The sequence below is a fragment of the Lactuca serriola genome, chromosome 3 (assembly GCF_051521515.1).
Source record: "Lactuca serriola cultivar US96UC23 chromosome 3, Lser_US96UC23_V15, whole genome shotgun sequence".
Classification (NCBI taxonomy): Eukaryota; Viridiplantae; Streptophyta; class Magnoliopsida; order Asterales; family Asteraceae; genus Lactuca; species Lactuca serriola.
In genome coordinates this window covers 143,108,955-143,181,043 of record NC_136410.1, presented here as the reverse complement: position 1 = coordinate 143,181,043, position 72,089 = coordinate 143,108,955, and the positions used below count along the sequence as shown (strand labels likewise).

Below are 72,089 nucleotides of genomic sequence, written 5' to 3'. Positions count from 1 at the left end.
CTTGACTCATTATTAAACCTTCACACCAAATTTGTTCAGTAATTTTCTTTTTCATAACTTTAAGAAGCTTAATATTACAACTATTTGAAATTTATACTACTAAATTTAAAGTAAGGACAAACACTAGAAGCTTTCAATGTAATGTCCCCTTCACGTTATAATTATCAGAATTGTCATGGTGAAAGTGTTCATTTATCATATGCCATAGAGTGTGCTGGTCGAATGGGTATTTTTGCTAAGTCTAGACATGAACATGTGATTCAGTTTTTAATATATAAGTGTATTTACTCAAGTAATCTTGTTAAATTAAAGTTCTTGATTGCATTCTTTTTACCTGTTCTTTAGATTGCAAATCTGGTCAAACTTCAGTGAGAGGAACAAACATTTGTGAGAAAAGTCATGTTCACCAATAGTCGGTTTCAGCATATTTTATTAATGAACAGGTATTCTTTTTATGTCACTTTTTGTTAAATATTGAGCTAAATGTTAGAAATAAAAATGTATTTCGAAAATTTTGATTATTTTAGCATCCTAATTTCATTTATTATTATTACAACATTGCACTCTGATAAATATACCAAGTAATAACAATATAATTCAAATATAAAGCAATTTTCATTTGTATGGTAGGGTAAACTTTTATAAGTATAACAGGGGTAAAATGGTCATTATTTCAAGACATAACATATAAAATTCATTTTTTTTCTTTTTAAATATAAAAAAAATGATATCAAACCACATGTTTTTTCGATATTAAGATATGAAGTTTTGGGTAATTAACAAATCATATGAACATTAATAAAATGTGGGCAATATCGGCCAAAGTGGAACCAAATGAACTCTCAAGCACAAATGAACCCCTCTACCATAAGTTGTTATGGGGAAAAATCAACCAAAGTTGAAACAGCTACAACAACTAAAGATACCACTAAGTGTAAGTAGAAGATCAAATACTGTTTAGGAAAACAATCAAAGACTGTAGTTGATTTTATTTAACATTAAGACATCATAAATATTCAAAATTAAAAAAAAATAAGAAATAATTCAAGCTATCTTTACAAGCAAATAAACTTCAAAATATATTAAATTTGCGTTAAACCCAAAATCAACTAACTTTTCCAATTTTTAACAATAAAAATATCCAAAATTATTAAAAACCAATAATATTTGACATCCTAAATATTCCAAAATAAGAATCATACCAAGCAATGAAAATATCTTTAAAACCAAAAAAAATGATCAAAATGTATTAAATGTGTGTTATAACCAATACTAACTCACTTCTCCATTTTTGGAATTATGAGTGCAGTTTCCTCTCCTGTTGACTTTCTTTTAGCCTTAGTTGAACTCAAATCATCTCCAGAATCAACATCATAAATTTATTGGAGGTTAGGCTTTAAAACATTTGATATATTGCTAGGAGTTGTTGCAGTTGACTTATCAACTGTTGAGGGTGTAAAACTTTCATTTGTTTGTGAGATCACATCCTAATTTAAAAAAAATAATAAGTGTTTAATTCGAAAAATTAAATATAAATAAAAGTTAATAAAATGAATTGAAAAACCTTTTGAACAGGCTGTACAACATCATCTGATTCCAAAGCAACTTGATTTAAGGAGACAGATTGAATACTCTAGAAAATAAAATGGAAATATGTTATTCCATATGTATTTAAACAGTTAAGAATTTTAAATGTTCAACAATAAAAGTTAATGTACCATAAGTTCTATTTTACTTTCCAATTCAGAAACAATGGACATATCTTCTGTAACTCTGAGAACTGTGTAGATGTTATTATAGTTGTTGACATTGTATTCTGTAATATCTACAGCAAAACCAAACTTGCGGTTTTTCAAAACATTAAGTTGCATTGGAAATAGTCCATCACTGTCTCCGGCCTGTAACATATATTTTAATAAATTAAAAAAAAAGTAAATGTTTTCTGATTTTAAGATATGAATAATATACCGCTTCATGTATCTTTTTCAACTCGTATGCACTTATATAGAATTGTAAGTGAAAATAGCAAACTTCAAGAAGGTACAAAACATCCTAACTAACAACTAAAACTGAAAAATTATAAATGCGCACATGATAAAAACCATTAATTCATATGAAATCATTTTCTAAATTCCAAAAATATTTTTATACTAAAATTTAATACAAACAAAAACCAATAATTCATATGAGATATTTTTTTAGATTGAATAAAAATTTTGATAATAAAATGGAACAAAAATATAAATTGCCCTGGTTCTGTTTTAATTTTTAATTATTTGATTGCATTCTTTTATGTTAATTTTTTACGTATTTATTTTGTCTGATTTAACTGATGGCATTTTCGGATTTACAGTTTAACACTGATTATGTATGTGAATTTACATACTAAATTTAGTGTTTCATTTTTTTATAGACTAATGTATAATTTCTAAACATAAACCTACCATCACACACACATCAAACACAACACACATGCATATAATATACACATTAATATTTTGTGTATCATCTTATATTATCTTAAAGTACAATGCTAAGAGAATGTTATGTGGCAAAGTGATACATATACACACACAGATATACATACATACACAAACAAAAACATATAAACACAAACATAAATGACCATTATGCCCCTGCAAGTGGTTTTGTAAAAATAAAAAATTAAAAAAGCTAATATTTTATATCATTTCATTGTAAAAAAAATATTGATATATGGTCTGTGATAAATAAAACATCCTTATATGGTCCTGATATAAATAAATAAGATTTTTATTGAAGTACAATGCCATAGATCAATATAAGATCAATAAAACTATGTAAAGAAGAGGAACATTTATGGAATTACACATATACCATTTAGTTATAATAGACTACATTAAACAAATACAGTAAATAACAATGTATTTTGTTTCATGAAAAGTGAAGAACTATGTAATTTGATTCCTGCATATTGTAATAGTTAAAGCTTCAGATCTGAAGCAGATTTGAATTTTTTTTAAAACAAAATCAAGATCTCAGGTTCATTACTATTTTCGTCTTTTTAACTGAATAGGTAGAAGAAGAAGATGATTAAGAAGAATTAGGAAAAAAAAGAAGAAGAATATCACTCATATAATGACAAAATGATAGATATTTTAATAAACTAACCTGATATTTGATTTTGGAAGCGTTGCAGAATGAAGAAGAATGAAGAAGAATACGCTTGAAAAGATTTCTATGGAGCAGAATTTCTATGGAGCGGGATGGTAAAAAGAAAAAAAAAACGTATGAATGGTATTTACGTTTGCAAAGAATATAGAAGATTGCGTTTGCAAAGAATAACAATGCAGATTTTTAGGGATTTAATTTTCAATCAAAGTAAACAAACTTTCAAATTTAATCGGAATTTTCGAATCTGAATATTGATTAACCTAATTTTTCAATTCATTTCCATAACTTTTATTCATTTAAAATGATTGGTTGAATATTTTGAAAGCATTTCATTGCTGATTTTCCGGGATTTATTGCATTTGGAATTAATGGCATTTACGTAAATATATAGATAAATAAAAGAGCGGGAAAAATCGATTTTGGGGGTTTAATAGATTGACACGTGGCAGAGTTCTACCTATTTATTAGGATTAGGATTAAGGTAGAAAATATTGTCATCCAACAATTTAAAACACTCCCCCTCGGATGACATCATTTTAAATCAGAGCTCAACTTTGAAATATTGTCTCATTAAAAACCTTGTTAAAGAAAACAAAGTGAATAAAAACTTTAGCGGAGGGAAAAAGAGTGCAGTATATAGTTGAATCCCCCTCATTCCGATGTTATAGACATGTTTTCTGAAGATTGTAGCATGAAGTGCCATCATAAACGGTTTGTTGCATTGTTGCTACATTGAACATATTTTATCTTAACTTGATGGACTTTTATAAGCTCTTGAGTATACTCAAAGAATTTTGGAGGTATATGTTTTGTATTATAGCTCTTGATATATCATTCTTTCATCTGAGTGACACATGTTGAGTTATCTTCATATATTAAAGTTTGACCTATATCCTTCTCAAGTCTACATGAAGTTAAAACGAGTTGTGTCGTCGATCTTAACCATGCACATTCTTTACTAGCTTCATTTAGTGAATTACTTCAACATGATTTGATGATGTGGTAACAAGTGTTTGCTTCTGAGAACGCCAGAAAATTACAGTACCTACATTAATAAATATGTATCCAGTTTGAGATCTAGCTTTATGAGGGCCAGACATATAACTTGCATCTGCATAACCAATCAAGCATTGTTTTGAATTGTTATGATAAATTAACCCTAAATCAGTAGTTCTTAGAACGTATAAAAAATATGCTTGATCCATTTCTAATGTCTTTTTTGTCGGGGATGAACTGAACCTTGCTAGAGAGTTTATAGTGGACGAAATGCCAAGTCTAGTACAATTGGTAAGATACATAAAGGCCCCGATTGCATTAAGATATGATACTTCTAGACCAAGGACTTGTTCATTTTCTTCATAGGGACAAATGGATCTTTGTCAATATTTAATGATCTAACAGCCATTGGAGTGCTTAAAAGATTGGTATAGTCCATATTGAAATGTTTGAAGACTCTTTGTGTATAATTTGATGGATGCACAAGTATTACGTTAGACATATGCTCAATCTACAAACCAAGACAATATTTGGTTATACCCTTTACTTGTCAAATAATCGCTTAAATGATTGTACCACATGCATCCAGATTGCTTTGACCTATACAAACATATGTTGAAACATGAATAGTGAACCTCTAGCAATCACTCAAGTTCTGATGTCAGTTGAGTCTGAGATAAGTCAGAGATGTGTAGATGTTCTGAGATAAAGATCATTTTGAGATGAAGGTCAATTTCGAGATTAGAAGCCTGTCTAAGCATTTAATGTTGTTTATCTTATTAGTGATGTAACATTTGATAGGACATTTCTGTATGTATCTTTTGGATATCAGATTGTCAAACACTGAGTATTATCCAATCCTACGAATGTTTGTTAGTTTCTACCATGTTCCTCCTTCACTATATAAGGAGTGAACGTTTTCACCATTAATACAAGTGAACAATTCAAGTTTTATACTAAGAATAGCAAATATTTTCTTCACGTCATATTCACTTTTCCTTCAAGTCAAACTTCTTTCACAACAATCTTATTGTTCCTCAAATATCTTTGCTTTGATTATACTCTAAGTTTTCTTCATTTACTATCTTGAATACTTTGTTGAATATCATCTTCAAGTCTTAACTGGTATTACCAGATTCAAATGGAACCTTTATTAAGAGTAGATGTTGATCTTAAAGATTAGCTCAAGGTTTGAGTTTTCAAACCTTGTCCATGCATATTGATTATTTGTTCTCAAAATTAGTATCAGAGCTTGAGTGGTTGTCCTTTGAATCCATAAGAACATAGTATAGTTGATTTGAAATTACCTTGGTACTTCAGTCATTTATGTGTTCAGGATAAAAGTTCTTCTCTATACCACTTCTGCTCTAATATCTTAACTTCAATGGTTGCTCCTAAATTTCAACAAATGTATTCAATGCAAATAAAAAACAACGTGGGTTGCCCTTCTTGTGCCCCACTGCTAGTTTTTGAAGAATATGATCACTGGAAAGTCATAATGGAAAGGTTCTTACTTGGTAAGGAAAAAGGTGAAGAAATATGGAGATCCGTGAAAGAAGGTCCACATGTTCCGGTCAGACAAACTGTAAGAGATGCTGCTACAACTCTCTTGAGCCAAGATGAACATCGTCAGGAACCTCTCACTTCTACCGACATAGAGAAACTGCATGCAAACCAAGTTTCATTTTCTGAGATGGTGTTTGGTGTTCCTCTTTCTCTCTTTGAGCACATTAAGTTGTGCAAATCTACTAAAGAGATTTGGGTCACTCTCCAAGACATGTTCGAGGGATCAGAAAACATGAAGGATAAGCGGTTGACTTCGGTCGTGAACGAGTTCGATACTTTCACCATAACTCCAGGTAAATCAGTTGCCTCGTCTTCCAACAGATACTGAATCCTCATCAACAACATGACAGCTCATGGGATTGTCCGAACTCCGTCGGAATACAATCTCAAGTTCATAAATAGTCTTGGTAAAGGATGGGGAAATGTGAAATCGTGTCTTCAGAGTAATGGATCACTGAAGAAGCTGGATCTTTACTAATTGTTGATGTGTTTCAATGACATGAATCAAATGTTTCTCAAACATTGAGAGAATTCTCAGGAGGTCCTCTATCTCTTATTAGTTCTTTTGATCCTCAAGTCTTGAACCCTTCTGTTTCAGAACCTTTCAAAACTGTTATTCCACCTATTCCATATGTTCAACCCTAGCCACCAACTCTACCTGCTCTTGCTAATTCTAACTATCAGTTTGATGGAGACCTTGATCCTGAAGCGATGGACTTCGAACTTCGCTTTCAACAAGAGTTTGTCATACTATCCATGAAATACAAGTGACCATGGAACCCCACTCACAAACCATACCAATTCCATTTCCAAGCTCCTTATCAAATTAATCCCCAACCATTTCCCAAACCCTTAGAAAATCCACCTATCTACAAGCCAAACATGTCGACACCAAGTCACTCCTCAGAATCCCGTGAGATTCCAAAGTCAGACAAGTCGAAGGTCATTTGTCACATTTGTGGTCATGGAAATCACTTTTTCCAAGGATTGTATGGATGAAGTCATACAGAAACTAAAGATCAAGGACTTTTTTTACTATGCCCGTTGAGCCCAAGAAATGGCTGCAAGTGAAAAATATTTCGTCATCATTGTGTCAAGAGATGTGGAAGGATATTGGTCAACTGGAGATGAAGATGATGTGAGTTCTAGAAGAAACATGTGTCTTATGGCTAGACAAACAATCGAATGCGATGAAGGCTTCTGGTCATCTGGATCAAAAGGAGATGATGAAGATGTTGAGTCCAATTTTAGCTACATGACAACAAATTATCCACCAAGTCGAAGCATCATTCAATAGGTAAAATCTATGATTACTGATAATAATTTTGATTTATCTCTTTGTGGACCATATCTAACCCATATCCAATTAGATATGAACATCATCTATAAAGCCTATGAGTCTACCATAGAAGCAAGTGAGAAGATGGAAAGTGAATTGATTCGTCTTAAGTTACGTTTTGAGGATATGAAGCTTAAAATAGAGTCGTTAGAGTGTGAACTTGTAATGGTACAAGATGAATGTATCATTCTTAAAGAAAAATGTGAAATCACTTATTCTGAAAGGCATGTATTAATTTCTGATAACAAACGTGTGAATGCCACAATTGATGCCTTGAATTATGCCATAGACATTCTTGAAGCCACTAAATGGATGACTCATAATTTTCGTCATCCTTGGTCCAAAGCACTTGGTCTCGGAAGCGATTTTCCAAAACTAATTGCTCGTCCCTTGAAGGAGTTACAAGATCTAATTTGTATGGGAGACGTTCCAAACCACACATATTCGGATACCCCTATCTCACCATTGTCACTCCTTCCTGAGACCTCGTACCGATATTCATCTCTGATTCCTGAGTTTCAACCCATAGTTATCAAGTGTCCTGATTCCATGCCTCTTCCACCTCTGATACCCCTGGACCTGAATCCGACTTCGGAATCCCTCCCTAGCATTGTAGTTCAAGTTCCAAACCACAATCCTCCTAACAATTGTGTTGTTGAGGAAATAATTTCTGAGACAACTGGACCTGACTCAGATAAATTAGATTTTGTCTAGGCATCTTTTGATAGTGACGTCAAAGAAGAAATCTTAATAGATTATTCATTTGACTCTTGTGTTTCTAATTCTCAAATGATTTTAAAACAACCTTAGTGTTAATCAAGACTAAGTTTAACAATCCATCAGCAGGCCAAACTTCCAAGTCATCATCTGACTCCAGGAAGAAACCATCGTTAAATAGGAAAGATGTCGTCGATCCTAAGTGAGAAGCCAAAAATGCCCTTAAAAAGGAAATTAGGTCAAGGCATGACTCCAGATTCATTGAGAATTCTAAGAAGAAAGTATATCAGACTGTGAGCCCGTCCACTAGGAACCACAACACCTTTACACTTGTTAATATTCTTAAGAGGCCTTTTAATCCTCCTAGTTCCGTAGCTCAAAACAAGGTCGTTAGTCCCCTTCCGAAAATATTTGTTGATACTCATCCCACCAATGCTAACTCTTCTCGGAATAACTCTTCTTCCGACTTTGAGCAGTCTGCAACTGTTGTTTGGTCTGCTGAATCTTCTCGGTAGTCTGCAGAACTACATCAGTCCGTCCCATCACCCTGTGACCAACCTCACCCCAACCGACTGGGGTGTGACATCTCCGTCCATACAACAACTTAAATGGTGGAGCACCAATACTGTAATGAAAGTTGTTGTTATAGGAAAACTCTGCAAGGGGTAGGTAGGAGTCCCAGCTCCCACCGAAGTCAATAATGCAGGCTCTCAGCATATCCTCGAGAGTTTGTATGGTTTGTTCACTCTGGTCGTCTATCTGCGGATAATAAGTTGTACTAAAATGCAGCCATGTGCCCAGTTCCTCATGGAGCTTCTGCCAGAAACGGGAGGTGAATCGAATATCACGGTCTAAGACAATAGAGACCGGTACCCCACGGTGAGCAACGATCTCGTGGATATATATATATATATATATATATATATATATATATATATATATATATATATATATATATATATCAGCCAACTTCTCGGCCGACGAACTCTCCCGTATCGCTAGAAAATGGGCGCTCTTGGTCAATCAATCCACGATGACCCAAATAGCATCGAAGCCTCTTGTCATCCTTGGTAGCTTGGTGATAAAATCCATCGTGATCTACTCCCATTTCTACATGGGAATCTCCAGAGACTGCAGCTTGCAATGCGGCCTCTGATGCTCAACCTTGACCATCTGGCAGGTCAAGCACCTCTCTCTCTCTCTCTCTCTTCATGCACGACCACTAGTAACTCAGTCACAAATCCCTATACATCTTTGTACCCCCGGGTGAATAGAGTGTTGGGTTAGTGTCTAAGTCCATAACTATTTTGGTATGTACTTGACCCGATGGTGCATGGTCCTTTTGGGTTGCCTTCACCAAAGCAACTTGATAGGATGAATTATAGAGAGAGAAGATTAATTATGATTTATTAATATATTATGAGAATAATACATATTAAAGGAGAAATCACATTGTTTAATTAATATTAGTCAAGAATTAATTGATAATTAATTTTGTGACTAAAAGAGATTAATTAAACTTAAGGGACTAGAACTGTAATTATAAGATAATTACATTTGGGCTATGGATTACCTTGGAATAATAGGTTGGACGAATTCTATGGGGAAACCCATTAGAAATCGTCCAAGGGATATTCTAAAAGGGTCAATGGGCTGCTTAGGGCTTAAGCAGTCATATTAGGGTTTCCTAGTTGAAAACCCTAATAGCCTACATGTATATATAGTACCCTTAAGCCCCAAAAACGTGTCTAAGTGTTCCACTAGAGTTTCTAGACATTTTGGGTAGCCTCTTCTCTCCTTATTCTTCATCCTCTTGCTCTTGGTGTTTGTGAACCATTAGAGGAGTGACACTTGTGACTCTAAGCTTTCTAAAGTCATTACAAGTTGGATTTGAGATTGTTATTGCTACATAACAATCAAGGTAAGATCTAAAAACCCTTTCACATGTTAATCTGATTAATTGTATGCTAGAGCTAGGGTTTAAAGTCTTGGATGAATTGCATGTACAATAGAGAAACCTAGATCCAAGCATTAGGGTTGCATGAGCACATAGGATGTTCTTATGGCTAAAACCCATCATAGAGAAGCAAGACTTATGAGCCTTCTGCAGTACCATCTGTTTGACCCCACCAGACATCAGAACCCATACCTGATCACAACGGGTCAACAATCCACAACTATATTGTACAAATCGGGTGATCTCGCCCCTAATCATCTCAAGCTTCCAGTTCTCCTATCGCACACCCTCGACCTGAGCTTCCTTGATCAAGCTCACAAGTTGAGAATCCAATGATATCCTCATAAATGCTACTGGAACAGAAGATCTAGTCGACTTATGGCTCAGGACGTCCGCAACCACATTCGCTTTACCCGGATGGTAAAGGATCTTGCAGTCATAATCCTTAACTACGTCCAGCCACCTGCGCTGCCTCATATTCAGGTTCGGATGACCCATGATGTGTCTTAGACTCTTGTGGTCCGTGTATATGGTAAAACGGACCCCATAGAGATAATGTCTCCAAATCTTGAGAGCGAATACCACCGCTCCCAACTCCAGATCGTGTGTGGGATATCTCGTCTCATGCGGTTTCAGCTGTCACGAAGCATAGGCTATCACCCGTCCCCTATGAAAAAGAACTGCCCTAACTCGGTGATCGATGCATAACAAAACACCACAAAATCCTTAACTCCCGTCGGGAGTGTCAACACTAATGCCTCGCAGTGTCACTGCCTCAGAGTCTCAAATGCAGTCTGATGCTCAGGGCCCCACCGGAAATCTACCCACTTCTTCGTCAAATGAGTGAGGGGTACTGGAATCTTGGATAAATCCTATATGAATCTCTGGTAGTACCCTGCCAATCCCAAAAAGCTCCTGATATCCAAGGGAGATTTCGGAACTTCCCATTGTATAACTGCCTCAATCTTGGTCGGGTCGACCAAAATCCCCTCCTGGTTAACGAGGTGTCCAAGGAACTGAACCTCTCGCAACCAAAACTCTCACTTCGAGAACTTGGCATACAACCGTTCTCGCTGCAAAACTCCCAATAGCTCACGGAGATGCACTTTGTGCTGCTCTCTGGTCTTGGAGTATACCAAGATGTCATCTATAAACACAATGACTGAGCGATTGAGCATCTGTTTGCATACTCAATTCATCAGGTCGATAAATATCATCGACGCGTTTGTGAGCCCAAACGGCATCACCACGAACTCGTAATGTCCATAACGAGTCTGGAATGCGGTCTTCTCCACGTCCTCCTCCCTAACCCTAACCTGATGGTATCCGAACCTCAAGTATATCTTGGAGAACCAAGATGCTCCCTGCAACTGATTGAAAAGATCATCTATCCTCAGGAGTGGATAACAGTTCTTCACTGTTAACTTGTTCAACTCCCGGTAATCAATGCACATCCAGTATGAACTATCCTTTTTCCTGACGGAGAGAATCAACGCTCCCCATGGAGAATTGCTCGGACGGATGAACTGCTTGCCCAACAGTTCCTGTAGCTGAGATGACAGCTCCTGCATCTCAGGTAGTGCCAATCGGTACGACGCCTTGGCGATAGGGGCCGCACCTGGCACTAGGTTGATCCCGAACTCGACCTGCCTCTTCGGAGGCACTCCGTGTAAATCCTCCGGAAACACATCAATGAACTCTCTGATAACCGGAATGTTTGAAACCGAAACCTGATCCCTAACCCGCGTATCCACCACATATGCCAAATAACCCGCACACTCGTGTTGAATATACTACCAAGCCTTAGCAGCTGAGCAAAACCCTAAACACAATCTGGTGTCCTCACCGTAGATAACCAGTTCTCCCCCACTTGGGTTTCGAACTACCAACCGCTGACCCTCGCAGTCGATAATGGCACCAAAATTACTAAGCCAGTCCATACCCACAATCAAGCATACATCCCCCATGGGAATCAGAGTCAAGTCTATCGGGAAGGATACCCCGAAGATCTCCAGAACGCAACCCCGATAGACCGAAGAAGCCGAAATCTCATGTTCGTTGGCGATAGAGACTCGCAACGGACACTCTAGTTCTCCTACAGGAAAACCGAACTCCCTACTAAATAATCGAGAAACAAACGACCAACTCGCCCACGAGTCAAATAATACCAAAGCAGGGAAGGAGTTCACTAAAAATGTACCTAATCATAGGTACAAACATATAAGCATAAAACAAATATAATCAACAAGATAAGGGATAGAAACATTCCAGCAGCCACATCTGGCGTTGCCCTGGCCTCTTCGGCTGTAAGCTAAAAGGCGTGTCCCCGAGCCTTCAGAGGCTCTGCTCTACCCTGACTCCCATCAGTAATCCTCAGTGTAGCCGGCGCTAGAGCCTGTGCCGACCTGGCAGCGAGCAATGGACATTTGGTCTTCACGTGACCAACCTGATCGTAGTGATAGCAGATCCTCATATCTTGAACCGGGACTGGCTGGCGGCAATCCCTCACAAAGTGCACCTCCTTGCCGCATTTGCAGCACGCACTACCAGATCTACAAACTCCTGAATGACGCTTCCTGCATTTCCCACAAGTGCGTCCGTGCTGGCCCCCAGACCTAGAATCATCAGTCTTGGGCCGCTTTGACGCACGCTGTGACTGCACCGGGGCCTGCCTCTACTCCTGCAACTGTAACTCAATCTCAAGCTCATGCCGCCTAGTAGCCTCCTATAACTCCAACAATGTATCACAATGCTGGGTAGCAACAAACTGTCGAATGTTGGTCCTGAGCATGCTCAGATAACGTGTCTTCTGAGCCTGCTGAGAAGCAAACTCTGGGCACAACATCACCCTCTCAGTGAACATATGGGTGATCTCCATCACCGACTCCACACCTTGTCTCAACTCCAAAAACTCTTGTGCCATCCGCTCGTGCTCAACCCATGGAATGTAGCGAGTGCGGAACATCTCCCTGAGTTGATCCCACGTAACCATAACTCTCTGGTCATCAATATACGGCCTTGTCATCAACCTCCACCAGTCCTTTGATCCATACCTTAGCAGGTTCAGAGCACACCTAACCTTCTGGTCAGCAGGACATAAGCATGTGAAGAAACATCCCTCCATGTCAGATAGCCACCTCATGACTATGATCGGGTCCTAAATCTTATCAAAAGTCGGGGGCTTCGTATTATCGAAGTCCCGGTACTGAAAAGCCCGATTGGTCCCACTACCATCGACTGCTACAGTTGTGGAGGCTGCAACGGCAGCCATCTCAACAACGGCTGCATAGCGCTCATCAAAATACTCCACCATAGTGGTCTTGATAGACCCAAACATCTTTGGCAACTATGCCCTTTCCTAAGGAGGTAGCTAATTTCTTTTCGTAGGGCTATGCCGTCCTCCCTCATGTGGCCAAAGTCTTCGTGGTAAGCACACCACTTGGACTTGTCTTTCCAAGCAGTGGATTTGCTGTCTCTATTTGGCCATCTTGCTTTATCTCCAAGATCCTGCATAGCATGAATTACACTTGAAACATCCACAAAAAAACAATAGTCAATGATTTTAGGAAGCTCTTTTCTCCTACATCTTCAAGGGCATTAACCTTGTGATTATCCGGTTTGGAATAGGTCTTCGATTTGTAGGATCTCTGAGTTGAGGATTCAGCCTTCCTGTCGAGGTTCTCATATTGATCTGAAGGGTTGATTCTCTTCTGGATCTTTCTATCCTCTTCGAGCCTTATGAATCTCAATGCCCGACACCTGACTTTGTCCAATTTTTTGCATGGGGTCATCACAAGGTCTTCATAGAAGGGTGAATCCTTTCTTAATCCCATCGTAAAGGCTTCTACAATGGTGTCCATGTCGGTGTTAGTGATGCTCAGAGCTTCCCTGCCAAATCTGTTAACAAAGTTCCTAAGTTTCTCCTTAGGATCCTGAACCACCCGGTAGAGATCACTAGTGAACTTCTCGAAGGTTCTGCTGCAAGAAACTGGTTATTAAAGATATTGACTAAGTGTGAAATGAAGTAATAGAATATGGGGAAACGTTCAACATCCATTTGAGGGCTGATCCTGTAAGCGTCGAGCAAAGCCTTTGCATATGCAAGCTTCCTTCAAGTGCCCTAGGATGGGAATGATCTCCATCCTTTCTCTGTATTGGGTTATATGCTCTTTAGGATCTGTAGTTCCATTGTACAACTTCATGCTGGGAGTTTGGAAGCGCTTAGGAACTTCAGTATCGGCTATCACAGGAGATAATCTCAAGATCCAGTGGCTTGTAGGAGATGCTTCTGGTATTGATTGCTGAAGTTCCCTGACCATGTTCGGGTTTATTCATGCATCAACATTAGTATAGTTAGTATTAATAGTATTATTGTTTAATAAATTACTAGAATCAAGGTTTCTAGGAGTGTTGAAAAGCTCATTGACATCATTGATCATGGACGCTCAGTTGTCCATAGTTGCCCCCCAGGGTGACGCCACAGTGGTAGGAATCGTATCCTTCTGGAAATTTTCTAAGGATCTGTAACACCCCGAGTTCAAAAGTGAAAGTTTAGGGTTCTTAGTGTAAATAAGGAAGTTTGACTCGGCGAGTCGAGTCGCGGTTCTGGTCACGTGTTAAATGACCGACTTGGCGAGTCGGCAGTTGGACTCGACGAGTTGGTGCTGGGATGAGAAAAACCCTAATCCGGGGATTGTGCCCTATATAAAGAGCATAACATCCTTTCTTCAGCCTCCTTACCACCCTTGAGAGCCTACAAACCCTAGAAATTGAGTGGATCACCATTGATAGAGAGATTGAAGCTTTGGAAGGGCGATCTTGAAAGAGAACTTGAAGATCAAGGAGATTACAGCAAGGAAGGGACTTAGATCCGAGTTCTAATCCAGTGGAAGCTTGTATTGGAGGTAATAATATGTTCTTGAAGCTTTTGTGCACCTAGATCTATCATTTGTGGGGTTTTGGGGCATAAATAAGGTCCATCTCGAGTTTGGAGTTAGATCTGAGGATGCTACCTCAGATCTAGGCTGGTAATGATCCAAGAAGCCATAAAGTCTATGCCCATGAGTTTTTGGTGAAGTTCCTTTGTCCCAAACCCTATCCCTAGAGTGTTTTAGGCTTAGATCTCTTGGGATTCACGTAAAGGTTGCCACTTTACGTGATGGAGGGTCTAAAGAGGAGTAGATCTATGGATTGGAACCCCTGCATGGCTTGGAAAGCCACTGCATGGGTTAAGAACTGGAGATACTCGGCGAGTCGCATGGGTGGACTAGGCGAGTTGGATGAAGATAGGCAGAAACTCGACGAGTTGGAAGAACAACTCGGCGAGTCTTTTGAAGATTGCCTTGGACTCGGCGAGTCTGGTCGTGGAGTCCTAACCTTTTCCGGTTGAGCTGTGAATCGGTGAGTCGAAGGATGACTCGGTGAGTTGAGCATGAAGGGACTCAGAGTTTGTTGGACTCGGCGAGTCTTGGGGCGACTCGGCGAGTTGAGTCGTGGATTGGGAGTTTCTGAGTATAGGGACTCGGCGAGTCAACGGGGTGACTCGGCGAGTAAAGTCACACAGGAAGGTTGAATTTGACTGTGGACTTTGACCTTGACCAAGGGTTGACCAGTTGACTTCCAGGGGTATTTTGGTAATTGTTGGCATTTAATGAGTTCAATGATTTGGTGTTGACTAGTGGGGGAGTTCGTGTCCGTGATTGGAGCAGCATGATCTTATTTCTTCAGCCGATAGTTGCAGGTGAGTTATCCTCACTATATCAACAGGGTCTAAGGCACCAAGGTCGGCCCTTTATCGGATTGAAATCCGGGTATCTGTTTGATATGTTATTACTTGCTATGTCTGTATCCTAGTTATTAGGATGGTGTATGCTAGGGACCTGGTTAAGGTCGGTATCCTGGTTATTAGGATGGTGTATGCTAGGCACATGGTTGTTGGACTAGGGTTAGGTTGAGGCGGGTCCTGCTTTGTGTTGTAGGCCAACATACCCAGGGCGGACTGGTTAGACAGAAGGCCCGGCGAGCGGTCCGAATAGGCTGAAGGCCCCAAGAGGGTGGACCAGATGTACTGAGGCTCGGAGAGTGGACCAGATAGACTGAAGGCCCGATGTGGCGGACCAGTCATACTGTAGACTCGGAGAGTGGACCAAGTGGACTGAAGGCCCGGTGCGGGCGTACCAGTCACACTGTAGACTCGGAGAGAGAGTGGACCAGGTGGACTGAAGGCATGGTGCAGGCGGACCAGTCACACTGTAGACTCGATATGCTTGGCTGTTCTGTTTGTGATATGATATGTGGTTGGTATTTTGGGGGTAACTCACTAAGCTTTCGGGCTTACAGTTTCAGTGTATTGTTTCAGGTACTTTAGGAGACCGTGGCAAGGCGAAGGGGTGATCGTACCGCTCCTCAGTTTTATGTTGATGTTATGGGATACTCTGATAATAAATTGAAAACCTTTTTGTAATAACTTAATAAATATGGGTTGTTTTTGAAAAGTTTAAATTGGTTGTAAATTTTCACGTTGTTACAAGTTGGTATCAGAGCCTTGGTTTGAGTGAATTGGAAGAACATTTGTGTGAATCCAGTCTCAAATCAAGGAGAGTTTTCAAAGAGAAATTGAAATGGTTTTCAAAAAATAAGTAGAGGAGGATGCGGAGGTACGATCAACTAGAGCCAGTATGTAGACCCCAAAATACCATAAAAGTTATTTGATTATGTGATATGTTAGAACAACATGCAAGTACTAGGCTAGGGATCTTCAGGAATAGCATGATAGAATTGCCTGATTATATGATGCCTGCTAGCCTAGGGTTCCCTGTTTTGTGGGGTAGTTAGCAGTTCCTCTAGAGGTGAGGATTGAGTGTTGCCATCTTTATGTTTATCACTAGGGTGTTGTGGTGATACTTGATATAAATATGGGTAGATGTGGAAGGTAGTATGGGCCCGTATGTTGGATTAATGTCTAAGTCGATAATTATAATTGGTAAGACTTGACCCGACCCGGCATGGTCCATTCGGGTTGCATGACATCATGCACTTGGATAGACTATAATGAGAGAAATAACACTTAAGGTTGATTAATATATTATAAGTTCTAATATATTAATAAGATTATTTAATTAGTATTGATCAAGAATTAATCTAGAATTAATTAAGTGATCAAAAGAAGACTAATTAAATATATGGGTTGATTATGTAAATCATCCATACTTGTATAGTGGGCTAATGCTCCATGGATAATCAAGTTGGGCTAAAACCCATAGGATGGTCCATGGATGCTCCACGGTGTATTTGAACCCATGGATCCAAGGAAATGGAAGGCCATAACAATTAGGGTTTACCCTAATTGTAACAACTATATAAGATCATATTCTTTGGGAAAAATCGGCGACTATGAATAATAAGAAAGGGCTAGCCGATTTTAGGAGTGTTCAAGTTTCTCTCAAGTTATTCCAAGTGTATTTGGTGTTGTGTGAACCATTTGAGGTGTCACACTTGAGGCACTAGGCACTCAAGCTTCATGAAGACATTCTACATCAAAGAGGTATGTATTCTATCTTGTTATATTCATTATTTTGTATGCTAGATTAGGATAATACCTTGGATTTTCATAATTTCATGTATAATAGAGAAAACATAGATCCAAGGTATTTAGGGTTGCGTGTACACTTAGGAGTGTTAGAATGCTCAAAACCCAACAGTGTTATCAGATCCTAGGCTTGTTTTCTTGTTATTCTTGCAAAAGTAGCTGAAAAATCGAGTTTTGATGCTGTCTGCACAGCAGACTCGCCAAGTCCAAGGCAAAATGCATCCAACTCGGCGAGTTGGTTCGTGCACTCGACGAGTTGGACCCCCTGACAGCATATATTCGATTGTTTTGGCTGGAATTGACTAGGAACATTACCCTAAGATGTTTTTGGACTTATAAACTTGTTTTTGATGTGGTAATGTTGATGCTAATCCAATTAATAAGATAATTGTCATGATTTCAAGATTTGTATTAGTTTGTATGTTCATGCTAATTTCTTGAAGATTGATGATTAGAATTATCTTGTTCTTATGATGTTCTTAGATTAATAGAAAAGTTGTGTGAAATAGTTGTTTTCAATCCATTTTAATCTAAGAGTTGATTCCAAAGTGTGTTTTTGTAACTTGTCCTCAAGTTATATGAAAAGTCACATTTAAGAATCATAAAACTCATAAAAGTTGGCAAAGGTTACAAAATGAAGAGTCTAGTTCTAATTAAATGGTTTTATGACTCCATAATTTGTCCTCAAGTTATGGAGGTTCAAGAGTCTCTTCATTACATAATAAATAAATAAAAAAATGTAACCTTAATTAGTTCCATAAGTTTCAATAAAAAAAGGTTATTTTTTTTATTTAGTTTAAAGTCTTCCATAACTTGTCCTCAAGTTATGGAACTTGAAGAGTTTTTTTAATTAAAACTACTTTAAACTCATAAGTTGTGGAATTAATTAGTTTTGAATAGTTTCAAAAAGCTTGCCCTCAAGTTTTGGAATTTGAAAAGTTTTCTCTTATGAATACTTTAATTCCAAGTTAGCCCTTAGAATTTTAAAAGTTAAAATTCAACCCTTATACATTATAATATTATAAGTTAATAATATTTATATATATATATATATATATATATATATATATATATATATATGTATAAGAGTAAAGTCAGTCTTACCATTAGTAGGCCTCATTCATGAAGCCGGTCTATAAGGGGGGTATAAGGTTACTGCCTATAAAATGGCAGTTTAATGTGTGTCCACTCTCACCCACCGCTTCCTTGACCAGTGGAGGGTCGTTAGCCGAACGGGTAGGACAAGGACTAGAATTCTCCCTTCATTAAAAGTATTAATGATAAATACTAAGTAACTAAACCATCTATAAATACCCAATCTTAGTTACTTAGGAAAATGTGAATTAGGTGCTAATCCATGAAATTACACTTTGCACTTTGTTTAAGTCGGTTAGTGGAGCGTGTGTGGTTAACCGGCACACTAACTCATATTTAACAAGTGAGGCAAAGGGTAACTTAATGTTTATCATAGTATCGATGGAGCGTGTGTGGTTAACCGGCACATCGATTGAGGGGTAAACACTTAAGGGTACCAAGTATATTTGCATGGTTACTTCATACCTTGTTTTGTGATCCTCGGCATCCCAGTCACAAAACCTGAAGGGCACACTCGAGATTGAAACATGCCATTGAACAGTTCAATGAATCTCAAAAGAATCTAGGAGTTTCAAAACCAATTAAAACCTAATAATACATTTCGTTTATCTTGCTGGAAATTGGTGAATCGTCATTCACCTACCTTCAATTATTTTATTTCTTGGATTACGGCATCCCTCTTCTGAGTTATAAAATAGTTTGTAGGGTCCTAGCCTTAATATCTCATATTGGGTGTTATATTAAGGACTTTTAATCAACTATCTTGAATATCTCTCAAAATATGTCTAATTCAGACATCTATGATCCTCCCAAATCTCTTGGGACTTCACTTCCTCCACCTCCTCCAATTATTCTCCCTAACCCACAAGTTCAAGGTCACTCAAGCCCTATTGGCAAGGCAAGGTCTAGGTGTGATCACATCTTGGAGATGAAGTCACATATTGACAAGCCGGGAGAGTTGGGTGTCAAAGTCTTGAGAAAGTTGGATGTTCAATCACTTTCTAAGTCACATAGTGAGTTCCTTTGGGACCCCTATGAAACAGACTATGACAAGACCCTTAATGATCTTATCTATTTGCTAAGATCAACTTCCTAAAACTTTATGGACATTGACAATGATGACACTGGAAATCCAGAAAAAACATTCTCTTCCCAATGGAAAGGGATCGGCCATAGTCAACTCGGTTGACCAAATGGTAAAGAGAAAAACTAAGTCTGTGACAGTACCAGTACAATTACCAAAGGCTCCATATGTTTATATTGCCAAAGGAAGGGGCATTAGTTGCAAAGCTGCCAAATTTTACCTAAGGATGCTAAAGTCAATAAGTTCGACTCTACTTCAGGTAAAGCCCACTATCTAACTCTGCTAAGTTTCTATTATGAGATTCTTAATACATGATGTGACTGGGTCACATGTTGATGTTTTAAGAATCAAAGAAAAGTGAAGAAACTTAAAGAAAGAATATGCTGAATCTGATCGCGTAGATGGATTTCTATCACATAGTTTAAAGATCGGATTTTTGAGCTACTTCTTAGGAGTTATGATATATTGCTTAGGAATATATAAGAACATAGTTTTCTTGCTCTTTTGCATTGTAAGGGTAGTTTTTCCGCAAAGTTTTAAAATAAAAGAAAATTTTTTAATTTTATTTATTTTAAAATATCCTTACAATGGCATTTGTGGAAAAGAAGTGTTGCTTATATGATTCCATTGATAGAAATATTGGAAATATGAATTTGATTCTTTCATTTGTGGTAGTGTCTAAATTTACCAAATAAGGAAAGATCCTCATCACCCAAGTTTCAATTGGACCGAAACTTGGAATCATGCAAGTTGTACAACATGATGAATGAGAATTTTTCATCTTTGGAAAATTAAGACTAGTTCCTTATTCACATGTATATGTGAAGTCAAGTGAAGGACTAAGGGATTGAGTACACATTCTTGTGCACTGGTCAAGTTCACCACAAAAGATCGATAAGATTATTCGTCATAATTTACTAAAGCTCAGTAAATATGGTTACACTTACAAGCTTAAGTGTAATTCTGAGACATTGGAAAAGGTTCCAATGTATGGCAAAGCGAATAAGAAGAATAAAATTAGGCAGAAGGATAAAAGTTTCTCAAATCTGAAAAGATGGGAGAGTACTTTAGTATCATGTCATATGATCATCTTAACGATTAAGAGATCTTATCACAATTCATTCCCTAAGTGCATTCTGCTAGCTAAGAAGAGGAGCTATGAATTGTTGAAGTGGTCAAATCAAGAAGATGAGTCATACTTCGTTCCAAATCTAGTCTTAGGATCATACTCCAAGACTGTAAGTTGAGTGAAATATCTTAAAGAAAGGTTTAAAACACTAGTCAAATGTAAGAGTAAAAGTTTTCTACTCTTGTACATTTGAAATTTGTAAGTTGTGATGTTTTAGACACACCTGTGAGCTATATAAGGCAAGGTGTATGATTTTGATAAAGTTTTATCAAAGCAATCTAGTATCAGAAATCTGAACTTTGGTAAGAAAGTCAATAAAGTATTGATTTCTAGAAGTCCAACTGATTTCTGAGTACATGTCAAAGCTAGTGGGAGTATAAGTGTTATTCTAATAATCATCATGTTAGTTGGAGCATGATAATTATGATAAAGGTTGCAAGTTAGCAATGTTAATTATAGAAAAACAAAAGTTTAAATTCGTGAGGTTGTAGTGGTTGAAAAAGTTGTTTTGTTATAATTAAAGGAGAGGAAATTATACTTCATTTAAATTCTAAAAGCTTAGATTGAGATTTTAATCAAATTTAGTCAAGAATATATATGAATTTCATGTTGGAATGGATCAACATAAGGAAATTCTATATATGGGTTCATTATTTGCGTTCTAAAATTCAATTATGATTATGGAATCTCTTTTCATAATCTGAATTATGAGAACTTGGCAAATAGAAATGGAAATATTATAGAAAAAGACTGGTTTAGTCTTTATGTAAGACATCATGAATCGTGTCCCATATGCTTCGGATATAGGATCGATTACATGTGCTATATTCATCCTGTCTAAAATTTTCTAGAAGCATGGGGCATTCAGAAGGGAATAGGTCTAGAACTGGATATGACTAAAACAATTAAGCAATTGTCGAGGACAATCTAAGGTTTACCAAAGATTGGTTGCTCAGGGACAGTTGGAAGTATAGTGTTAATTGTTGGAAGGACCATATTGACATATTCTGAAAAGAGGCAACTCTTGTTCAGAAGTGATAGTCAAAAAGGGAATGTGGAAATGATCCCATTGGTGGAAGTTGTTCAATAAGTCTGTATAATATTAGGAAACTTAATGTAAGAAGGATGTTTCCAAGGAGTTGATCTTCTTTGGAATGCTCTGTAATGTTTGTTGTCAAATCTTTATGACTTTGTGCATAATCATTACAAGAGAATCATTGCATATAAGTTGAGAATCTAACAGTTTTAGCTAAAATGGCATAAATTTGGAATTCCTGCATTTGCCATAAGAATTCGGGAGTGTGAAATTAGAATCATTGAAAGTTTGGTCAATTGGTTTATTTCACAAAGTAAGGGTCATACACAAACATAGTATGCATACTTGGTGTATGGCATGACTAGTGTTTAGAAAACATAGTGTACATGCTTGGAGCATGGGACAACTATTGTTTTAAATTCAAGAATAAAGTTGATAGCTGAAACAGTATACAATGAATAATGTGCAATCATATGGTGATAAATAAAAGGTGTTTTATTTATATTCATAAATTCTGAGACCATATTAGATTCATTTATTCTTGTGTTTCACTTTGCATGTTTTGACTTCCATAATAACTAGGTTATTCTTCCGGAATGACTAAGTTATTCAAACCATCCACAGTTGGTCATATGTTGGAAGTAGATATGAATCAAGATTGTCATGGGTTGTCTTGTAGAGGTCCAAGTTGGTGGACAAAGTTGTGCTACAACACTCATGAGTGCTCATAAGTTCTGAGTATTGGATTCAACCCGCGCTCATTTGAATCACTTCATGGATTTTATCACGAGTGATCATGAGACGATAATATCTTATATTCTTCAAACCTAGAGATATGAGTTGTTACTATGAGTTGATAGTACATTGATTGCACGAAAACACATTGGTAACTCGATGTTATAAAACGTGCCTTTGTGTATGATTCAGCAAGTAGTAGAACAAGCCATATGAGTCGAAGTTTATCCATTCCTTTTACCTTCGGGATAAAAGAGATATATGTGGGCCCCTCGATGATTTAATTATGATACATGTGAGTGCTTAGCCAAGCCAGGACTGATTTGATTTGTTCAATTAGTCAGTCGTCATAAATCGGAAATCGGGAAACAAAAAATGGACAGAGAGAATGATTGATAATCCATGTCCCAGTCCATACGATATCCATAATGGAGGAATATATGATCACTTATCTAATGGACAAGTCATTGACAAAGGTCAGAGTTCATCGGCAAGGTCAGAGTTCGACGGAAGCTTTTGAGAGCTACAATTGCCAGTCGGTTCTTGAAGTCATACTTGCAATAATAGTTTTAGACTTATCCAGGTGGGAGACTGTTGGATTAATGTCTAAGTTGATAATTATAATTAATAAAACTTGACCCGACCCGGCATGGTCCATTTGGGTTGCATGGCATCATGCACTTGGATAAACTATAATGAGAGAAATAACACTTAAGGTTGATTAATATATGATAAGTTCTAATATATTAATAAGATTATTTAATTAGTATTGATCAAGAATTAATCTAGAATTAATTAAGTGATCAAAAGAAGACTAATTAAATATATGGGTTGATTATGTAAATCATCCATACTTGTATAGTGGGCTAATGCTCCATGGATAATCAAGTTGGGCTAAAACCCATAGGATGGTCCATGGATGCTCCACGGTGTATTTGAACCCATGGATCCAAGGAAATGGAAGGCCATAACAATTAGGGTTTACCCTAATTGTAACAACTATATAAGATCATATTCTTTGGGAAAAATCGACGACTATGAATAATAAGAAAGGGCTAGCCGATTTTAGGAGTGTTCAAGTTTCTCTCAAGTTATTCCAAGTGTATTTGGTGTTGTGTGAACCATTTGAGGTGTCACACTTGAGGCACTAGGCACTCAAGCTTCATGAAGACATTCTACATCAAAGAGGTATGTATTCTATCTTGTTATATTCATTATTTTGTATGCTAGATTGGGATAATACCTTGGATGTTCATAATTGCATGTATAATAGAGAAAACATAGATCCAAGGTATTTAGGGTTGCGTGTACACTTAGGAGTGTTAGAATGCTCAAAACCCAACAGTGGCATCTGATTTTCTGGCTGTGTATTTCTAGTATGGTGGTTACCAGGCATGCCGGGGGTGGATCTGGGTCAGGATCAGGAGCAGGAGAGGGCGGTCAGGGTGGATCAGCGCCACCCGAGGTCATTGGTCAGATGAGTACGGATGAGTTGGATGTCAGGATTCATGAGATCCTGCATGATGAGATTGCTGCTATGTTCAGGGCGGAGATGCCGGAGATGTTTGGGTCGATCAAGACCGCCATGGTTGAGTATTTTGATGAGCGCTATGCGGCTCTTGCAGAGATGGTTGCCGTGGCAGCTGCAGCGGCTGTAGCAGCGACAGGTGGAGGAGCCGGTCAGGGTTTTCTGTATCGGGACTTCGATAATACGAAGCCCCCTACTTTTGATGTAGTATAGGATCTGATCATTGCTATGAGGTGGTTGTCGAACGTGGAGGGTTGCTTCTTCACGTGTTCATGCCCTGTGGATCAGAGGGTGAGGTGTGCTCTAAACCTTTTAAGACTCGGGGCAAAGGATTGGTGGAGGTTGACTACGGGATCGTATTCTGATGCGCAGCGGGCTGCGGTTACATGGGATCAGTTCCGGGAGATGTTCAGTACTCGTTATGTTCCGCAAGTTGAGAGAGAGAGAGAGAGGTTGGCTCAGGAGTTCCTGGAGCTGAAGCAGGATTCATAGTCGGTGACAGAGATCACCAGGATGTTCACGGAAAGGGCAATGTTTTGCCCTGAGTTTGCTTCAGAGCAGGCTTAGATGTCTCGATATCTGAGTATGCTCAAGAGGGATATCATACAGTCCGTGTCTATGCAGAGGTGCGAGACCTTACTGGAGTTGCAGGAGGCCGATCGGCAGCGTGAGTTGGAGATTGAGTTACAGTTGAGAGAACAGAGGCAGGCCCCGGTGCAGTCGCAGTCGGCGCCGAAACGGTCCAAGACCGTTGATTCCAAGTTGGGCAGTCAGAGCGGATGCACTTGTGAGAAGTACGGGAAGGGTCATACTGGAGTTTGTACGACTGGTGGTGCATGCCGCAAGTACGGGAGAGAGGGGCATTATGCGAGGGATTACAGTCAGTCAGCCCCGGTTCAGGATATGAGGACTTGTTATCAGTGCCATCAGGTTGGTCACATGAGGGCCAACTGTCCACAGCTTGTTTCCAGGCCAGTGCAGGTTCCAGCACCGGCCACTTTGAGGACTACTGGCGGGGGCCGGGGTGGAGTAGAGCCTCCGAGGGCTCAGGGGCGTGCTTTTCAGCTCACAGCAGAGGAGGTCATAGCAGATTCGGATGTGGTTGCGGGTATGTTTTCATTTTGTTGTTGTCTAGTTATCTTGTTATTTGGTGGTGTTGTATTTTTATTCGCCATTTTGCGTGTTTCTTGGGTTGGTTGAAAGCGATAGTAGTAAGGAGTTGTTAATGGTTAGCATCCAAGGGATCGATGGTCAGAATTTGGTTGTATGGTCTTGTTGCCGGATATAGCAATTGCGATTTGAGAAGTGTTCAGAGGAGAGTCGAATTCCCTTAGAGTTCGAGATGTTCGATGCCGGAGGAGTGATTTTGTGGAGTTTGCTCATTTTAGAGGGAATCGGTGCATGGATAAGGGGAATGTGTTGAGTAGGGTTGTTTAAGTGATGTCGGTTGGGTCACTGGTGGTTGGGAGTCAGTGCTCTAAGTGGGGGAGAATTGGAAAATTCTCAGGAGTGTCGATAAGATTTAGAGTTTGGTTAACTGTTTGGGATCCAACGGTGTTTCAGTCAGTTAAGAGTGTGCGCTGGTATGAGTAAGTGACAGACCGATGGGGCGGAGTATAGACCAAGGATTTCGGAAAAGGCGACTGGTTGTTGTGAGGCCTAGGTTCAGGCCGGGATCTGAGTATATGGAATATAGTTAGAGTTTGGAACCCCTAGAGGGCTAGAACAGTATGTATGGGAGAGATTCCTAGCTGGAATAGTTCGTAATGATGTATGATAGTTTGAGCGGTCCGGGGAGACTGAAGGCCGGTGGGCATACTAGTCAGGCCGAAGGCTCGGAAAACGGTCCAGACAGGCTCAAGGCCCTGGAGGGCGGTCCAGACATGCTGAAGTTTCTGAGAGCGGTCCAGATTAGCTGAAGGCCTGGTAAGGTGGTCCAGTCATGTTGAAGACTCTGTAAGTGTTGATAGATCTGTATGCAGAAAGTGACTTAAGTATGTTGTTGTGCTATAGCAAGCAGTGGGTCTAGCCCCGGGCACTTGTGTTGTAGCAAGAGATCTTGCGAGCGGATTCAGAGCATGTACGATGCATAGAGTAATGGTTACTCTACAAGGGATAGTGTAGAGTGGGGTGTGAGCACCGTGGCACTTGTCTGAAGTGTCAAGGTTGGCAAGTAGATTTCCTTGGATAAGGAAAGGGAAAAGTACGTAACTCCGGGAGGGAGTGTTGGTTCACGGAAGTGAAAGCAGTAGTGAGAATGGATGATTGAGAGTATTTCAATTATGGTTGTTGAGCACTGTGATTGTACCAGTGGTATGGAAGCACATCCGGATTGGGTGTCTGTTGAGGTTGCGAATGAATTTCCGGTGGTATAGAACCAGAGGAGTTTGGAAGGGATGCAAGGATGGAGCCTTGGATTTCTAGTATGGCTATGATCAGGAGGTTATGTAAGTAGCGGTAATTCATCCTGGGATGTTTGGAAATATCGTCAGTGTGTCGGGTTTTTCCAGCCCGAGGATGTTAGAGCAAGTTCGGCATGTGTATGTGATTGCATAGGAGAGCTCATGGGAGTTGCTCAGGAACTGAAGAATGTGTCATCCTATCAGCATGGAAAGAAAAGGGTTGGATTCGGAAAAGAAGCGGGATAAGTCCCAGCAGTAAATTCAATAAAGTTGTGGCAAGCGAGGAAAGGGATAGCAGTTGGTACCGGGTCAGGACCCGGTGGTTCAGGGTGATATCTAGTTTGTAAGAGACAAGTGATTATGTGATTTAGAAACGATGGAAGTATCATCGGGTGATCATTGGTTGATAAGTGTTGTTGTCAGAGAAAGAATTCGGTGTCCGGCTTGAAGCAGTTGTCGTGACTCTGTGAGAAAGAGTTGGACTCTATAGGGGTTTGATAGTAGTGTTTGGATGAACCTGGGTCGGTTGAGACCAGGAGCTGTATTGTGGGAGAATCATCTGGGATGTTTTACTGCAGGCTTGGAGGACGAATACTAATTTAATTGGGGGAGAATTGTAACACCCCGAGTTCAGAAGTGCAACTTCAGGGTTCTTAGTGTAAATAAGGAAGGTCGACTCGGCGAGTCGAGTCGCGGTTTTGGTCACGTGTTAAGTGACCGACTCGGTGAGTTGGTGCTGGGATGAGAAAAACCCTAATTCGGGGATTATGCCCTATATAAAGAACATAACATCCTTTCTTCAGCCTCCTTACCACCCTTGAGAGCTTACAAACCCTAGAAATCGAGTGGATCACCATTGATAGAGAGATTGAAGCTTTGGAAGGGGGATCTTGAAAGAGAACTTGAAGAGCAAGGGGATTACTGCAAGGGAGGGACTTAGATCCGAGATCTAATTCGGTGGAAGCTTGTATTGGAGGTAATAATATGTTCTTGAAGCTTTTGTGCACCTAGATCTATCATTTGTGGGGTTTTGGGGCATAAATAAGGTCCATCTCGAGTTTGGAGTTAGATCTGAGGATGCTACCTCAGATCTAGGCTGGTAATGATCCAAGAAGCCATAAAGTTTATGCCCATGAGTTTTTGGTGAAGTTCCTTTGTCCCAAACCCTATCCCTAGAGTGTTTTAGGCTTAGATCTCTTGGGATTCACGTAAAGGTTGCCACTTTACGTGATGGAGGGTCTAAAGAGGAGTAGATCTGTGGATTGGAACCCCTGCATGGCTTGGAAAGCCACTGCATGGGTTAAGAACTGGAGATACTCGGCGAGTCGCATGGGTGGACTAGGCGAGTTGGATGAAGATAAGCAGAAACTCGACGAGTTGGAAGAACAACTCGGCGAGTCTTTTGAAGATTGCCTTGGACTCGGCGAATCTGGTCGTGGAGTCCTAACCTTTTCTGGTTGAGCTGTGAATCGGTGAGTCGAAGGATGACTCGGTGAGTTGAGCATGAAGGGACTCAGAGTTTGTTGGACTCGGCGAGTCTTGGGGCGACTCGGCGAGTTGAGTCGTGGATTAGGAGTTTCTGAGTATAGGGACTCGGCGAGTCAACGGGGTGACTCGGCGAGTAGAGTCACACAGGAAGGTTGACTTTGACTGAGGACTTTGACCTTGACCAAGGGTTGACCAGTTGACTTCTAGGGGGATTTTGGTAATTGTTGGCATTTAATGAGTTCAATGATTTGGTGTTGACCAGTGGGGGAGTTCGAGTCCGTGATTGGAGCAGCGTGATCTTATTTCTTCAGCTGATAGTTGCAGGTGAATTATCCTCACTATATCAACAGGGTCTAAGGCACCAAGGCCGGCCCTTTATCGGATTGAAATTCAGGTATCTGTTTGATATGTTATTACTCGCTATGTCTATATCTTGGTTATTAGGATGGTGTATGTTAGGGACCTGGTTAAGGTCGGTATCCTGGTATATAGTATGGTGTTATGTTAGTGACCAGTTAGGTCGGTATCCTGGTTAGGATGTTTTTATGATATGTGATCTGCTAGATCGGTTTGATTAGATGTGAATTGTTATATGATTATATGTTTATGTGCACATGGTTATTGGACTAGGGTTAGGTTGAGGCGGGTCCTGCTTTGTGCTGTAGGCCAACATACCCAGGGCGGACCCGTTAGACCGAAGGCCCGGCGAGCGGTCCGGATAGGCTGAAGGCCCCAAGAGGGCGGACCAGACGTACCGGGGCTTGGAGAGTGGACCAGATAGACTGAAGGCCCGGTGCGGGCGGACCAGTCATACTGTAGACTCGGAGAGTGGACCAGGTGGACTGAATGTCCGGTGCGGGCGGACCAGTCACACTGTAGACTCGGAGGGTGAGTCGACCAGGTGGACTGAAGGCCCAGTGCGGGCGGACCAGTCACACTGTAGACTCGGAGAGAGAGTGGATCGGGTGGACTGAAGGCCTAGTACAGGCGGACTAGTCACACTGTAGACTCAATATGCTTGGTTGTTCTGTTTATGATATGATATATGTATGGTATTGTGGTTGGTATTTTGGGGGTAACTCACTAAGCTTTTGGGCTTACAGTTTCAGTGTATTGTTTCAGGTACTTCAGGAGACTGGGCAAGGAGAAGGCATGATCGTACCGCTCCTCCGTTTTATGTTGATGTTTCTGGGATACTCTGATAATAAATGAATTGAAAACCTTTTTGTAATAACTTAATGAATATGGGTTGTTTTTGAAAAGTTTAAATTGGTTGTAAATTTTCACGGTGTTACAGGATCCAACATTATTGAAGTCCAGGATCCTTGGTTGCACAACTGTGGGCGTAGTATCCAGGGATTTCTGAAATTCCGCCTTCATCCTTTCCACTTCTTTAAGCAATGCTTTATTCTCCTCCTGCTGTTGGGTCACCTGTTGCATCATTTTCCTCATCACAACATAGAGTTCTACAGTAGTGACTGAGGCAGTCGGATCTTGGAGCCCTGAGGATCCAAAACTTCTTGGACTAGCGATTGAAGGGCTGTTTTTCTTGGAAGTGTCAGGCGTGTTCCTCTGAGTAGGGGGTCCACTTAGAGGAGATGGTAGGTTTTTGGATAGAACGGAAGGAGCAGAGAATAAAGAGAGGATCGGTTGTGTAGACATGATGTCTTTTGAGGATTTTTGAATACCATGGCCCCACAGTGGGTGCCAAATTGTTGGTCAAAAATTACACAAGTACTAATCAACCAAATTGAATGAGAGGTTGTGATGTTCATATTGTGTAATAGCAAGTAGTAAAAGAAAAGTGACAAGATGGTTTACAAGGAAAGCCCTTGATCCTTGCTAGGATCTCTGACATAAAACCTTAGGAGGTGATAATGATCACCTTGCCTTGATGATTTTATTGATATAAAGTAAAGATTACAATGAGTTCTTAGTAAAAATGAATGTAGAAATTCGTAGAGTGAGCTTAGGCTAAAGAATAGTGTCTTGTGTGCAGATTACAAGTGTCAATTTAGAGTCTAATCTAGCCAACAAGATGTCTGATATTTCCGGGACCCTCAATGACCAACTTCTTGAACGTTATTTAACCAAGTATTATGGGTCTTTAGCATAGTTGAGATGATTCTTCGTTGAGAATTGGTCTTCCCTTGACTACTTCTGCACACGTGTTAGTTATAGACAAAATATGACCATTATAAATATCAATAAAAATAATAACGGTAATTAGTCGGGATCCTGATGTAGTTAAGGATCCTGGATATTTGAAGATCCTGAAAATTGTAAGGATTCTGGCTCTAACAACAGCTAAACCTGTTTATACTCCTATGGATCCTAGAAATAATCTGCAAAGTGATAAAGGTGATATTTTTGATGATCCTGCACGATATAGAAGATTAGTGGGTCGATTGTTATACTTAAACATAACAAGACCATACATTTCTTTCTGTTTAGAAATTGTCTCAGTTTTTGTCTTCTCCAAGAGTTCCTCATTATCAAGCTGCATGTCATCTCTTGAAATATTTGAAACAAAATCTTGGTCAAGGAATTTTCTTATCTGCTAAATCCAACTTCAAATTAGGGGCGTTTTGTGATGTAGATTGAGGTAAATGTTTAGATTCAAGAAGATCTATTACTGGATTTTGCATCTTTCTTGGTGATTCTTTAGTCTCGTGGAAATCTAAGAAACAAGCTACTATATCTCGTTCTTCAGCTAAAGCAGAGTATAGAGCTATTGCTTCTACTGCTTGTGAGATAATATGGTTGAGACAGTTGTTGCGAGACTTTGATATTGATAATAAATAAGCAACATTTTTATTCTGTGATAATGATTCGGCCATCAAGATTACTACCAATCCTATTTTCCATGACCACACCAAACATTTGGAGATAGATCTACATTTTGTTCGAGAAAGAGTTCTTAATTAGACTATTTGATTAATTCCCATTAATTCTCAATTTCAATTAGCTAATTTGTTCACAAAACCGCTACCATCTACCAAGTTACTTCCTCTTATGTCCAAGATGTCTTTGAAGCACATATATTCTCCTCTTCCATCTTGAGGGGGGAATATTAGATATAGAAATGTATATTTGGTCATTTTATGTACTTATGTAATATTTGAGGGTTAATTCTGTAACTTACCATTTAGTCAGTTATGCTAGTTAGAAGTCTGGATATAGATGGTAGAGCAAAAATTCATTTCTCTAATGAAAAGATTCTCTCTTTCTCTAGTAATAACAAGTGACAAGTATCTCATAGATTGTCTTCGTTTTCTTTAACTTTAGATGTCAATGACGACGCAACTTAGACCTTTAAGGGTGAAAAAAACGAAATTGAAAAGAAAAAAAAATCATCAATAGCTTCAACAATTAGCACCACTAAAGAAAGGAATAAACAAATTTAGAACAGTTAAAAGAAGGATTGATATTCAAAGTAAAAATATGTTATAAAAGAAATCGGAAAACAAGATAATATGTGAACTCAATACTCGATCCAAACATTCGACATATGTTGAGGCTAACAAGCATAAATTTAAGCAAAAAAATAAAAAAGCAAAAATAGTAAAATACCAACAAACTTCTACATCTTTATCTTTTGGACAATATTTTATAACATTGGAGGATCTAGATCATATACAGAATTGTAAGATATATCAGCTATAGGTTTTTATAATATATGTTAGCACATTTTTTTTTCAAAAGTTATTCAAAATTTTAAATAAATTCGAAACGTAAAGATTAATTTTTATTTATGTTTAGTTAATATCAATTTAATACAATATGATATTACAAGTTACAACTAATAACTATTACATCTAAAATATAATTATTCAACAAACTAGAAATGTATAAATATAAGATTTAAACGAATCATATTCAACATACAACTTCCATGAGTCATCATCTTTCTCATTCGAGTATAACTCCAACAATAATAATATAGAATCACATCAACTAAATCTAAAATCTAAAATCTACAAAAATGATCTACTTCAAATGATACCATATGATATAAATTAGCCATTTAACCGAGTCGTTTCCTTCTCGTTTAAACCATTGTTCGGACTACTATGAGATGCAACCCGCAAGCCTACACTTTCCTGAAACACATTACCAAGATGTGAACAAACCTTTTCCAAATATACCCTTTTAGAAAATAAAATTTGAAAAATTATAATTTCTCAAAATTTGTTATATCTACTAATAAAATGACATACATTGATGAGTGATTCCCCTTGAGACTCAAGCATGTGTACTACATGCCCTATTTTTGGCCTCTTTTCGGAATTTTGATCAACACAACGTAAAGCCACCGCCAAAGTCCGTTTTAGGACACGTAAAGAGGGCGTTTCAGTCATTTTAGGATCCAAAACTTTTTCGGGACACCTCTCGTTGACCATTTTCTTGACCCACTCAACCAAGTGTACCTGAGAATATGACTTAATCTGGTAAACTATCAACAACGACTCTATAAAAAAGTAAGCGAAAAGATTCTTTCCCATTAAGTCCTAATTTTCTTTATTATTTCTTTCTTATTGTATTAAAGTAAAAAATAAACACTATACCGTTTGAATGAGACTAAATGTCCATTTTACCCTTCCATTCTAAAAATAAATTTCACAATATTCATCGAGAGGAAAAAAGAAGAAAAGAGATAAATAAAGGGTTAGCTCATTAAGTCATTATATCAAGATTAAGTAAAAGAAAAACAACAATGTATATTCGTTTGATTAAGTGCTTAATCGATTAAGCTCGTTTTATGAAAAAAGAAACAACATTTTGTTATGAGTAATGGAAAACAAACCTCTTCTTGTGGTCGTTTATAATCAACAGGATATCTCGCCGAAATCAATTCCATGAACAAAATCCCAAATCCATAAACATCACTTTTCTCATTCACCATTCCTGTACTCGCATATTCTGGCGCAACATATCTACAAAAACAATAAAATCATATCATTGTTACTGTGTGTATGTGTGTGTGTATACACGTGTGAGAAAAAAGAAAGATTTCGAACCCTAATGTGCCCATGACACGTGTGGTAATGTAGCTCCTATCTGCACCAAGAAGCTTCGCTAATCCAAAATCTGAAACCTTCGGATTCCATGATTTATCAAGTAAGATGTTACTTGATTTTATATCGCGATGAACGACCTTCGGTTCTAGCCCCTCATGAAGATAAGTTAATCTATAATCAAGAAAGATTATTTTATATTATGATTGAAGTGTATGAAAGAAGAGATTTGTAGGGGAAATGGGTTATTACGCTTTTGCTGTTCCGATGATGATTTTCATACGAATTTCCCAAGTGAGAGGACTGCAAGATCCCACATCACCATGAATCCATTGTTCTAAGTTTCCGTTATTTACATACTCATAAACAAGAATCCTGTGATTCCCAATCGAGAATTGAATCAAAATCAATGAAGAATTTAAAATTAAGCAAAAGGGTTAAAGGAAACGAGTACCTATGTGCCCCTTCTGCGCAATAACCTAATAATCTCAACAAATTTTTATGCCTGACTCTACCAATTGCTTCAACTTCAACTTCGAATTCCTTCTCAGCTTGTCCTCTAGGTATAAAACATCATAAAATTGATAGGTGTGAAATGAGAGGATGAAAGATTATGATGTGAGTTGGAATAAGAAATTAGAAAATCACCGATTATTGAGCAAATTCTTGATAGCGATTTGAGATTTATCAGCAAGAACACCATGGTAAACAATGCCGTAACCTCCTTGACCAATCACATTCTCAGCTGCAAATCCATCAGTAGCTGATTCAAGCTCTCTCAGTGTATACCAATGCCCCCATCCCAAATGCGAAACCTCCGGACCTACAGACGCCGGATGTTCGCCGGTAACCGACGACACAGCCCCAAATCTCTCGGGGTACAAAACCCGATGTGGGTGTCTCTTCCCCATTTCGATTTGAATCCTGGGGTGCGCTGTATGTCCGTAATCTTCGTCTTGTTTTAATAGCAATGCTTGTTTTTCTATACCGGATAACCTTTGGGTTTCCTGAAAGGGGTTTACGGGTGGAATTGAATTTGGATCGGAGGTGATTTTTTGGGGGTTTATTGGGATTGCTTTGGTTTTGGATCTGTTGGTGAACCAGAGCGATAGGAGGAAGAGAAGAAGGACGACGGCGGTGCCGGCGGAGACACCGAGTACGATCCATAAGTGAAGTCCGAAGATTGAGGTTTGTTTGGATAGCTGATCGGACATGAATTTGGAGATTTAGGAAGTCTGAAAGAGTGAAAATGGAGGATGACATTATTTATATGTGAATATGAACGCAGAGGTTTTGATCGATAGCGAAGGGTTTGATGCGTAAAAGGAAGTCGAATAAGTTCATCGGAAGCTTCCAAATGATCGTTATGGACCCATTGCCAATTCTTTTTTTTACTGCTTTAAAAGATTTTTTTAGTAAGTTACAGAAATGGTCCCTATTGTTTTCTCAGAATTGCAGGTTTAGTCCAATATTTAAAAACTAGATATGTTGGCATGTTAATGGCTTTGTTTGTCTTCTTTACAGTTTTGGTAAAATCTCTTCCTCTTAAGCTTTTAAAAATGTTTAGGATCCATTACTAAACTCTAATTAATATCCACACTCGTGTCCATGTTCAAATGTTAACGTAAGAAAACAATAAGGGGCTTTTTGGTTGGCATGATGGAATGGAATTCGAGGGAAAAGGATTCCAATTCCCTCGAATTCTTGTGTTTGATTCATATTTAAAGGAAGGAAAAGGAATCCTAAATGAATTATTTTTCCTTCAAATGAAGGAAAATTCATTCCTTCACCATCTTAATGGAATTAATTCCTTCATAACATGGAAAGTAGCAGATTACGATTTTGCCCTCATTAAACATGCTTCATCAGGTAACCTATCGTATTCATCTCATTCGCGTGCAGCAGACAACCTTTCTTTTCGTCACAGCCATCGTCTGACGAGCTTATCACAAGTGATCTCTCTCTCTCTCTCTCTCTCTCTCTCTCTCTCTCTCTCCCCCCCCCCCTCTCTCTCTATGTGTGTATCTCTCTCTATCTCCATCTCCCTCTCTCTTTAATCGCATCTTACATTCAAACCAAACAACCCCTTTTGAAGTCGACCCCAAATGCGGCTACTGTGACATAGCTAGAGGGTTTTTGTTTCTTCAATCGCAACTGTGACCCTGTTGATATGAGAATTTGAAAAATTCCCATTCTTTCTCTTCAATCGATGCTAATAACATTTTTATGCAATTAATCTTGCTCTAAAATTGTTTACATCAGAGGAATATGAAAAAAATACATGTAGTTTCTTGCCTAATCTTCTGCACATAGTTCGTTTTTAGTTTAGATGCATGTTATTTCTTTTTGAGTTATTTGCCTTATACGAACTTAGTTTATCTCTGGTTTTCTTTAATGTGTTTGGTTAATGTATCTTTTTTATTTACAAATAGGTGAAGAAGGTGGATATGCTTGATGGAGTGATTGTGGTCAGATATAAGAAGGTTAAGGATGAATTGATTCTAGATGGAAATGATAATGAGCTTGTTTCTCGATCTTCAGCCCTAATTAACCAGCTATTCTTTCACACATACGAGTTTCTATATCAAATTATCAATGTTCTCTGTTTTTATATCTGTTTTTATCATTTGATAATGGTTTAGTGATTGTGATTTTGTATATGCAGAAACGTGTTATGAAGAACAAGGATATCCAAAAGTTTCTTGATGGTAACTATGTGAGTAACAAGGGAAAGATAGAGTTCTATTACAATTGAGTTCTAAAGTTTTCTTGAACTTTAATTACTATTGTACTCCGATTTGGGTCTTGTTTATGCATCAATTATATCAAATCCTTGACTGTTTTTGTTTGTCAATATGATTGAAGTTCTTTTCTTACTATTTTATAATTTATATAATGTATCTTTAAATATGTGTTGAAAAAGAATGTAAAATTAAGCAAAATGGACAAAAAAAAACAATTTTGTCATTTTACAAGGATTCAAATTCCAATTCCTGCCAACCAAATGTAATGTAGAATTAATTCCAATTCCATTTCCTGCCAACCAAACAGGATATGAAATCGGATTCAAATTCCTGACAGATTCATTTTCCAATTTCAATTCCAATTCCTTCAGCAACATTTTGTGAACCAAACAGCACCTAAGAGATTCAAGTTGAGAGAGTTGTAACTTATGTAGTAAAGGTAGTACCTTCGGGAGAACATAGCCTCCGATTGTCATCAACATGCATGTCCTTCGTTAGATTAGTGATATAAAAATTTAAGAAGTCTTATCGACTTATGGATGCACAAAAATTAGATAATTAGTGGAGGAAAGTGTAAATGATGTTTTTTTTAATGGAGATGTGATTGAGATATGATGGGTAACAAGTGAAAAATGAAGGCGATGATGTATGGTTGTGGATGTGGGTGAGGGGTGAATGGTAAGGGTGGGTGGGGTGGGCTCTTTATATTTTTATATATAAATAAAAATAATAAATGAGTTAAAGAAAAAAAAAATTTGAAAAGACAAGATAGTCCTTTTACATTGATCCTGGATTAAAACTGCAAGATTTGAAAACTATATGGATATGACATATCAACTTTTCGAAGATTGGATCACAGGCCGAACGATATACCAATCTCGCACATTGTGGTTTGCTGGATAGGACAAGAAACCGTCCTCAGGAACATCACACACTGGGTGCGGCTAGGTGAAATAAAAGATGACAATTTCCTGTGTTTTGAAGAGTGGTGGAAAATTAAAGTGTGTTGGCCTCACATAGAAAAAATGAAATATGAAAGGTAGGTACGTCATTGGATCTAAACCACAAAGATAAAAAGATAATTGTTATAATCTACTCGTATCTTAAAAATCAGTTTAAAAGCTTTTTACTTTTATAGAGATTATTCTAAAAATTTAGTAAAAATATAATCTATAATAGCAAAGCTTTTTTTTCACCGCAACAAGACAACAACCCAATAACTCTAAGATATCTACTATACTAAAATCCTTTCAAAAATCTTATTTTTAGATTTTATTGACAAGATAGATTTTATTAACAAGATATTAGTGTAGTTGGTGTATTAAAAGGAATCAAATATAGTAAAAATGAAAGGGTTTTCTGTCAAATGCTTATTTTACGGAAATAACTTTTATGATGGAGAATCTATAAATAGTTAATCATTTATATAGTTAGTTATTTTTAATCACATTCCTCTTCCACTGACTTCATTTAGAAAAAACTATATTTAAATTCATCTCCAATGCAAAATCATTTTTAACTATCATATGTTTATCTCCATATTTTTAAAGTATTTTATAAAGTCCCATCTCATCTAATATGTTGTTTTTTTAACACACGTCGTATTAGATATTGATCATGCATGTACTTTAAATAAATACAAGACATTAAAAAAAATGTTCAATTTTATTTTGTATATTTAACAAGCGAGTTTAATCAGTCAAATACAACAAGGTTTTAAAATTAAAATATAATTAAGGAGGTCAAACGAAAATATACGTAGACGAGGGGCAACATGTCATAACACCATAAAGACTTAAGGGGGTCAAATGAAAAATTCGTGGTTAAAGAAAATACCAAACAAAGTTTTACACTCCAATGAATCGCAATAAAGACGCTTTAAGTTTCAACCACTTAATCTGTTGTGTACTTGTGTACATATGATTTCATTTTAAACCCTAATTTGTATCTACATATTAAAAGTTTATTATTTTTTTTATAACCTAATCTATTTCATTAGATATTCAAAATAAAAATGAAATATATATTAAATATAGAAAACTATATCATCAATGAAAAGTAATATTCATTTGAGAAATAGATGAGTGGTTTTCACTTTTCATACATGATGTGACAAAAACAATAAATATTACAAAATTATTATTTAATAAACACTATTTTTTAATATTTGATATTTGTTTCGTTTGAATGATTTTGAAGTACAAACGATCAACAAATAATCTATTTTGACAAAAATCCAGCTCAAATGGGGTCAATATATAGGTCCCAAGTCCCAACATGTTACATATGTTTTCTCCATTTAAATTGTTGTTTACATGTTTTCATATGTTATATTAAAAAATGATGTTATCAATGTACACAAAAATAAAACCATGACGTTTGCAAACTTATTTGGCTTACGTCTAAAAATATTCATACAATTTCATATATCTAATGAAAACACTTTGAGATATAAAGATCAAAAGTCATCATCTTATAATAATACTATATAAATAAAATCTCTTATCACAGATTATATAATATAAGCACAAACACATTAAAACATATATTACATCAAAAAAAAAAAAAAATCCAACTTATTATGCAAAGCCACGGTGGGCCCTACTGTAACTCCCCTACGGGTGCCTCGTTTAGCCATAAGAAATGAATAAAATCGTACAACTTTGCCGTTACACTAACCTGAAAAAAAAATTAAAATAGAAAATAAAAAAATCATGTATTTTTAATTTAGCTTTTTTTTTTTGAGTTTATTGTAAGTTTTCCAAATATACATTTAATTGCATAACATCACAACTTTTCTAAATATCTTTTTATGTTATTTTATATTTTTCATCTAGCTTATCAGCTAACTTTACGAAATAATGTTACTTCATCACTATCAACTAGTCAGCCAAACACAGCCTAAACATTAACATGTTTTCAATAAGTCTAACAACTTAAGTTTTGTTTTACTTTTATAAAAAAAAATTATATATTTTTGTTTGATGACATGGCGCTGACGTGGCAGAGGTTAAGGAGAATACCTTGTAAGGTGTTGGATTGAGTCTTCTCATGTGATCGGGTCGCATTTGCTCCAATTGCTTCCCAACACGTTCCCTATTTTGCTCAAGTGTCGGCAATTCTTCTCTTTTTTTGTCTTCATATAAATAAATAAATAAAAATATATAAATATTTTTTTTAAAGCCATGTTAAAATCGAGTATATGAAGTGTATATTTTACCAAAATTAAAAAAAAAAAATGTTACTAATAATAAATAATACCTGTAGTTCCGGGCCAATAACACTTAAGAAGCTCCTCAACACGTTGTGGGACCACATAAGCTCTTTTTGATTCATTAAACGGGTGGCGACATAAAATTCTTTCTCCTACCTATAATTAATTAAATAAAGAGTAAAAATTACTGAAATCGTCCCTATAGTTTGGTAAAAATTGCACGTTTAGTCCCTAACATTATTTTTGCACTCGGATCGTCCCTGTGGTTTGATTTTCTTGCGTTTTTCGTCCCTTACATACATAAAGTTGGGGACCAAACGTGCAATTTTGACCAAACCATAGGGACGATCCGAGTGCAAAAAAAAAGGTTAGGGACCAAACGTGTAATTTTGATCAAACCATAGGGACGATTTCAGTAATTTACTCTTAAATAAAAGAAAATTCATTAAACACTTTTAAAGGTATTGTGATTTTAAAAAATAAATAAATAAATAAATAAATAAATATTTACCTTTGGAGGTGGTTCGTTTTCGCCTGACATTATGTCTAAAAGGGCGTAACCTTCTTTTCCATATAATCTAAAAGATCGTTTTTTACATGGAATCGAGACCTATAAATAAATTTATTAATTTAATATTCAGAATATTATCCAAAAATAATTAATTAAAAAGAAATTTTCAATTTTCAATTTTCAAAACCTTTGAGACATCTTCTGAGAGCTTAATACGTGGCTGATTATTTATCTCAACAAGCTTAAAAACACAACCTAATGCAGCTTGAGCATAACACGTCACCAAATATGTCCCTATTCCAAACGCATCCACCTCATGACCCTGAAAAAAAAAATTAATTTTAATTCTTTTTTTTTTAAGTTTTTAACATAACATGGAATGGAATGGAATGGAATGATTGATTCCGATGGAAAGAACGATTCCATTCCAATCCTTCTCCGATTCCGACATACCAAACACTAGTTAAGAATTCAAAATATATAAAAAGCTTTGCCTGTTTGTTTAAAGCATCCAAAGTTTCTTCATTGAGATCATTGCTAGCTGTGATTCCAGTCTTTCCAAACCCCGGAATTACAAATTCCGTTTCAATCGTTTGAAAGAATTTTCTTGTCTCACATGAAAGATAAGCAAGATCACCGGAATCCAACCGAATACCCCTTGCTTTATACCTATACAAATAATAATTAACATATTAATTATTATTATCACTTAACCTTTTGTATCATAAAATACAAAAAGACAAAAATACCCCAGATCATTTAGTGCTAGAGCCACTGCACAGAAGTTAGGAACACCACTCTTCATCACCTAGAAAAAGACAATAAATAATACCCCAGATTATAATAATTAGTAATGTAAGCAAAAAAATAATAAATAATAATAATAACTTACATCATATGTGTCTACAAGAGCTAGAAAGTTATCAGGAAAAGCTAAAGCATATGAAATAAAAGCAGCTAATTCACTCTGATTAGTCTCACCAAAAACACCCTTCAATATACTTAGCCTCTGAAATAAAAAAAATAGAGTTATTAAAAATATAACATATAATTATATAAATAATGAAAAATGAAAAATGAAAAATGAAAAATTATTACCTTTATTTTGCTTAACCATGTTTGAGAAGCACCAACAAAATCCTCACATACTTGAGATCCATCATGACTTTTTAGAGACTTATCTATAATCTCATCAGTTCCCTACATCATAAAATAATAATTTTTTAAAAAAAAAATTGTAATAAGAACTTTTTCACTGAATAAAAAAAATGGTTATTTATATTTCATAATCTTATAATACTAACCATGAATGAGCTAACAAAAGCATGGGAATGTGTTCCACGAAGTGGTATTCCAAATATTTTTCCAGCTGCACAATTGCTAATATTTCACAATAAATAAATAAAAAATATATAAGATACAATTTTACATTGTTATTTGTTATATATTAATTTATATAAATAATTTGACCATAATTAATATAGTCAACACCTTGTTGCATCAAATCCTCCCATGTAGCAATATCTTGATGCCCCTATACCACCATCTGGGCCCTAAGAAACAAGAATTTCTGTTAAAAAATAGAGGGGTAAAATGGTCATTTTCTCGTATTCAAACAATAACCTGTGCCCTTCGAAGTCCAAATTCAAGAAGAAGTTTGGATTTTCCAGCAACAAAACGATGTCTTGCAGCATTTGTGGTGACTAATGATGCATAATTTATGAGATTCACATATGGAGTTTCCAACAATTGAACAACCTGTAAGAAAACAGAATATGAATAAATGGATTTCAATTCATATTCTTTTCACATAAGGGGTAAATTGGTAAATAGTAAAATAGTTTGTTTGACTGATTGACTTACAGCCACTGGGCCTTCAACTCTCATCAGGGGTATTTTAGGAAAGACAACTGACCCTTCTGCAATTGCATAAACTTCAACATCTGAACAATCAATTCCTTCAAGGTAATCAAAGAAGGCATCCTGATATGAACAGAAGAAAATTGACATCAATGAACAAATCTTTAAACTTGATTATGTTACTTATGAGGATCAAGTAAATCTGAATTGAAGCTTTACCTCACATGTAGGAGATAAACTTTCTCGAACAAAAGCAATCTCTTCCTTTGATAATTTGAAATTAGCAATGAATCTTATGCACTCTTCTAAACCAGCAAAAACTGTGTACTCACCACCAAAGGGATTTTTCCGAAAATATAAGTCAAACCTGAAACAGATCACAGATTGCAGAAAGTTCCCAAATTATTTCCAAAATTACATGCCCTAAAGCCAGTGTAACCGATCTAATTAGTTTCTTCAGTCCATGATTACGGAATCAATCAATTCCATCTAGAAACAAACAAATCACAAGGAATTGAGAAACTAACACAGCTCGTTCTTTATGCTTTCCAGCTTTCCAGTATGCGTAAGCCATAGTGAACTGATAGAGATCGTTGAGCAGCGGCGTAACCATAGGATTAGTGGGACCATCGATTACCGGCGGCGGACGATTATGTTTCTCCTCTTTAACGCCACCGTTAACTTCAGGTTTTACGTCCATTCTATGTATTTTGCTTGCTCAATCAAGATGAAACAAGTTGTATAGACTTCCTAATTTTCGTCCCCTTATCTATATATGTGTGTATGAGCGAGAATCAAAGCAGGATGTGTGTGCGCTCGTGTTTCAGATAGATAGGGGCCAATGGAATCAAAAAAGAGGGGAAAGAAAAGGACGGAAATAGCGGAGGTCGGCAGCTGGTGGCGGCGTCGTCGCCGAAGTGGGGCTGTGTCGTTATTCTATATTCTTCACTAGCGAGTCGTGAATTTTGTCTTGTTGAAACAAACTTTTTCTGTTGGGGATATTTTCGATAGCTCAACCTTTTTTATGTATTTTTTTTCTTTGGTAATTATATAATTAATAAGATTATATTTGTAACAATTATATAAAAACAAAATATAGATTTTAGATTAGGATTATTTATTTCATTTCATAAACTTTGACATATTTGTTTTATTTATTATTATCAAGTGGACCTGGTAATGGAGCAAGTTTGGAACAGATTGACTTTGACCCAAACCCCAACCCATAATTCACACGGTTCAATGAATTTTCAACCCTTTTATCCGGCTCATTTACAATATTAAGGTTATCTTCAATGCATTAAACTCATGGAGAGTTGAATAGAATGCCAACTAAGAAAGAGACTATATATATTCAATTAAATTCTTAAAAAATCCACAACTTTTCACTGCACATTCTATTCAACCGTTCGATGATGATTCAACTCTACATTCTCTCTCCTCTATATTATATTCAAATTTATTCTATTGAACTCTCATTAAACTCTCATTGTGGATGGCCTAAGATTAGGCTATAATTATATATTATAACACATATAACATAAATCGTTAAAACTAGACAACATTCATTCAAAAAAACTTCAATTTTAGCTTAATAAATAACGTTTCCAAAACAAAACAAATGTCTACTATTGCAAACATGCATGAGAAAATGTAGACATCAAAATGCATCTTCAAAAAAATCTAAAGTCCAACCGATCTACTCACTCACTAATCACCTGGAAAAAAGTAAACACATATAAGCAGTTTTGTAAAACTCGTAGAGTTGGCCGATTACTTGGCCGAGTACTCCCTACTCGGCCCCTTACCGAGGCGAGTTATAAAATCAGAGTACTCCCCGATCGGTCCACTACTGAAGCGAGCAGTGTTGTAAAACTCGGTCAACTCGGTGATTAATATGTATACTATACTTAATGATTTATTATTTAATACACACATGTTATTATTACTACATATATATATATATATATATATATATATATATATATATATATATATATATATATATATATATCTTAAATTTTCATCAATTATTCACGAAGTGAAACCATTGTGTGTTTTCAGTTTTTGTGTATTCACATGTATATAATTTTGTTATGCATTTCAATCAACTTATGATTTTAACCTATGATTTTTACATATATAATCTCACTAAAAATATTTTACATGAATTATGGAATCCAAGTACTCATGAGTACTCCCGACTACTCATGAGTACTCCCGAGTACTCGCTACTCGGCAGTCGGCCTCATGGGTACTCCCGGCTACTCCTGAGTACTCCCGAGTACTCGCTACTCGTCAGTCGGCCGAACAAGTACCAAGTAGCGAGTTCTACAACATTACATACAAGTATATAACTAATTATTTCATGTAAAAATTTAAGTGACTTCTAGAGTTAAAGTAATATATTTTTTTGTTTCCTTGAAGAACGGATCGAATCGATTATGATCCATACATAACCCTTTCAATAAAAGGGTTAACGGGTATGTAACGTCCCAAATATTCATAGTAAAATTGTTATTTTTAGAGCAATAATCCATACAAACGAGTCATTCCAAAACCAATTAAGGTGAATATGTTATATAAACATCAGAGTAAATATCATAAACTGCTAATGCGGGAAACTCTGGGGGATGTTGTGTAGTCACGTCGGGCCATTTCCTTTCAAACCGGAAGTACCTGAAACCAAAAACATAAGCCGTAAGCACAAAGCTTAGTGAGTACCCCAAAATACCACATACCATACATATCCTTGGGTTTAACCCTGGGGTATAGTCCAATCCAATAAGAAAATATGGGCCCTGCCCTGGGGTATATTTCAACCCAATAAACAAATATGGAATTTGCCCTGGGGTGTATTTCAACCTGAGCATGAGATAGTGGGCCCCGCCCTTGGGTTTATTTCAACCCGAGCATACATGTAACACCCAGTTTTGGAAGTATTCAATTTTGGTCTCAGAGGCCAAGGGTAGGGGCGATTCAGACTTTTATGGGTCTCAGGTTTATTTGGAAGGATGAAAGGCTTGTGTGTGGAGCTAGAAGCGTAGGGCTTCTCGACACCTTTTCGTGGATATAAAGTTCGTCAAAAACGGACTTAGAATGAAGAAGATATAGTACTTTGAAGTTATTGGCAATATTGGTCCTTAATGGAGAAAGATGGCAAGAAAGGACCATGCATGCAAGGTGGCCAGCGTGAGAGTACGCCCAACGTAAGCTGGGGTATGCCCAGTGTAGAAGGGTTAAGTGATCGCGGGTGATGGAGACGTATGCCCAGCGTACGAGATATACGCCTAACATACGTTAAGAGACCCTAAACCCTAATTTTAGGGTCAAGCATTATATAAGGAACATTAGGACTCAAAACCTAGCCTCGTATCAACCTCCACAACCTCAGAAAAGCCCTAGAACGTCTCATCCCTTCATTATTGTGTGATTTTGACCTTGAGAAGCCCATCTTGGTGGTTTTAAGCTTGGAAGAAGAAAGAAGAAGTTGGCAAAGAAGGACTTGGGTAGCTTGAGCTCATAGATCCGGGATAGCATCATCATTTGGGACTCTTTGGAGGTATAAAGTTCATAATTTTCCTCAAGTATGCTTAGATCTAGTTTAGTGTGGTTTTGGAGTCATTTTGGTCCTAAGTATATAACTTTATGGTTCAAATCTGATTTTTGGACTTAGAGTTGTCACTCTCAGTTCTAAATCTGTCCCTAAGGCAGAAAGTTGTCATCTTGAATGTCTTAATGGGTTCATGCATGAGATCTAGCTATTTCCATGGAAGTATGTTGTCACATTTCAAGTTTGGGCTTATTTGGTGGGTTGCAAGCTATCAAGTAAGCAACTTTATGGTTTAAGACGTTGAAGAGGACTTGGATCTGTGATTGTAGCTTTTGGAGTAGAGTATTAAGCACTTAATTGGAAAGTGACTTAACAGGGGATTACGCTGAGCGTACATGCAGGTCCGCTTAACGTACACACCATTTAGCTTGTACGCTTAGCGTACATAGGAGTACGCCCAACGTACTCATCAGATTGGCCTTGGCGAGTTTTGGGCCTCAGTTTGGGCCATGCAGTGGATTTTGGGTCTTTGGGCCTTAGCGGGCCGTCAGAAGTCAAACCATTTTAGGCTAAGTATATGTAGCAAGTTGGACTTGGGAAGCCTACCTAGTTTTGGGCCTTTTATATTATGGTTTTGGGCCTTGGATATGGAGCAAGTTGGACTAGGGGTAAAATGGTAATTTTACCCTAAGGAGGATTATTGATTTGGACTAAGTGATATTTCGGTAGTGGTAGCTCGGGGAGTCGAAGGAGCAATAGTTCGAGGATTGCCAGCTAGCAACCAAAGGAGTATCAACAGGTCTTCAGCAGTGCAAGGTGAGTCTCCTCATAGTGTGCATGGGTCTACAACCATAATGTCGACCCATTTAGTTTATGTATGGCAGGAAGGCCCGGGGCTTACCCCATACATTGTATAATAGTATGTTTCCGTACCACGGTTTGATGTCGGGCGAGACCCGAGGAAAGTTTATATGTGTGTATTTCCGAACCAAGGTCCGATGTCGGGTCAAGCCCGAGGAATGTTAGTATGTTAGTTATACTTGTTGTCTGTGTGATACCTGTATCTGCCTAGTAGGGAGGTGAGTGTGGGCGAGGTCCCGTATCTCACCACTAGCTGAGTATGGACGGGGTTCCGTATCTCATTAGTAGTAAAACAGGGGCGGGGCCCGAGATAGGAGAGAAGTGAGTGTGAGCGGGGGCCCGCATCCCACTATCAGCAGGAGTGTGGACGGGGTTCCATGACTAATCAATAGCAGGACATGGGCGATGCCCAAGTTAGGCGAGGCCTTAGGATAGGAATATAATAGAGTATGTTGCTTATGTGTTAGCATGTTTATATGATTGTAGGTGTATAGTGGGCGAGGCCCAGAGACAACCGGGGCCTAAGAGAGACATATATGTATACTGAGCGGGGCTCGATGCCAGGCGGGGCCCGATGCCGAAGCGAGTCCAATGTCGGGCAAGTCCCGATGCAGTGGGCCGGGTGGGGGGGGGGGTAGTATGTGGTTATATGTATGGTATGTGGTAGTATGGGGAACTCACTAAGCTTCGTGCTTACGGTTTTCAATTTTGATTTCAGGTACTTCTGGTAACGGAGGGAAGAGCTCAGGATGACTGCATCGCACGCACCATGATGTTTAGCCTTGGATGTTTTACTATGATGTAATAAATAAGTGTTTTAAGAAGATACTATGATTTGATAACTATGGTTTATTAATGAATTAAAATGAAATTTTTGGTCTTGATTTTTGAGGTGTTACAATACAACACATATAAGCCACGTAACAACAATCATACCATGCAAGAGTCACAAATACAACTAGCATAACAGATCATAGTGGGCCGACATTGGTGCCTTTGACCCATGGGTACAGTGAGGAGACTTACCTCACATTTAGACAAAATAGTTGCAACCATATGTTGCTCTAAATACCAATTTTACTGATCACCTTTACAATAAATAATGACCAAAAGTCTGACAACAACTCAAAATACCCAAAATACCCTTAGCTCAAACTTGGTCAAAATCCTAGTCAAGTCAAAAGTCAACATAGCTATTCGTTACGACGTGGTCTCCTTGGCCACGTTGTGGCCACAAACCGACAAAACAAATGTGTCTTGACCAAATCACCACGTCATGACAACCTCAACCACGCTGTGGTGACAAGTCAGGACAACTTAAACCATTAAGTAATTTCCTTCAACTACAAGAGCTCTAAGGCTCAGATCTTGTCTTTCCCATGGTCTTGATGGGTAAAGTTTCCAACTTTATCCCTCAATCCCTTCCATAAGCCAAAGTCCCAACTCTAACCACAAATGGTAACTTAATGCATCAAGATTCTCATTAAGCACCAAATCCTTAGAGTTGTACCTCCAAAGTTTCTAGAAAGATTTCATACTCCAAAAGACCTTAAAAATCATGGCTTTATAGACTTGCAAGTCTAAAACATGCCTTTTTCCATTCTAGGTTAAAAATAGGGTTTAATGACCAAACCCCATGCATGACATCAAAGCTCGATTATAATTCAGATCCAAGACACTAAATATTCCATTTGACCTGGAGATTCATAAAGTTGCAAACTTTATGATATCCCATTACTTACATTCATCAAAACATGGAAAAGGGGACAAATACAAGAGATCTAGCAACATGGCAAGAAAAGGTTAAGTCTTGGGCACTCACCAAGGTCCAAGAGATAAGCTAGTTGGAAAGTGATGCTTGCCAAGTGACCACTTCACCAATAGTTTCTTTCTCCTTCAAAATTCACCAAAAGCACCAAGAATGAGCTCACAACTTCAATGGAGGCTAGGGTTAGGATTTCTGAGGTGAAAGAGGTTTGGAGGCTGACGATGAACCCTAAAATGGGTTTAGAGAGGCTTAAATACGAAGAAAACCCTAAGAGAGTCATGTGCTTGGGCCTGATCAGCTGTCACGTCGTGGTGAGCTACACCACGTCGTGGTGGTCTAAAAGTCACGTAACCAATTTCACCTCGCCACGTTGTGGCCATCCCCAAAAATCATCAATTAGCAAAAGTAATGTATCTCGAGCATTCGTGTGTAACAGAGTACAGATCGTTAACAGGTAAACGAATCATAAAATATGATCAAATTAAAACTCATTAAATTTGCACGGGTTTGGATCAAATAAGGGTCAAAACTCGTTCTACTGCCAAGTTTATTATCAAGTAATGTTTTTTCTTTAAAACATGACATGTGTTCAAAAATAACAAATTAGATAAACGAGGTTTAAAAAAAGGTAACTAAATTGGTAAAAGGTTTAGAGATGGTATGGTAGATTGGAAATCTTTAGGAAAAGAAATACATTTCAGATTTGATTAAAGTAAAGTTATGATTTTATTTTTTAAATAGAAAAGGATTAAAAACAGATAATTATTTATAAAAAATGATAAAAAAAATTGATAATTATTTATACATATGGGAATTTAGTCGGTAATTTTTTTAAATGGTAATGATCAAAAAATCTTTATATCTTAGGCTCATTAACAATAAATTTGAGTAAAAAATGACAGAAAATTTAATCGTATTACAATCCTATTATATTCTTTTTGTCTAGTAGATGGTGTTATCTTATTGTTATGTTATTGTATTCCTTTTGCTTTTGACATTATTTTATTGATCAAATAACAACAAAAAAAACAATTATATTTAGACAACTACATCTTCTATTAGACATAAAGAAATACAATAAAATTACAATAAGATAATATCATATGTCAGAAAAAAATGAAATCAATTATAATAATCTATCCGACATAAAAATACAATAAAATTTATTTGGATAATACCCTCAACCAAAAATAAAAAATACAGTAAAATTATAGTAAAATGATATCCCGTGTCCGATAGAAAATACAATAGAAAATATAATAATAATAAGGTGTTATTATATGTATCTCCTTACACATAAATGAATTATCAAATGATGGAGGTAGATACATTCACCCACTCACATGGGAGGATACACGAAGCAATTTGAATGTACATATAGAATTATCCTAATAATATAGTATGGAAATCTTCAAAAAAGTCATAATATTTCATCTTAATTTACGAAAAAGTCTCAGACTAAAATTTGTTTACGAAAAAGTCCTAATTACCGGTAAAAATGACGATTTGACCATTTTTATCCGATTTATCGGTTTCAATACTTACCTGGTTTCATTAAAGTCTCATAATTTTATCATAATTTCATTAAAGTCTCATTATTTTACCATAATTTGGGACTTATTCGTAAATTATGGTAAAATAATATTACTTTAATAAAACCGGATAAGTAATGAAACCAGTAAATTGAAAAAAATGGATCAAATCGTCACTTTTACCGGTAATTAGGATTTTTTTGTAAACAAATTTTAGTTTGAAATTTTTTTGTAAATTAGAGTAAATATTAGGACTTTTTCAAAAATTTCCCCAATATAATAAGATAATACTCTTTGTTATTTCCCAATAAAACAAATACATGACTTTTTTTTAATAACCCTGTAATATAAGAATTTTTTTGAATATTGCCAACTAAAATCCTACATATATAATGGATTGTCCATTTATTGTCATTTTCTATAAACAACGGCAAATATTTTATTATTTTCTATTCAAAAAAATAAAAACATGCTTTTTACCGATAATAAACCTAAAATATAAAGGGCGTGTTTGGTAAAAGTAGCTGTTAGCTGGAAGCGGGTAGCGGTTAGCTGGTAGTGGGTAGCTGGTAGCGGGAAACAGTAACTTTTATTTGTTAAATAAATGTTTGGCAAAAGTAGCTGGAAGCTTTTGAAATATATAAAATTACATAAAAGGACAATTGATTAAAAATAAAAAAATATATAAATATATTTTTAAGGATAATTATGGAAATTGATTTCAAAAGCTCCGGAGCGTTTTGTTAAAAGCTACATGCAGTAGCTTTTAGAATCGGAGCGTTTTGTTAAAACTAAAAGCTAAACACTCGTACTGCCAAATGAAGCTTTTTGTTTAAACTAGAGCGTTTTGTCAAAAGCTAAAAGCTAGAAGCTCTCAAACGCTTCCAAAAGCTCCGTGCCAAACACGCCCAAAGACTTTGCTACAGGTGTCTAAACTATATAGAGTTTAAAACCCATGTGTAATAGGAAATATCATACATAACGAGTAGGACGAACGTTTGTGATTGCATCATTGCATGCTATATAAATAATGTTTTATTTGTTGCTACAATGTTGTTTCTAAATAAATTTTATACAAAATTTTCTAATAATTGTGTTAACAGCCAACCAAATAAAACTAGTAAAAATCTGAAACGAAGTTTAACAAGTTATATTAGAATTCTTAAGGCAATCTAATATATTTTAAATTTAGAAATCTTGTTAGAAATCCATGAATAATAAATTGATACAATCGAATGGAATAAGAATCTTTTTGTATCTTTTCATCCATAAAGATTATTCCATATAATCCAAAACACCATCAAAATAATCACATCAGAGCATCACTTTTGATTCACACATATCTCCCCATTTAAGAATATACATAAGTTTGAATCAAGTTTGAAACTAGGAGTAGAAGTTACCAATAGGATAATAGGCAACGATCTAGCAACAGTGGCGAAAGGACGTTGGGTAGACGAATCACCAAACGTTTTATGGGCATATAGAACAACGCCACGAACAACAACAATAGAGACACCTAGTATATGGGTCAGAGGCAGTAATACCACTCACTGGAGTTAATGGTTCTCACCGAGCAAACGATGAACTTCGACTAAGCCAATAACGACAATGAATTAAGGACAAACTTAGAGTTGTTTATATAAAGACGAGAAATAGTAGCAATCTAACAAGAACACTATAAAAAAGCATACTGGAAGCCATTATAACCAGCGAGTATAGGGCAAGTCTTTTAAGGTGGGAGAACAAGTTTTAAGAAACAACGAAGCAAGTTGACAAGAACCGCAATGAAAGCTAAGGGCAATGTGGGAAGGACCATACAAAATACACGAAGGAAACATGGATGGATCTTACATCCTACAAACCATGGACGGAGAAATGGGGCCTGTGTCATGGCATAAAAGGGAAGAATACCAAGAAAAAAAGGTTTTTGGAACCAATGCTTCAAATAATTGCACGGGGAAAACGACAACACGATAGGCATAAATCATGGTCTTGATCTAAGTCATGTCATAGCACGATCAAAGCAACATAACCTACACGAGGCAAACGACAACCAAAAGGTATAAAGCATAGTTTTGATCTAAGTCATACCATATAATGATCAAAGCGACATAACCTACACGGGGAAAACGACAACCCGACATCCATAAAACATGGTCTTAATCTTAGTCACACCATAGCATGACCAAAGAAACATAACCTATACAGGACAAACGACAATCTGACATGCATAAAGCATGGTCTTCATCTAAGTCATACCATAACATGATCAAAGCAACATAACCTACATGGGGAAAATGAAAAATTGGCAGACATAAAGCATGGTCTTGATCTAAGCCATGCCATAGCATGATCAAAGCAACATAACCTACACGGGGCAAACGACAACCCGAAAGGCATAAAGCATGGTCTTAATCTAAGTCATACCATAGCATGATCAAAGAAACATAACCTATACGGGACAAATGACAACCCGGAAGGCATAAAGCATGGTTTGGATCTAAGTCATACCATAGCATGATCAAAGGAACATAACTTACACGAAGCAAACAACACCCCAACATGCATAAAGCATGGTCTTGATCTAAGTCATACCATAACATGATCAAAGCAACATAACCTACATGGGGAAAACGAAACCCGAAAGGCATAAAACATGGTCTTAATCTAAGTCATACCATAGCATGATCGAAGAAACATAACCTACACGGGACAAACGACAACCCAAAAGGCATAAAGCATGACTTTGATCCAAGTCATACCATAACATGATCAAAGCAACATAACCTACACGATGCAAATGACAGACCGACATGCATAAAGCATGGTCTTGATCTAAGTCATACCATAACATGATCAAAGCAACATAACCTACACGGGGAAAACGAAAACCCGAAAGGCATAAAACATGGTCTTGATCTAATTCATACCATAACATGATCAAAGCAGCAAGACCTACAAGGGGCGAACGACAACCCACTAAACATAAAGCATGGTCTTGATCTAAGTCATATCATAGTATGATCAAATCAGCGCAACCTACATGGGGCAAACAAAAACCCAACATGCAAAAAGCATGGTCTAGTATATCATCTACAATATCCAAGTCTACTTGTATACCGGTCCAACCGGTTCTAAGCATAGGTGTATAGTCTATGTAGAGTCATGGTTCACCCAATATAATGTGCTAATCTTAGATATCATATTTGACCTAAACTCTTGAGTTTGGATTATATGGGTTTTATCTGGTTTTCTCTTTGAGAGATTTAGTTTTATTAATTTATGTGTTATACTTCTAGACCATACCATATGGATCAGCCAGGTAGGAAAAAGTCGGAGGGAAGGACCATTTTGGCGTATAATCGTTCTGAAATCCAGCAACCCAAGGCGATAGCTCCATCCTAGTCACTTTTCCCCATAGATGATCTATCAATAGGGTAATTAATAATAATACTTTTATTAGTAGGTTTGAGGACAAACCTAATCGGAGTATAAGCCCCTGGGCTATAGTGGTATTTCCTAAGGAAGTACTAGTTCGCTATAGCCTAGGCTCTAATAACAATCTGTTACACCCTGCCCGACCGACGACGAAAACTCCAGGCATTGTGACGTATGGATGTTGGTAATCATTCCTTGAGAATATATTGAACAGTACAAAATAGAATATGTAACATCTATTTTATTTATATATCAAACGTTACATCGGATTTATAGGGTTCCTATTACAGAAAGGTTTCCTAACAGATAGACATGAACGATAAACTACATTGGTTTTCTAGTTGCTTCCTCCATCAAGTGTTGATTCTGGGAGTGTAGGCTTCCATCCCACGGCCTCCTAGAAATACATGAGGTTTTGAAAACGTCAACATAATGTTAGTGATCTCACATGTTTTTAATGTTTTTGATATTAGATAACTTTTAAGAATCCTTTTTTTTTTTGAGAAAAACCTTTCTTAAATATTTTATTAACCTAACTTTCTATCTTTTTAGGATATCTAAAGATCCTATCGTTTATCTCATTAGGATATCATTTAATAATCCTAATTTATTATATTTTTATGATATCTAATGATTCTAACGTATTTTAATTAGGATATTTTTATTAATACTAATTTACTATCTTTTTAGGATATCTAGCAATCCTAACATATTTTAATTACCATTCAGGCGTCCCTAATGGTAATCTAAACTCTAAGGCAATTTTAATGTATTACCACTATACTCTAATGTATTACCGTGAGTCCCTATAATCGACGCTTTCAGGCTCTCGCAGGATTAATAATTATAGGTATTGGGCAAATGCTAAATTGAATCAAGGCCTTCGGACGAATTATCAACTCACTAACACATTGACCATAAGTATTTATCTTTTATCTTTAATATTTTATCTTTCCATAATTACCCTTATATATATATATATGTGTGTGTGTGTGTGTGTGTATTATATATATATATATATATTTGATAATTATATTTTATGATCTCATAAATATTTGGTATATATAAATCGTTATATATATATATATATATATATATATATATATATATATATATATATACCCTAATTATGGTTATTTTAACAGGATATTTGGGCAGAGTAACAACTAAGTACAATGCATATCCCTAAATCTGTCTAGCATAACTCCTAGGTACTAAGGTTTCCTAGTGATTTGGCCATTATAATACCTAGGTATTATCTACTCATAGACTACCGGGCATCATAACTCTTAAGCACAATATCATAGCCTACGACTAGGCATAATATCTATAGCTATGATATCCGAAGTCATCTAGCTTTATAAAATGATTTTATATTTATAACATAAACATTTTTATGAAACCATTTGCTAAGCATGTATCCCCCCCCCTGAAATTTAGGCAGAACTTCGCCTTAGCACTTAACTTTTCTTTTGACATGACCTAGGTATGATTAATATAGAGTTTTAGTGTGATGAACCCGATGAATAATAATAGTCTAGATCCTCACTAATCCTAATGTCCACATCAAGATCTATTAGGTAAGGATTAGTCAGGCAAGGCAGTTGGGAGGCAGGACCATTTCGACATATAGTCTTTCTAAAATCCAACAACCAAACCAACGTGAGCATTCTAGACACTGCTTCCCTAACTAGATCATTCAGTATAACGACATGGAATTATTGATAAATCTTATTTATAGTTTCATAACAACGACTATGACTATTAATATAAATTACACTGAAATAGGGATAAGTGTAATTTAACTTACAGAGATTTCCTAGACAAAAGTCTAAAAATTACACTAGCGGAACTCCTACTTGCTAACTACTACTACTCCAAGGATCATAGGGCTTCGCCGGATGCTAAAACTAATAGAAATGGGCTAGAACCGAAGGAAATCGTGAGAGAATGATAGAAGAGGTATAGAGGAAGAGAATGAGGGTTGCTGCCCTTTTATAGGCGATTTTTGGGGTGCGCGACGTGCAAAAAGCGTGAGAGGCGCACATATCAAGCCTATGTCTCCCTAGCCACTTTGTGCCACGTTTCAAGGGCATGGTCCGCATTTTCACCTTCTAGAAGCATGCAGCGCGCACCTGGCGCTCACTGTGCAGGGCTCAAATCACAGATTTTGTAAATTACATAACTTCCTCATACATACTTTGTTTTCAACGTTCTTTATATCCCCGGAAATCTCTTGACAAGATCTACAGCTTTCCTTTACACTCTATCAGCTAATTCTAACTTTATATTTAGCCCCTATTTGTACAAGATTTAATGATTTTTCAAAAAATCATAATTCTCTCGTACGGACTCCGATTTTGGTGTTCCTTTTATCAAAATTCCTAACTTAAAGAGTACTACGATTTTCCTTTTGACGACTTTACCCAAAAGTCAACCATTCTCTCCGTACCGTTTGACGTTAATAGTTTTTAACTCCGCAACTGAGTTTTATATTTTAAAAAACTCATATGTCGTGCATATGGATTTGGATTTTAATGAAATCTAAAATTTTGGAATCAGGATTATGCTTACTTTCCATATATATATATATATATATATATATATATATATATATATATATATATATATATATATATATATATCCGCATTAATTTTAACAACGTAAGGACGATTTGGTTGATTTTTACTATTTATCTTAATACAAAAATTTATATATTTATCTTATTTTGATATATAACGTATTAAGACTATTAAAATCGACATTGGCAGCTTTTCGTTAATAACGATCAGTGCCAAAAGTCGCAATTGTTACATTTATGATCCATTAGGTGTGAGAAATCGTTCTGGAAAGTATGGATATGCATCTTGAAGGATTTAGAGCTTAATACATTAAGAAGACCATAACAGTTCCCACGAAGTGGATGATTGGCATCCACGGCATTACAATAGGCAGTATATGCAACTGTTTTATCCTAAGGCCACCACGATGTGGCAAAAGGTTGGCCATGACATGGAAGCCAACTGTGAGACTTTTGACTGTTGACTTTCATTTTGACCGTTGACTTTTGACCATGTTGACCTTTGGATCAACTTGATGGTTTTAAGGCCATAGATTGAGGGTTTGCCTCTATTCGATGAATAAGTGGCTCGTGGTGTCAGTTCTTGCCTTCGTATGGGCTATATTGATATTTGTTAGCTTACGAGGTGAGTTTTCTCACTATAGTTTGTGTTGCAGTATGTAACCTTGTTTATAGGATGTTGTTATGCTGTAGTCATCTTTTAGATTGGTAGATCTATAATTGCCTATGTTTGTTGGTTAATTATTGTTTGTTTTATTTAATATGTCTACATATTATGGTTGGTTGGGTTGAGGGTGTCCTTCTTTGTGTTGTAGGCCACATAAGTCCAACTATTGTAGGCCTTGTGAGGTGGGCCTGTCTAAGTAGACTGTAGGCTCAGTAGAGTGGTCCAGGAATCCTGTAGGCCTCGTGAGGTGGTCCAGGCAACATTTAGGCTCATGAGTGCATGCATTGTATGTGTATTCTTGTTTGGGTTATTTTGGGGGAACTCACTAAGCTTTGACTTACAACTGTTGATTAAATGTTTTTCAGGTACTTATCGGATGGCGAAGGCAGGATTCTACACACTCATATTAGTCGTTTTATGATTCGAGATCCCGTAATGTTTTCCTTATACTTTGATTTGGAATTATTATTTATGAACAAATAGTTTGGCTTGAAAGTAACTTTATCAAAACAGGTGTGTATTCCATTTTAAAAAATGAAAAATTTTATTATGATTTTTGGGACGTTACATAAAGATGGGGAAAACACCCAAGGCTAAACACCGCAACAACATCAAGGGTATAACCGTCAACTAAAAAAATATGGAAAATCAATTGAAAATATACAACAACAACTACTACCAGAAGCAAAGGAGCAACAACCATGAAGTCTAGACCTAGAAAAATAAACAACATGAGCAATTCAACACTGTCCACCGGAAAGAGAATTATATTAATTAACGGGAAATGACAATGGCAATATGGTCCACGATTGACACCAAAGAACTCATAAGACACATCTAACAGCAACCACTAGGAGTATCTTAACCAACCGACTGACCAAGAGACACCAAACAACTTTCCTGGAAATCTACAAACAACCAAAGAAATATGCACACACATACATAACACCAAAATACTCTCTGCCCTTAAGAAAGAAGAATACAAAGTACGAGGGTTGGCACCCGATAAGGCGAATGTATTTAACTTTGATTTTGTTGTAATTGCCACATAGCTATTACATGTTACCAATTTCAAAGCCACCTAGACAATGCAACCGGTTATTTTAGGCTAGCCGTTAATTGGAATTAAATTAAGAAATATACAAAATATAACGTTTAATATGTACCTAAAATAACAAAAGAGTTATTTTTTAAGCACTGGCTGATAATGGATTAGGTTTTCCTATGGTTTTCCTTTTTATGTTTAAAATGTGAGGGTTGTGCGTGGTATTGTAAAAATGACACTAAGTAATAGAGAATTAACAAATAGGCGGGTCTTGATTATCGAAATTAGTCGTGTTTGTTAACTTATCAACTTTTTTTGGTTTACTGTTAGGTGTATATGGCGATTCACGAGTTGGGGGATTAATTGTGTTGACGGTTCAATTGAGACGACATGAGTTCAAATGAGATATGCAGATCCTAAGATATGGTGTCACTAGAAGTTATTTCTTTTTCTCTCTTAAGCTTTGCGCTTAGAAAAATCTTTAAAAAAGTTTGCTTTTTTTTTTTAGAAGTTCCATCATTTTTTTATAAATGACATCTCGTCTTTCACAAAAATATGCACCGAAAAGAACAATTTGTTAAAGGAGTGATTCATAATTTTTTTATTGGAGAGATAGACGACCTTTCGTAATATAAGTTTAAAATATTATAGTTTGTGTTATTCACTTGATTTTGTAGGTCTTGTTTTTGCTTATTTCAAGAAATAACCCCAGGTGCTAATCACAGTGGATCTCTAAATCATGTTCTTTTCCGTTGTTAAATTAAATATGCACAAGGTTCATTCATTCATTTTAGATTCTCTTGAAGAACCATATGAATTAAAATTATGTCTTTTTTAGTTAGTCTTCAAATAACAACAATAGCTATTAATAGATCAAAAATTCAGTTAATGAAGATTTTTTCATGGCAACTTTTTCCATCATATATAAGTTTTCAGTTTACCAAGTTAAAATTTCTCTTTTTAAAAAAAAATATAGTTTGGTCTGTAATTTAAAACAATAATAACGAAACCCATTTGATTTCAAAAGGCAAATATACATAATTTAATAAATTTGATAGGTACGTTTGCGTTTAGAATGAAACTTTTTTTAGAATTACTTGGATATGTCTAACAATTTCGTTGAGGGTATAGTGCACTTCTAATTCCATCTATACATATGTTACCAATTCTGTAACTAATATGTGAAGATAAGGATTCTAAGAGAAAGATTTGATAACGAAATGTGCTGTGTAGAGGATTTATAAAGATTTGTGTGAACTATCTGTTGTAAAAAATATGAGAAACAAAGAATTAGACGGTTGTATTTCAATTTTCATTTATTGATCTTTGTTTTTAAGTCAATGAAGGTATTAAATAAAATGCTCATCCACAAGTTCAAGGAACCCATCATGTTCAAGGAACACACCATCATATTTATTTAATTATCTTCATATTTATTTTCTTTTCCCTAATCCAAATGTTCAAGGAACATGCCATGTTCAAGAAACACACCATTTTCAAGGAAACACATTGAGATAACCCCTTTGACAAAAGTAACATACGAGCTTCAAAATATATAATCAATATTAAATTCGAGCAGAAACACATACACAATGGATTTATCATACAAAGAAAATGTTTAATCAAACTTGTGAAAAAGAAACAAATAGAACCAGAAATACACAGAATCAGATTTCTCAAACCAACAAAATATATTATCAAAACTAAGAAGAAGAAGACGAAGAAGTAGAAAATAGAACTAGAAACACACACACACATTCAAATTTTTACTATCAACAAAATACAAAATCAAATTTGAGAAGAAGAAATATTAGAAGAGGAGATGGAAATCAGATACATACATATGAAGAGGAATGGGGAATAAAAAACTTAATCGAAAAAGGAATGGAGAACTCACACAGTTTTGTCGTGAATCATCTATAAAAAAAGTCGCCAGTTACAAAGTAGATTATGAAGTAAAAATATACTTTTAAGTGAAACTTGTATTAGCATTAATCAGATACAAAAATAAGTATGTACAAACTATCAAGTTAAGTTATATATTATTACAATGTTAAATCCAATAATAACATATAATACCATATGTTGTCTTGTTGTAATCCTAGAGCCTTGCTAAATTGGTTAAAAAAAATATTGTTCTAGGAAAAATGACACCTTTGTGGAAATATATGACAATATTGCCTAATTTTCATTTTCGAGTATGTGGAAAAGGTAGCTCAAGTATAAATAAGGACATGCAAACCATCCTTTTTCTTATTAAAATCAACATGATAAAGAAAATAACGTGTTCTTCAAACTTATTATTTTTCTCTCTGGCTCTTCTAATCATCACCTTCTCCCCAATACCAAATATTGCTTCCACTTCTTTGGAGGAAGCCAACACTCTTCTTAAATGGAAAGAAAACCTTCAAATCCCAAATAATTCCTTGGTTTCTTCATGGATTAATTCCCCTCCCTTCGAATTCCAATGCATTTGTTCCATGCACTTCTTGGTTTGGAGTAGTTTGTAATGCTGATGGGAGCATTCACAGGTTGAACCTCAGTTCATCTAGCTTGAAAGGTACAGTCCACCAATTTTCTTTCTTTTTGCTACACAATCTTACACATTTTGATGTCAGTATGAATAGCTTCTTTGGACCTATCCCACCACAAATCTGACTCCTATCGAAACTTGTCTACATTGATTTTTCAGTGAATAAGTTTTCTAGAGTAATCCCACCTGAAATAGGAAACTTTCACCAACTAACCAACTTATACCTATACTCAAACAATATATAGTCCCATTCCAATTGAACTTGGGAATTTGAAGTCTCTCGTTCATCTTGTGGTGGAATACAATCAAATTACTGCCTCTATTCCATCATCACTACGGAACTTGGGTAACTTGTAGTGGCTGTCCCTCGACTATAATAATATTTATGGTGCTGTTCCTACTGATCTTGGAAATTTGAAGTCTCTCACTAGGCTTATGGTGAACAATAATTAACTTAGTGGTTCTATTCCTACATCATTGGGTGAATTGACATCTTTGAAGTACCTTTATATAAACCAAAATAAACTCTTTGGTCACATTCCTATTGAACTTGGGAATTTGAAGTCTCTCATTGATCTTGATATGAGCACAAATCAACTTAGTGGTTCTATTCCTTCAGAGATTGTAAATTCAACCCAACTACACATACTTAATTTGTCTTCAAATAATTTGGTTGGTGTGATCCCAAAGGAGTTCGGGAAGCTAAAAAGTATGTTAATTTTGTACTTATCTAATAATCAACTCTCAAGTATAATACCTGTAGAATTTGGGTCATTCCGTGATCTCCTTCAACTTGATCTATCCATAAATAGATTAAACAGGTCGATACCCAAAAGTATTGGTAATTGGGCACACATTCATAGGTTGAATCTTAGTAATAACAAGCTCAGTGAGAAAATTCCATCTAAAGTTGGTAAATTAGTGCAACTTACAAAGCTTGATTTATCTTAGAATTTTCTCATGGAAAAGATACCATCTGAAGTTCAAAGTTTATAAAGCTTGCAAATATTAGATCTTTCTTGTAATAGGTCATCTGGTTCTATTCCTTATGCTTTTGCAAGTTAACCTCGCGGGATTGACATCAACCTTTCTTACAATGAGCTCTCTGGTCCGGTTCCCCCTTTGCACCAACTTTGTGAATGCATCCATGCAAGGCAATCCAGGTTTGTGTGGAAATGTTACCAGAATGAAATTTTGTGCAAGTAAATCTATGAAGAAGAAAAATGATTCCTTTCATGATATGGTCATCCTAGTAATTATGCTGCCTCTTACCGGGATAATTTTACTTGGTTTATTAACGTATGGCCTCATTGCTTATCGAAAACAAAAGAAAACGTCTTCATTGAAACCACTGAATGAATAAAGTGGTGATTATTTCACCATTACAAGTTTTAATGGAAAAGTAGCGTATAATGATATCCTGAAGGCAATAAATGATTTCGATGATGCATATTGTATTCGGACTGGAGGATATGGTATTATATATAAAGCCGAGCTACAACCTACCAATGTCGTAGCTGTCAAGAAACTTCACTCATCATCGGATAATGTTGATCACAATGGTTTCCTTGATGAGGTCCATGCATTAACGAACATAAGTCATCGAAACATAGTGAAACTTTATGGATATTGCTCCCATGCTAGTCACTCATTTTTGATTTACGAGTACCTTGAAAAGGGAAGCCTTGCATCAATCTTAAGAAGCGATGTCTTAGCAAAAGATTTGGATTGGTTGAAAAGGATCAATATTGTAAGGGCTATAGCTAATGGTTTGGCTTATATGCATCACGATTGCTCGCCTCCTATGATTCATAGAGACATTTCCATAGCCAACATCCTTCTCAATTCTGACTATGAGGCGCATATTTCTGATTTTGGCACATCCAAGCTTTTAAAGCTAGATTCATCCAACTCAACCACAATTGCTGGCAACTATGGTTATATCGTGCCATGTAATGTAACTTTGTGATAGTTCTACATTTTCTAAAGTTTCGTGATATATATGAATGAGTATATCTACATACATGTATTTATGCTAGCATCTTATGGGTTTGATATTACCTTTTTATTATTATTAGCCCATGTTTCTTTTGGTGTAGAGCTTGCTTATACATGGTGACAACTGAGAAATGCGATGTGTATAGTTTTGGCATGTTGCAATAGAAGTGATAATTGGGAAAGCATCCTGGTGAACTACTAACATTTTCTACCGATTACTTGTTGCTAGAAAATGTGGAAGATTGTCACACCCCCAAATCTGAATGGCGGAAACATTCGGGGATGGATGACTTCATATGTAGTATCACAACAATGTAGAATAGTAATCAAAGTACAACATTCCTTACATTGATAAAATATAACTTTATATTCGTGTTCAAATCATTGTATATTTGACAACAAAAAGTATAATTAAAAGACATAATTATATGAAACTCTGTCTTCCTCAAAACTGGTGGGTACCTGTTTATCGATTTCCTGAAAATACAAGTAGTTTTGAACAGAGTGTCAACAATTAATGTTGGTGAGTTCATAAGCATGTTTGTAATTGAAATCTGTTATTTAATCATTTGAAAAATGTAAGTATGTTTTTCCCCAGAGAAATCCTATATTTTCTGTTGTATATGTACTTGTGTTCAGAAATAGTGTGATATAGTTTTAAATTCCCATAAAACTATGAAAATTATGTTTTCTCTGTACTAGAATAGCATACTGTATTTGTACTTGTATGAAAACTTGTGAAATTGTAAATATCTAGATTCACCAATTATAGTTTTATTTATATAAAACTATGTGAGGTTGTTTACTTATTCTTACACTAAACGTATTATTCAATACCAAATTGTGAATTATCATAACCATGCTTGATGACCTAAGTCTCGCCTGAAACACAATGTTGTTCAGGCGTCGGAATATGATACGACAATTGTCACGTATAGATCTATACACAAGTGTCACGCTCTCCCTCCAAGAGACTCTGGTTATAACTTTCAGGACTTTTATTTTTACTTGAATAAGTACTTGAAGCGTGTCTCACAAATGCTATATTGACGGTTACATGTAGAATAATGAAAAATAACTTTGTAATAGATAAACTGTAAATATCTCATAAATTATATTTAATATAATTTATATAGTTATTTTCGTAAGTTATCCTGAATATGAAAAGAAATATGTAAGTTCAATCAAGTGTATTGATAAGTATGCATGACTCATAAACTATACCTATTATAGTTTATATGCTTGTTTTTATATGAAATTCTGAACTGGTAAAATAGTATTTTTATTTTAGTAAAAATAACAATGGTAAACTATTTGAATAAATTTTGTTATTTATACAAGATTTCCTTGTAATTTACTTGTATTTCCCCCCTAAAACATTATAAAAATTGTGAAAATATAAGGGTATAAACTCACTTGATAGGTGGTGATTCGGGCAACGTTTCGTTTCTAGAAAAGAGTTTACTAGATGAAACTGAGAGTTTTTGATAAAAAGTCGGCTTTACGCGGGAAGAGTTTCAACTAAAAATTGAGGACTTCGGGACTTCGAGGCTTGCTTTAGGTGGTAAGAAGGTTCCTGAGATTTCGGAGGGTTTGGAGAGGCTTAAATGAGAGTTTAAGATGAGAGAGGTTTTGGAATTTGTAAACCAAACTCGGAAGCCTCGCATCCTATTTATAGGAGGCTGAGGTCCAGTATTACGCTCGGCGTAATATTCATGTACGCTGGGCGTACAACTGAAAACCTCAGTACGCTGGGCGTACATCTCATACGCGTGGCATACTACATTGATTCTTATCCGATCTTCGGACTTGGCAAGGCTACGTGGTACGTGTCGAGACTAGTCTAATTATGTTGGGAGTAATCTTTTTGTACGCGGGGTGTAGTCACTACCTGTATTTGGACGTGTTGATTGCGCGAGACACGTGTTGCATGCGAAGAAAGAGGCGACGTGGTCAATCTGAGGCCTAGCTTCCGAGTACGCTGGGCGTACTCTTGTACGCGAGGTGTACTTTTCTTTTCCCAACTTCAAAATTTCTTATCTTTCGCATATGAACTCCATTTTTGAAGTTCCTTATATCCACGCGTAGGTGAGACCATGCTCTAAAACTTTTGTTTAGACTCCGCCAGCTAATTTTAACTTTATTTTTAAACTTATATTTTTAACATGTCGGGACAGGAAAAATCCGTTAAAAATTCATAATTTCTTCATCCGACGTCTGTCTTCGTCTGTCTTTTTATCGTTGTACTACTATTGACGAGACATTTGATTCTCGTTTAGGTTTCGTCGGCTAAAAATTGCTCGATCTTTATTTCGAATTTCGTGCTGTGTACTGCTATATTGAATCTTAGAAAAATCATAACTTCTTCATACGAAGTAAGATTTGGACGTTCTTTTTATGTAAGTTCACGGTTTAACGTATTCTACGACTTTCATTTAGACACCTAAGGCTAAAAAGCATTTTATTGTAAAATCAATTTTTACGTTACACAATGTTTTGCCGGTTTTGTCGCGAAACTTCGATAGGTCATAACTTCTTTGTTATAACATGTGTTTCGGTGTTCTTTATATTTTCGGAATCTTTATAACAATCTCTACCACTTTATTCATCCCAATCAAGTTTTTTTAACATTTTATTTTTGACGATCATTTTTATTACATCTTTAAAAAAAATTAAATGCATATAATATTCAAATAATTTCTCTTTATTACTTTAAAACTACTTACAATGGTTGACCTAGACTATTACATTAACTTGAAATACCGGGTTGTTACAAAGATAATCAGATTCCACTACTCTCACCGCAAGTTGAGAAACAATTGAAGTACCGCGAGTCTTGCAAGAGCTTGTTTGAACTCCAATCCACATGAAAGACCAACAATGCACCAAGTTTCAAAAATATTGATGAAGGCTTCTTAATAGAGTACTATCAATGTTCTTTGCTTTTGTCAAGTTCCCTCTATGCATCTCGATAATATGTATTTATTCGGATGCCTTCTTGTTACTGAAACTCCTCATATGTTTTATTAAATCATTATGTTGTAGATAATTAAATAAGTCAGTGAAGATTGCAATCCTTTTGGAAACTTCACTTCTAGAAAATGGAGTATCAGTCAAGGACAAATTTGTCGCTTAATACTCTTCATGACTGATTAACCACATAAATATGTCTGTTATTTTTCCATAACCTTTCACTTTCTTTATTTTTAGTTGACTAATGTGGAGTAAGAGTATGGATACTCGTACAGGTGTCAAATGTTGTTGGCCAGTATTAAGTGAGGTATATAACAACTAGTGGAGTTTTATAGTAAGAGTATCTCCAGTGATCATTTTTTTTTCTCTATAACTAACTTTTATTTGGTTGAGAACTCGATATAAATTGATTATTGTATTCTTAAATTACTTTTAGGTTGACATCTAACCCCTTCTCATTCAATCATATTTTCTTTTACCCTCCTTGATTAATATGTTTAACTTTTTAATATTTTTTATATCTATAGTAACTATTTAATTTTATTATATATTTAATTTATAAAAGGAAAAATATGATGTCTATATATTAATGTCTAGTAATATTTTAATTAAAATATTGTATATTAGAATATGATGTGTGTCTAAAACAACAAGTTAAATGAGGGGGTTTTATAGAACATCGTAGATAGATGAGATAAATTAGTTAAAATTATAAAACAAAAGTAAATGAAAAAGGTTTACCATTGGAGAAGATATTTAACTGATGATTAAAATTTGTGAAAAGATGATGCAATGATCATTTCAAGTCAAAATATCGGTTGACCATTGAAGATGTTCTGAGAGATGAGTAACCAGTTGCCTCGACTTAAATTTGACAGTTATTATTTCATCCTTCTTCTAGTCTCCTACTTTGGCATGATAGCATATACCATAAAATTCAAATTCAAAATGGTTGCCAAAGATTGTAGGAAAACTCGGTAACATAATATGTTGAATTTGATGCTCTGTAGCCCAACACTACCTAACTCGTTCATAAATACAAATCTTGTATTATAATTGTGACAAATTATGCATAATATTGTTTATCGGTTCACAAGTATTGAGTGGCATCACACACCATGTAAAATCCCGTTTATTAAATAAATAAATAGATAAAATTAATAAATGAATAGTAGCCCTAAAATCCATAATATTTAGCGGGGTATAGGTCTTCAAGAGTTAAAAGCCATAATTGAGGGGTTTGGGGTTAAAATGTAATATCCGGACTAGTCTGTAAAGAATTTTGAAGGTTGAGGGATGTTTAGTAAATTATGGAATTAATTTGAAAAGGATTTTCAGAAGTCAGGGTGTGTTTGGTAAATTATGGACTTATTAAGAAAGGACTTTTGAAGGCAAAGGCTAAAGGGAAAAGTTTTGATTTAAATTGAAAAAAAAAGATCTTGAAGAGAGGGGCTGAATGGTAAATATTGGAGTTGTTTTGAAAAAGATTTGATGGGGAGGTACCAGAATTGGATAAAAGTGCTTAAGTTTGATTTGGATGTAGGGCTTGAACCCAGTGGCACCTCCTTCCCGTTCAAAGCTCATCATTCTAAAACCCTAGCCTATTCTCGTAACAAGCAGCCGCCACCCTCACTTCAACCACCTCTGGCATCGCTATCCCCGTTGTTGAAATACCACCGTCGCGCCCTTCTTGTCGGCGACAACGAGGACCACCGATGAAGCTACGAGCGCCCGGTGCCACCGTTCCGTCATCCTCTTCCTCCTTTTTCTTCTTCTTTTCTGTCGTCGTTCACAGCCGCACTTGGCTGTTGCCAGTGCTTTTTCGGTCACTTTTAGCTCCTGAAGTTATTTCGCAGCAGCCAGTCGCCTCCACTGCAGCCGTTCGAGCAACCCTCCCTTCAGTGCTCCGATCGAAGTTCACCACCATTAGGAGGGATCAACTGTGTTCGTTAGGGTGTGTGCTCGTGAGTAGGTGTGTTGATGTCTCAGGTTCAGTCATATGTGTGTGTGAGTAGATGGCCAAAAGTCACAAGCAACCACCATGGTAGCCAACCATGGTGGCTGCCGCCATGAATATCTACTTCTGCCGCCACCAGCCACCGTGAGGTGGTGGCTGTGTGTGTGCGATATGGTGTTGGTGTGTGTCATCGGTATGGGGTTACATAAGCATTCTCAGCCGGAAAACTCAAAGAAAACCCGTCACCATCACTGTAAGGTGGTGGCTACCACCTACTACCGCCATTTTGTCACTGCTAGCTATCGTCTCCGGTGGCTGTGTATTTGGGTGCGTTTGGAATGTTGTTTGGAGTACTTTTGGTATTGTTTTGGCCTAAAAACTCAACCACCACCACCATTAGGTGGTGGCTGCCGCCGTGAGCCACCATCGACCACCACCGCCCAAGGTGGAAGTGGGTGGTGCTTGACATAGTGAAACCCTAATCGGCCCAATAGCTTAATCTTGGACAAATTGACTTGTGTTGGGTTGGAAGTCCTAATTTTGGAAGTGTTAACTTTGGATTACCGGGACCAACGTTGAAGTTGTTAATTAAATTTCTAAATAATACATAATAATTCCCCAATAATTATCTTAACACAATATTGGAATTAATGGGTTAAGTAAAAACACTTAACCCTAATTGTCATTTTATGTGAAAACCCTAATTTTGTTTGGGCCTTTTTGTTGGGCTTTGGTGATTGGGCTGTTAATGGGCCATCCAAGAGCAAGTATATGGAGTAGTTTATTTGGATGGGCTTTAGGGTGAGGCCCATGTGAGAGGTTTGGGCCCAATTTGGAAAATTGGGCCATTGATAAGCCATAATTAGGTCTTGATGATTATGAGATACTGGACCATTGGAATGCCAAATGTTTGGACTAGAATAAATGGTTGGGCCTTAAGGTAAGACCATGTATAAGTTTGGGCCCAATTTGGAAAATTGGGCCATGTGTTGGTCCTTGATTTATTATTTGGCTTTTGAGCCTCCAGAGTTTGAGTTTGTGCATTGACCTTTGACTAAGCTAGGTTAGGGGTAAATTGGTTTTTTTACCCCAAGTATGGAATTATGGTTATGCATTGGAACCCGATTGTTAATTGGGTTTTGTTTTGACGATTGATAGTTCGGGGATCTGTCAGCCAGCAGCTAGAGATTTATTCGCGGGACTTCAGCAGTGCGAGGTGAGTCTCCTCACTGTTTGTATAAGTGTAAGTCCCTAAAATGCTACGATGTATCAATCAGATTCACTTGATGGTGCGGAATCCCAATCAAGTGAAATTAGTCAAGACGAAATATAGAACAAGAACACAATGGTTAATCTTCAATGCACACTATTATTCAATAGTCGGGTACATAAGATTCTTCATTACACTTGGTTCTCTCTTGTTTTGTCTCGAAATCACGTTCTTAGCTTATGCCAGCCCCCAAAACGTCCCACACTCTTGCCTAAATAACACTATTTATACCTAGACCTAATAACAAATCCAAGCCACAAACCCAAACAAAACTGTAACGTCCCAAAAATACGAGCCAAAAATTTTATTTTTAAAACATGCACTTGGAAAAACATTAGGGATAAAACGTTCAACGATAATATCATTTCACAAAAGATACTGCATGTCTAGAAAACATTTTTATAAAACACTAAAGTGTCAGAGTACAATTTCCGAGAAGGATCTCGTGATGCGGAAGGCAAGGCATGTGTGTGATGTACTGCTACCGTGCCAGCTCCTTCCCCTTCGGCGAAGAGGTACCTGAAACCGAAACTAAAAACTCTAAGCACGAAGCTTAGTGAGTTCCCCCAATATACCACATACCATACAATCACATAGCATACATACTGCCGGGCAATTCTGGGGTGCCTGACCTACCCGTGTCAAGCCATTCTAGAGTGCTGACCTACCCGTGTCAAGCAATTTTGGGGTGCTGACCTACCCGCGTCAAGCCATTCTGGGGTGCTGACCTACCCGCCGGTCCTAACAACCGACCCTCAGGGACTAGTCCCCTCCTCCTACCTCTATCACATATAACATAACAAGCCAGCATGCAAACATATCATCACATATTGTCAGACGTATCTGGGGTGTCTGACTACCCTTCGGTCCTAACAACCGAACTCTACTACTATCATATTTACATTTCATGCTAGCATATAACATATCAGGTAGTAGAAAACCTAGATGACATCACAAAGACAATCATCTATCATACGTCTCCTACTGGCGGGCCGGCATTGTGGCCTTAGACCCACCGCTACTGGAAGGTAACTCACCTCGAAATAGCTGCTGATCGGTGTGGGAATTGACTGTCTGCTGCTGCTACTGCTCTGGAAATCCTCCTACTATAATTCCCACAAAACACTCAGTCAAACACCGCTAATTGCCCCTTGGGTAAAATGACCATTTTACCCCTGATCAAGTCAAAAGTCAAAGTGAGAGTCAACTTTCAGTTGACCCGACATGCCGAGTTGGCTCGCCAACTCGTCGAGTCCCGTCCATTCGATTGTTCGTAATCTCGTCTTTACTCGTCGAGTTAGGCATTGACTCGACGAGTTCGCCTTCTAAAATGATGTCCACGTCCTTCGCCCTACTCGCCGAGTTGTATGAACAACTCGCCGAGTTCATCTTCATCCGATGAAAACTTTATGCTGTGACTCACCGAGTTGTATGAACAACTCGTCGAGTCTATTCTTGATCTAAGAAGGTTGCCTTGAACTCGCCGAGTTAGGGAATTGACTCGCCGAGTTCCCTCATGGATGAGTTCGGCTTCCAACTCACCGAGTCCACCCAGGACTCACTACTCTACTCGGCATAAACGAAAAGGGGGAAAAACTCGGGGACTCGTGGCTCGACTCGCCGAGTCTGCCACATGCAAATACTATACACTCGATCTTGTTCGAATCCAGTTCATGCCATTTACAGATTTGGGTTCTTAGGGCAGGATTTTCACGTAAAGTTTCCAACTTTACGTGTAGAAATGCATAGAATGGGGATTAAAGGCGAAATAAGGGCTAAGAAGGTAGATCTAGGACATTCAAGCAATTTACTCCCATAAAGGTTATAGATCTGAGCTTCTAGAGCTCAAACATGACTAGATCTAGTGGATAATCAACCTATTACGAATTCTACTTCATGCACAAGCTTGGAAAAGGTTCAAGAAGAGCTCAAAAGGTGCTCTAATGGGGTTTTAAGCATGCAAACAGAATGGAGAAGAGATATACCTCAGAGAACTCTGAAATAGCACCAAGATATCTGGTCTCCTTCTTCTCTTCTTGATCCACTCTCCTTCTCCCAAAATCTTCAAGGAATCACTCTAATCACTTCAATCTCACAAGAAACGAGTTAGGGTTTGATGTAGGGTGCTCTGAGGGTGAAAGGGGGCGAGCTTGGGCCGCACAAGCTAGCTTAAATAGGGGGCAAACCCTTGGAGTTAGGATTTCATCAGACAGCGGCGACTCGCCGAGTCGCCAACTTAAATATGTTCCGGATCCCGTCTCTACTCGGCGAGTCGGACCTACAACTCGCCGAGTCCAAGGCTAAAAAATGAAAACACTAAGATAAATTTTACGTACCAGGAACCAGGTGCTATAAATCTCCCCCACTTATTTTAGACTTCGTCCTCGAAGTCTGCTGCTCGATCCTGAAACAACCTGGGGTAATGCTCCATCATTTCTTCCACCGGATCCCAAGTCCACTCGGACCCCTTTCGGTGCTGCCACTGCACCTTCACTAACTCCACCCTCTTATTCCTTAGATCCTTCGACTTCTGGTCGAGGATTGCGACTGGGCGCTCAATGTAATTCAGGCTGTCATCAACCTGTATATCCTTTAACGACACCACCGCTGAATCATCCACGAGACACTTCCGCAACTGGGAGACATGGAAGGTGTTGTGGATCTGGCTGAGCTCGGCTGGCAGATCCAGCCTATATGTAACAACTCAAATTTTCAAACAAATTTTTCATTTTAAAAATGTATTTATTTCCATTCAAAACAAGGCATAAATAGTTTAAGTATTCTGTCAAATACAAATAATCAAAATCCCATGATCATAAAAGTAGTCTTCAGTGTGTATCGATCACGCCGGCGCCTTCCCACGGTCCTCGCTAGTACCTGAAATACATGTACAACAACTGTAAGCATAAATGCTTAGTGAGTTCCCCAATATACAACTTACGCACATACGCCTTTCCAGGCCCGACCTTCCGGTCCATGTGTCTCAGGGGACTTCCGTCCCTGCTGGGTAAACCTTCCGGTCCTACCCACGCCGACCTTCCGGTCCATCACACAACATATCGCCTTCCGGCCCATAACATATTGCCTTCCGGCCCATAATATAATCGCCTTCCGGCCCATAATATAATCGCCTTCCGGCCCATAACATACATAGCACATATAACAAATAACTTACCACATATAGCATACATATCACATATCATATCCGACCTTCCGGTCACACAGTCAAACCCTTCCGGGTACAGTATAGTGAGAAGACTCACCTCGTAAAAGCTGAAAGCTAGCAAATCCTGAAATCACTCGTGCACAATCCGACGAGCTACAACCTCCCTATAACATCACATATCTCATTAATACTTATATCTTCTAAGTGTGACTATCCCTAAGAAGTCAGACTTAGGTCAACTCTAGTCAACGGTCAACGGTCAACTTGACCGGACTCGGCGAGTACCATGGCGACTCGGCGAGTCTACACGTCCTCCAACTTTCTGAGATTCATTATCTACTCGTCGAGTATCCTCCTCGACCCGACGAGTTACCCCTGGAAGAATTGCGGGGCCACCCCGACTCCACTCGCCGAGTCTGAAGAACAACTCGGCGAGTCCTAGTAAATCTTCAAGCTACTCGCCGAGTCTGAAGAACAACTCGGCGAGTCCATGCCATGCAGACGAGCAACTGCTTTCTGTATTACATATGATCCCGAGATATACAATCATGGGACTTTCTGGACTTCTAAACATCTTATTACTGGGGTATAAACGTTCGGGTAATAACATAATAACCCATCTAATCACTAAATGGGTTTCATAAACCCTAATTTCGCATACACATCAAATAATAGAATTGGAATCCGAAATATTACCTGGAATATGCCCTCTCTGAGTCTCCAAACCGCAGAACTCGAATCCCTTGCTGTTCCTTTAGCCAAAACCCTTCTCCTCTTTGCCCAACAATCTCTTCAAGCCCTAATATCCTCCAATCTTGCTCTAGATGCCCACAGCCGTTTAGGGTTCCTCTCAATCGACTAAAGACGGACAATGACGGCATATAAGAGCATTATATACGATCCAAAACCGAACGGTTAGGGTTTCTGCTGAACAGCGTCGACTCGCCGAGTCCATATCTGGACTCGTCGAGTCCAGTCGCGATCCCGCGACCAAGTCTGCGATCCTACTCGGCGAGTCTAGGCTCCAACTCGCCGAGTCCCCCCTTAACTCACCCCAAAAACATAATTAAACAATACCTGAGATTTCGGGCTGTTACAACTCTCCCCCACTTGGATTAGACTTCGCCCTCGAAGTCTTACTCTGCAAATAGTTCCGGATGCTGCTCCCGCATCTCACGTTCCGGTTCCCAAGTCATTTCCGATCCCTTACGGTGTTGCCATTGAACCAACACCAGAGGTACCTCCTTGTTCCTCAGAACTTTGATCTTCCGATCTCTGATAGCCACTGGTCTCTCCGCGTAATTCAGGCTCGCATCCACTTGAATATCCTCCAATGGAACCACTGCCGACTCATCGGCTATGCACTTCCTCAACTGCGACACATGAAAAGTGTCGTGGATCTAACCCAACTCCGCTGGCAACTCCAACCGATAGGCTACCCGGCCTATCCTTGCAATCACACGAAATGGCCCAATATACCGGGGCCCCAATTTGCCCCTTTTCCTGAATCGAATCACTCCTTTCCAAGGAGAGACCTTCAGGAGAACGAAGTCGCCGACCTGAAATTCAAGCTCGGATCGGCG

General features: G+C 37.2%; 3 protein-coding genes across 3 annotated transcripts; all 3 read right to left on the bottom strand.

The window, feature by feature from the left end:
- Nucleotides 1-12,885: 12,885 nt before the first annotated feature.
- On the bottom strand, nucleotides 12,886-14,047 carry LOC145095758 (uncharacterized). Its single transcript, XM_079033586.1, has 4 exons — nucleotides 13,780-14,047; nucleotides 13,331-13,716; nucleotides 13,124-13,235; nucleotides 12,886-13,010 (listed from the first exon to the last, which is right to left on the bottom strand). The coding sequence occupies exons 1-4, from the start codon at nucleotides 14,045-14,047 to the stop codon at nucleotides 12,886-12,888; spliced, it is 891 nt and encodes a 296-aa protein (XP_078889712.1).
- Nucleotides 14,048-31,652: 17,605 nt separating this feature from the next.
- LOC145093215 (putative serine/threonine-protein kinase At1g01540) lies at nucleotides 31,653-34,137 on the bottom strand. Its single transcript, XM_079031289.1, has 7 exons — nucleotides 33,480-34,137; nucleotides 33,286-33,390; nucleotides 33,084-33,206; nucleotides 32,835-33,005; nucleotides 32,621-32,750; nucleotides 32,034-32,243; nucleotides 31,653-31,916 (listed from the first exon to the last, which is right to left on the bottom strand). Exons 1-7 carry the CDS (start codon nucleotides 34,043-34,045, stop codon nucleotides 31,833-31,835), a joined length of 1,389 nt encoding a protein of 462 aa, XP_078887415.1. The 5' UTR covers nucleotides 34,046-34,137; the 3' UTR covers nucleotides 31,653-31,832.
- Nucleotides 34,138-38,027: 3,890 nt separating this feature from the next.
- LOC145093214 (nicotinate phosphoribosyltransferase 2-like) lies at nucleotides 38,028-42,149 on the bottom strand. Its single transcript, XM_079031288.1, has 15 exons — nucleotides 41,688-42,149; nucleotides 41,380-41,527; nucleotides 41,164-41,283; nucleotides 40,924-41,058; nucleotides 40,792-40,853; nucleotides 40,605-40,680; nucleotides 40,399-40,500; nucleotides 40,193-40,309; nucleotides 40,050-40,108; nucleotides 39,795-39,969; nucleotides 39,488-39,622; nucleotides 39,301-39,399; nucleotides 38,837-38,945; nucleotides 38,599-38,711; nucleotides 38,028-38,254 (listed from the first exon to the last, which is right to left on the bottom strand). Exons 1-15 carry the CDS (start codon nucleotides 41,858-41,860, stop codon nucleotides 38,177-38,179), a joined length of 1,701 nt encoding a protein of 566 aa, XP_078887414.1. The 5' UTR covers nucleotides 41,861-42,149; the 3' UTR covers nucleotides 38,028-38,176.
- Nucleotides 42,150-72,089: the final 29,940 nt, after the last annotated feature.

What these genes read in the sequence shown, in the direction of transcription:
- LOC145095758 (XM_079033586.1), bottom strand. Translation starts at nt 14,047, where the DNA reads ATGGTCAGGGAACTTCAGCAATCAATACCAGAAGCATCTCCTACAAGC. An exon ending in GGATCAGCCCTCAAATGGAT is followed by an intron (nt 13,717 to 13,779) that starts GTTGAACGTTTC and finishes TTTAATAACCAG; the next exon opens with TTTCTTGCAGCAGAACCTTC. An exon ending in CCAAACCGGATAATCACAAG is followed by an intron (nt 13,236 to 13,330) that starts GTTAATGCCCTT and finishes CATGCTATGCAG; the next exon opens with GATCTTGGAGATAAAGCAAG.
- LOC145093215 (XM_079031289.1), bottom strand. Translation starts at nt 34,045, where the DNA reads ATGTCCGATCAGCTATCCAAACAAACCTCAATCTTCGGACTTCACTTA. An exon ending in ATCATCGGAACAGCAAAAGC is followed by an intron (nt 33,006 to 33,083) that starts GTAATAACCCAT and finishes TCTTGATTATAG; the next exon opens with ATTAACTTATCTTCATGAGG. An exon ending in ATAAACGACCACAAGAAGAG is followed by an intron (nt 32,244 to 32,620) that starts GTTTGTTTTCCA and finishes TCATATTCTCAG; the next exon opens with GTACACTTGGTTGAGTGGGT.
- LOC145093214 (XM_079031288.1), bottom strand. Translation starts at nt 41,860, where the DNA reads ATGGACGTAAAACCTGAAGTTAACGGTGGCGTTAAAGAGGAGAAACAT. An exon ending in GTTTATCTCCTACATGTGAG is followed by an intron (nt 41,284 to 41,379) that starts GTAAAGCTTCAA and finishes TGTTCATATCAG; the next exon opens with GATGCCTTCTTTGATTACCT. An exon ending in AAAACGAACCACCTCCAAAG is followed by an intron (nt 38,946 to 39,300) that starts GTAAATATTTAT and finishes AATTAATTATAG; the next exon opens with GTAGGAGAAAGAATTTTATG.